The sequence below is a fragment of the Papaver somniferum genome, chromosome 2, assembly GCF_003573695.1.
Source record: "Papaver somniferum cultivar HN1 chromosome 2, ASM357369v1, whole genome shotgun sequence".
Lineage (NCBI taxonomy): Eukaryota > Viridiplantae > Streptophyta > Magnoliopsida > Ranunculales > Papaveraceae > Papaver > Papaver somniferum.
Window position 1 is genome coordinate 58,918,143 of NC_039359.1, and position 72,089 is coordinate 58,990,231.

The following is a 72,089-nucleotide window of genomic DNA, read 5'->3' on the forward strand; positions in this document are numbered from 1 at the left end:
TTTGCTGTGGATTTTGGCTACCACCACCAGAATTTAAGGGTAACAAATTAGGAACTCCATTTGTCTGAGATTTTGTCTCCAGTGTCAGCATCTTCAAAGATATTTTTCGTAGATAATCCACCTAAATTTTACAAAATTAATTTTGTTAGATTCTCCGAGTGCTGCATGTATAAAGAAAAGATTACTGAGCATTAATATATGATTTTGTTAGATTCTACAAGTGCTGCATGTATAAAGAAAATATAACTGAGCATTAATATATGATTTTGTTAGATTCTACGAGTGCTGCATGTATAAAGAAAAGATTACTGAGCATTAATATATGATGCATAGATGATAAACTGATTTCATTAACGATTATTTACACAAGATCCACCGAATCTTTACCTTTCAGAGAAATTTTTCTACATAGAGGCCAAGTAAAGGATTTTATTACATGATTCTGGCATTCACTGCTCTTTTAGTACATCATCTATTCCTTGAGAACAACTTATCAACCTGATACCGCTTTATATCTTTCAGAATGTAAAGTGACAGAATCAACAATATGTATGACCCAGAGGAGAATGGCACAAAAGGGGACAAAATTATTTATGTAAGCTAAAATAAGGTTGTGCAGGATCTAACATTATCGACAGAGTAACAGACCATGGAGCTTCCTAACAACATAGACATGATTTTTTTCTGAGCGGCAACTAAAGATTCTGGTTTGGAAAGAGAGAGAGAAGGATAAGATAAGGAGATCTCATCATAGCGAAAAGTCAGATCATATCTATAATGGAAAAATCAAATTACTGGTCAGAAGTCAGAATGGCAGTGAAGATGGCCTTAATTACACGGATAAGTGTGTGTGTTCTTTGAACTCATCGGAACCAATTAATACGGTAACATACCAAAACGGTAACAGTTCAGTTGATTGTAATATTTAGCTAAAAGCAATTAGATCGAGCATCTGAAGCCAGATCTTTCCAAGAAGTTAAACAAAAACAGGGAAAGGCGTACCCCGCAGAATGTATGCATAACATTGGCTTATCAGGCAAACTCTGGCAAGCAACCCCCTAGAATTTGGCAACTCCTACTCAGACCTTTAGGGTAATAAAGTATGTTTTAGAGTAAGGAACCAATGAAACTGAGAACCAGAGAAGCATTGATCTAAAAACAAGTGTTTCTAAGCAATTCAGGTTCTCGCACAAGTATCGCAAACAGAAGGAACACAGATAGCTTTCATTGCTTCAGTTCCTAAACACTCGATGAGTTCAGCAAGCATGTGCACTCCATAAGTCAGGATTGTTCTATGTAAAAGGTTACGATATCAAATTGGAAATGAAATGACACGTGTGCTTGACAATCACGTGAATGAAATTCGCTAATAACAAACTAAACACCTGATTATTAGTGCACCTCAAAAGAGCATCTGACAACAACGGCTTCAATCATTGAGCCGTTCTTCAAATCATCCTACAGTCCTTAACTCGATTATAGTTTATGTAACCCCAAATCATAGTCGTCAAATCTAAATAATCAAAACACCGAATAAGTGCAACAAATCGGACTTCTACGCAACGGAAAGTGTGCTTATTTTGACGAATCAGAGGTGAAAAATTGAGAAAACTAGTAAAGCAATACAATGACAAGGCTAATATACCTGACTTGTGGCAGCAGTGAACATATCTTCCTCAAATCTTACAGCAATTTTCTTAATCTCTACCCATCCCTCTGGCCCAGAAATTGAAAATTGTCTCTCCAGAGTTTCCAATCTACGAGAATGAAAACGCAAGAAGTTCAATCCAAGTAAGAGTGATCAATACCAAAATCGGATTACACACAAACAAAATAAAAGGTTTAGCGTGATCATTTTACCCTAATAATCATACTTCTCCTAGTTAAAACCAAACAACAGTAATTACTTACATCTTAGTGACAATTCTGTGTCGAGAATCAGGTTGAACTTGTGTTCTCCAATCGGTTGTAGCTCCCATGTTAGGTGATCTCAAAAAGAAGACGAGGATGGAAATTTTCCAAAATGGTTGAATAAAAACCCTAGAAATCACAGTCGATCAAAATCAATTTTGTTTTGGAGAGAGAGAAATTTATCACTCAAGGGGATTTCAACTTCTAAAAAACGCGCCTAGGAGTCTCGCTGAAACGACGAAATCGGAGATGAAAATGGCTAAAAATTTCAAATGAAAAAAATTGTTATAACAGGGACGCATGCCTTTTTTTTGTTATAAAAATTGTTAGATAGGAGGGAGGAGAATAGGGTGGTGGGGATTATGGAGCCGAATAGCAGGACCGTTTTTTTTTATATTTTTTTTATTTACTTTTTTCCCTTGTATGCTACCTTATTTTTAATTTTTCTTTTATTGTTCTGCAAAGATTCTAGTAGAGCTTTGCAGAACACCGTGGAAAATTATCCTTGTGGTGGGAGCTGTGGGACTTTTCTTTTTTGAGAATTTTGATAAAGTATCCGTTTTTCGGTACCCATACGAAAAATACCCCGAACGTTTTAAAATTTGTTAAAGTGCTCCCATAATAAGTTTTTCCATTAGTGTTAGTTAAGACTAGTTTACTTTACGTATTTATCATTTATTTATTGTCATATTGAGGTTCGTCCAGCCTAATTCAGGATTTTTAGAGAGCTTTCAGGTTCGTTACATCGTTTCCTAAAAAGGGTTCGTCATTTCAAGTGGTTCATGAAAATTCGATATTTTACCACATTTTTTAGGTTCATCGAGCCCGGTTCAGGATTGTGACAACGTTTTCAGGTTCGTCGAGCCCGGACCAGGATCGTTGCACCGTCTTCAGAATCATCGGATCATTTATCCTCCCCACCAAAAAGATACAATTTAGGGGTAAAAGGTATGCCTATTTTACCGTAAAACATGCATACCTTTTTCGTGGAATGTGAAAAGCTGGGGTACTTTATCAAAAGCCCCCCCTTTTTTTTCAATGTTCTGATTTTTAAGGACGGTCTAGACTCTTGAACACAGTGATAATAACTTATCACTGTGATAAATAAAATATCAAGTTATAAATATATGGGATACATCATAATAACTTATCACTTTATCAAAAGCCCCTCCTTTAAAGTTCGCCACCTTCTCTCCTTGACTTGGGCCGCCGAGTTTTGACCACAAGTTGAGTTTTTAAACAAATCCGCATATCACCTACATCATCTTGTTCTTACTCATATCAATACCCGAGAATCTTTCTTTACACTGAGTGTTAGAATCCTTCATGTCAAATTGCTATGTTCGTAAGGAGGAAATCTAGGCTAGATTTACGGGGATTTTGTTGGTCTTACTAAGAAATCGAAACTTCGTTGCTATCACCCACTTCTCCTACCAGTTTTTTAATCAATTCCTGCTCAACCAATGGAACTCTAGTCACCGTGTAAACCACCCAATAACTCCGCCCCAGCAAACCCATCTCAACCATTTTTCCCCATGACATCCAACTCCACCACGCCTGAAAAGCTTCACAACCCCCCACACCTTTCGACTATTCCAAGACCCTGCAATCATGATGTATCCGTAGCACCGCCCAACCTTTTTTTATCCCCCATCGGTACCATCAACAACATTACCTTCTCAGCTTCTTCATCGTCTACCTATACCTCCTTTCTCTCACCCACATCCTCTCTCCAAAAAGAACCAGACATCAACCACCCAACTCAAGAGAATCTTCAAAAAGAAAACCAGCAAACTTTACCAGATCAGACAAAAAACCCCTCATCACTCATACCTTTTAGCAAACCCTCATCATCCAAGAAAAAATACAAAGATACTCACCTTTTCCAACTCACTGAAAGGATGCAAAATCTAATGAAAGACCACCATCGTCATTGTTTAGCTGTAAAGGTCCTGTCAGGAAAGTTCTCGTATAAGATTGAACTGAAAAATCACTGGACCCCCATGCAAATTAAACACCTACAAACTATTACTCATACGGAGGCCTACAAACTGGTTATGCACCATGAAAACGATAAGAACAAGATTTTAGAACATAAACCCTGGATTATTTCTGAACAAGTGGTATTGTTTGAGGACCATGAAAAGTTCATCGCTAACCCTGATCAAAGTTTTCTAGTTGCTTTTTTTTGGCTGCAGATTCTCCATCTCCCAAGGTACTGGATCGACAAGCTCTCCATTGAACAACTACTACAGAACGTCGGAACAGTACTGGAAGTTGATCTTAGTTCTTCTCCACCAAGAGCTAAAATAGAAATGGACTTCCAAAAATCCTTTACCCCAGGTATTCTACTGAACTGTGAAAAAGCTACTTGGATCCAGCTGGCTTATGAATATCTACCCATGATTTGTTATCGATGTGGTTTTCTCGGCCACATAGCAAGAGAATGTACCAAATTCATTAGCACAGACCATGCTCTGATGGATACTCAGTTCCCCAAATTTCCATATCACCGCCTCAACAGCAGGATGAAAGCTCAAAACCCACAACCAAAAACCCAAAATCTGCTGCCATCCTCTTCATCCAATATCCCATCAAAAACATCAGCCTCTACCCACCAGTCATGAACACCTCCCCAATCTCTTACACATACCAACCCAGCTACCAGAACAATTTTCAACACCACAACCATCCTCCACCGTTTCGAGACCGATCCCAATAAGACTAGCCCCAACCATGACTCAGCAAGGACTCAACTGGAATCCGGTTCCCCAAAAACAAGGTGCTACTGCTGTTATCCCGGCGAAATCCAAGGAACTTCAACAGTCTGACACTGTCTCTGACGTAGAAGCTTCACCATCAACTATCCCTATCTCTGCACCAAGTACCAATGATTCTATTAGCCGAAAGAATGTTCCCTCTGCAATCTCAATGGCTAGGGCCCACGGAAACGGACCGTTTTACCCGAACCAGCAAACCCGAACTGTACCTACCAGTTCCGAACAACCGGTTGAGCCAGCACCACATACAACAACCCAGGCATATATGTCGGTCGCAGAGATGACCGAAGCTAGTACTGAGCTCAATCGAGAAACCAACAAGAGTGCTGAAAAAGGGAAAGGCCCAATGAGTTCTACAAGCACTACAACTTCACCATTTCATATCCGAGAACTGCAACAAGTGACTCCACAAGCACCAAGGCCTGCATCCATCCAATTATTCCCTCTCTCCACTTATTTTTCGCTCAGTTTCTCTCAATTATTGATGAACTTTTTGCAGAAGAAGGAGGCCACAGTGAACCTGCAAATCACAGCTGTGAATGGTAACCCTCATGTTAAAATGACCCATAGATACATGGAAGAGATATAAACCACAATTGCATCCCCAGCTGTGCAAGCTACTGTTCAAAATCCTGCACCAACAGTAGGTACACCTGTGAAGACATACACAAGCAAAGAAAGAAGGGTGAGGAAAAGTTTACCAAAACACCTACTCATTCCACCAACTCCTGCGTTTGGAGCTCCTGCACTTCCATCAAAACTACAAAAGTTCATATCCTTATCAGAACTGAGGACAAGATCGAGTAGAACATCACAACCAACTCATGAAGTACCAATGGTAAGGACAAGAAAACAAAGATCTTCCATCTATATTGGGCGCACCTCTCAACCTACTGAGGGGATACAACAACAACAACAAAATCCAAAAGATACAGAGCCTCATACAACCAGTACAACTACCAAGGGCACCTCAACCACATCGGCTTGGCATCTATCTCTTGAAGAGGAGACTGATGGCATTACCAGTGATACTCCTCAGCGAGCTGTTGGCCAAGGCCAACACTCGCCTTCATTATAAATTACTTGGCCTAGAATTGTCAAGGTTCCCGCAACACCCTGACAATACAGAAAATGCGTGAGTACACATGCAATTATAGACCTTCTATTATGTTTTTATCTGAAACGTTATCATCTACACATCATATTTCTTTTTTGAAAACTTCTCTAGGATATGATAACTGTTTTGATGTACCTTGTAATGGTCATAAAGGAGGGCTAGGGATTTTGTGGAACTCCACAGTTAACATTACAGTTTTACTTTCTAATCAAAGTTTTTTTCATGTCTATGTTGAACCTTTTTCAAACTCTCAACCATGGATATTCACTGGCATTTATGGACCTCCACAACCTCAAGCAAGATGGAACCTTTGGCAAGAATTCAACTCAATAATTCCTCAACATAACCTTCCATGGCTGTTGATGGGAGATTTCAATGAGGTTCTCAACCAATCTGAAAAAATGGGAGGACGTCCTGTCCACAGCAACCAAGCAAAAGATTTCAAAGAGATGATTGACACAAACGGGCTCATAGATTTAGTCTTTCAAGGAGACACATATACTTGTACGAACAAACAAATGGGGGAAAACATTATCATGGAAAGATTGGACCGTGGACTGAGCAACCAAGCTTGTAAATATTTACACCTCAACATGACGATCAAACATCTACCCAGAATAGCCTCTGATCATGCACCTCTTCTGCTCCAAGAAAATTTCATCAGACGAATGCCAACAACAAATTTCAAAATGGAACACCTATGGTTTATTCACCCCCAAATGAAAGAAGTGGTGCTGGAAGTTTGGAACCAATCTCTCTCACCTTCACCACCCATCGACCTGCTGGATAAAATGCGAAATACAACCAATGCCTTACAAAAATGGAGAAAGGCCACATTTGGATACCTTCCATCAATGATCACTACAATGGAACACATCATCAAACAGTCCCAACATATGTGTGCAACCTCAACAGGACCAACACTGCAAGATTGGCTACAAAAAGAAAAAGACTACAGGCATACACATTTGATGCTGGTAAACTGCAACGAACTATACTGGAAACAACGATCAAGAATACAATGGCTACAAGAAGAAACAAACTGGAGCATTGAAAGGTCTAAAAATTGCAAGGAATTCACCACCAATACTGCACCTGATGTACGCAGATGACTTATTAATCACATGTTCGGCTGATGTGAAGTCCTGTGAAACCTTACAACGACTCCTCCAACGGTACTCCACTCGGCTGGACAAGCAATTAGTAAGGAAAAATCTTCTATCATCCACCACCCTAAATTACATCCGGATTTGGTTCAACAACTCAAGCTCTGTTCCAACATCAACACAAAAAAAACCCCACCGATGTACCTAGGCATCCAGTTCAAGAATGGTAGGAACTACTCAAATCTATTTACTGAACTTCTAAACAGGTTGGAAAGAAAGGAAAAAGGATGGATAACCAAGTGTGTCAATCAAGCGGGAAGGCTAGTTCTGATAAAAACAGCGTTGAGCCCAACTGTGAACCATGTCATGCAAACTCAACAACTACCAACTACGGCGCACAATAAGATAGACAGAATCACCAGGAACTTTCTATGGGGCCACGATAGTCAAACAAGAAATATGCACCCAATTGGTTGGGAAACAGTGACAAAACCGTTATCACAGGGAGGCCTTGGTATCAGGAAAAACAAAGAACATAACCAAGCATTGCTCATGAAACGAGTCTGGCAGTTACAACAGTCAAAAGAATCAGTGTGGACCTCAATCTGCACTCCAAAATACTTCAAAACCAATTCTAAATCATTACCATTCCCAAAGCCTCAATCATCGGCCAGTCCCCTTTGGAAAAACTTAACTAACACTTCTATTTTTTTGATGGGTTTAGTTTTCTCACAGGTGGAAGATGGCAAAAACACAATGATAAGCCAAAACTGGATTCCAAATTCACAACCTTTATCACTTCAAAACCTACCCATCAACATCCCACTCAATACACCAGTTAGCTACTTCATTGAACCTTCATCAAATACATGGAACCACAACCTCCTTTTCTCAACCTTCTGATGAGTGCTGAAAAGTGCATATTTTTATATATTTTTCTTGGCATTTAACTCATCTTTTGTGCATTAATTCTACATTTTATCCCATATTCTGTATTTTCATTGTTTTCAAGAATAAATATTTTTATTAATTAATTTTGCACTTTTAGGTAATAAATAAAGTTTGGATGAATTGCGGAGCGAAAAGAGCAGAAAAGTGGTGGAAGCCGAGAGGAATCACGCAAGGAAGCCGCGAAGAATGTTGTGCGCAATACCAAAAGGCTAGCAATGGGCTTAACAAGGAAGAAATTGTTCTTAAAAAAGAAATGGGCTCAGAATTATCCCAAGCCCAACTTATCTCCCAAGCAAAATCTCAAACCCAAAGCCCATTCTCTTGTAGCCGTCAGATTGGATTCACAGATGCATCCAACGGTCGCTTCATCGATGTGCATCAGATTTCGATACGTCAGACTCACACTACATCACCTAACTCCATCTTGAGCCGACAGTTTCTTTGTATAAGGCATCCAACGGTCGCTCAAGACCTGCTTCCATCTTGTCGTTAGATCCATTTCAGAAGTGACAATCCAACGCTCATCTTCGCTGTTCATCAAAATTTTCTGCACCCGCTCAACACCACAATACCTAACCCTACCCAAAACAGAACCAAACGCACCCCAACCTAATTCCCATCGAGTTTCCTTCTTCTCCATCTCTTCTCCCTCACCCCCGATGCAGAACCCATTTCCACCACCTGCTCCGCCACCAACTCTCTGCCACTACCACAACCACCACTAACTCCACTTACCACCAACCCTAAGTCCATCATCACCTCTATGTCTCTCAACTAGCCTTTTCAATTTCACTCGCCCCAAACCCTAGCCGTTTGTGTGTGAAATTGGAGAGAATAGTTGGTAGGCATCAATGGACAAATTGAAGGCATGGGAAGACACAAAAGACGCAATAGAAGAATGGGTCGACGTTATTGAGTGTTTTCAGAAAGTAGGTATGAATTAATTTTGATTTCTTTGAAACCCTAATTCTGATATTTTGGGGATTCTAGGGTTAGACGTGTGCAACTATAAATTGAGACCTTGGGTTGTTGTAGAAGTCATGCCTGGACTAGCCAGTGCACCACCAAGAGGACTGGACTAGCCAGTTCCTCAATTGTTCATGTCCTGTTTTTAGTTCAACTGTTTTGTGTTATTTTCAATTGTTTTGCACTGTCAATTATGTTCTAACCTGTTCTGCTAGGGTTGAGATGAAGCCCTAGCTTATTGCTTGTTATTCATGCTCTTGTCAGTAGCCATGATGTGTGTAAATGCTCATAGTGAAACTCCATCTTAGGGCTTCAACACTAGTCTTTCACATTGGATGTCAGGCATCCACTGTAGTTAGAATCATCTAGTGTTGCTGAACTGCAACTCATGCTTAATTTTATATATTGTTCTTTTGATTAATTGTGCTTTAAACAGACAGTTAATACTTAGGGAAGATACCTTAGTTGTGATAGGAGATTTCATATCAAAATGACCCTTGCTATATAGAGGATTGACATCCCTCTTGCTGGTGGTTATAGAAAAACAATGTTACTGTCAGTGATGAATAATCAGTGTGAGTTAGAGGTGGATTCAAAAGCCCTAGCATGTTCCTGTTTACTTGCTTTACATTCTACTGTTTTTCAGTTCAGTCACTGCCATCATCTCAAGTGTGTTTTAACACAACCAAGACTCTTTGTTACAACTTAGTTTTAGTGAAATCTTAAGCTTCAACTACACACACCTTGTCCCTGTGGATCGACCCGCACTTGCACATTAGCTACATCGACGCCGTGCACTTGCGGTATTAGTTTGTAGGTCTTTTAGAAACCTACCAAGTTTTTGGCGCCGCTGCCGGGGACTTGGCATTGTGTGGTTGCTGTTTTTCCTTGCTTTCTTTTGCTGCTATTCACTTGCATATTGGTGGGCCCCGGCAGGGTGTATAAAATGAAGCGATGAAAACGGGGGCCTACAGTAATACCGCAAGTGCACGGTCGTCGGTTGTAGCTCGTGCAAGTACGGGTCGATCCACAGAGATCGGGTGTGTTTTGGAAATGTTTCTAGCTAATTGGGTTCCTAAATTTGCTTTGGGCTTAGAAGCCTTTTGGAAGTGTTGGGCTTAATGTACTATTGGGTTTGATAACAATAAAAGGAACTGAGCTTGGGCTCAGTTAGTCTTTGAAAGTGCAAATGGGCTTTGGCCTTAAACTTAGGCTTTTGATTAAGCCCACAGTTAAATTGGATTGGGCCTTAATGAGTTTGGGCTTTGGTCTTAAACAACTGGGCTTTGGTTAAGCCCACAGTTGACTGAATTGGGCTTGGCTATTGAACTAAGCCTTTGGGTTAAACAACTGGGCTTTGGTTCAGTTGGATGGGGTCTGAGCTTGGCCTTGGAAGGCAGCAGCAGCAAACAGCTTGGCAGAGGCAACACAGCAGCAGGAGCAAGAGAGTTGCAACAATGCAATAGAATGTACAAGATGAGCAGTGCAGCAGTGCAGTGGGAAATGCACAGCAGTGCAGCAGCAACAGAGTTGCAGCAGCAGCTGCAGCTGCTCAAGCAGTGGAAAAAGCAGCAGAAGTGGCAGAGAAGGCAATGTAGCAGCTGCACAAGCAGTGCACAACAGCACAAGGCCAAGAAGAAGGAAAAGCAGTGCAGCAGTGCAGGAGAAAGAGATGGCAGCAGCACAAGTGCAGTAACAAGAAAAGAAGTAACAGCAGCACAAGGCCAAGAGAAAAAAAGGAAGCAATTAACAGGAAAAGAAATAGCAGCAGGGGAAACAAACAATGCAAAACAAAGATGAACAACAGCAACAGAAAACAACACAAGATGAACCAAGGCCTAAGGCCAAGGGCAGAGTTGTGGAAAAACTAAAATGAAGCAATACTAAGGCAAGAATACAGGCATTCTAAAAGAATGGGAAGAAAATTAGCTTGCTCATTGTCACTAGTGAGCACTAATTTCCCCCAATGCACAATCAACACTACAACCTAAGCATACAACAAGAATGGCAAGAAAATCAGCTTGCTTTAAGCACTGATTTCTTCCATTACACAATCAGCACAAAGCTTCTAAGAAATCTAGCCTAGCATTCCTTCAAATGACAGTAAAACAAACATGACAGGAACATTGATACTAACAGTGAGCAACAACACAAGTTAACAGGACTAACTGACTAACAATGAACAAAACTGAAATACTAACAGGAATTAATTGAACCTAACATGATACTTAACACATTAACATTAACAGTGAATAACATAAGCACATTTAACAGTAACAAGAAAGTAACAAAGCAACATTAACAATGGCAAGAAATTAACAGTTGAAACTGAAAATTAACAGGACATGAAAGTCCTGGATGTTGGCTAACCCAAACATGCCTTACAAACATCCCACAACATCTATTTATACATATAAGAAATATCCCAAAAATCCCACAACATCTGTGAAATTAGGTTTTACCCAAAAATCCAAAATTCACTCACCTAACACACTGATAACACCCCTAATACGTGACCCATGCTTCTAATTAGAAGTACCATCAATTTCCCCCAAAAATCCCCAATTTATGGAATTAGGGTTCATATAAAAATTTCTATTAAAGTTTACCTAATCACTGATGACACTGGTAGATGTCGACCCATGCCTCCAATTCCTCTCCTGATGCTCTAGCTACGTCCAATTGTCCATCTAAATCAACCTAATTTACCAATTTTCACACGTTAGGGTTTTGGAAGAAAAACGTGTATCAAAATGGGAAATTAGGTGGCTAGATAGGTGGTAATGATGGTAGTGGAGATGGGTTATAGTGGTTGAGTGATTTGAGAGTTGGTAGAGGTGGTTGTGGTGGTGGTTGAGCGGGAACAGGGAGATGGTGGTGGTTCTGCACAGGGTGGGTGGTGATGGTGGAGATGGGTCGATAGAATGAGATTAGGTGATGTTTGGTTTGGGGTATAGTGTTCGGTCACTAAGGTGTGTAGTGGGATCATCGAGTTTGATGTTTGGCGAATCTCGACCGTGGGATGCGATGATGTGGTAGATCGGACGGTGATGCGGAGGCAAGCGATGAGCGACCGTTGGATTATATGATACAACAAAATGAACGGTACTTGATGGAGTTAGGTACTGTAGTGTTAGGCGGAGATATCAAACTTCGATGAACAGCAAGGGAGAGACCGTTGGATTCAACTACCATCTAATCTGAAGGCTTGGAATTTCAGCGCTGTGGTGCTCGGCAGAGACTTCAGATTTTGATGCTCTATGCAGGAGCGACCGTCGGATGCTTCTTAGAAATGATCGGATGGCTGAGAACGGAGGCGCTTTAGTGTGTAGAAAATGAGGTTGTGCGCACCATTCTTCGCGGCTTCCTTGCGTAATTTCTCCCGGCTTTTCACTACTTTCTGCTCTTTTCGCTCCGCGACTCATCCGAACTTTATTTATTACCTAAAAATGCAAAATTAATTAATAAAAATATTTATTCTTGAAAACAATGAAAATACAGAATATGGGATAAAATGTAGAATTAATGCATAAAAGATGAGTTAAAATGCCAACAAAAGGGATAAATATATAATATTTGGCACTCATCAAATACCCCCAAACCTGAATTTTACTTGTCCTCAAGTAAAACAAAACTAAGGAAATCCTAACTATACCACTGTCGCTGGTCTCTCGAATGCATTTAGCGTATGCACTAAGCCTTTTAAACCACTAAGTGTCCCTAGTGGACGAGTTGAAGTCTCGTGAAGGTTTACCAGAGGTGTGCCTACAAAACCTAAGGACAAAATATAAGCTCATATTCCATCAAATGTGACATGTGCAAAACAGTTAAGCTCACAGCAAAATGGAGATGTCAATCTAGCTATCGAAGGCACAATCCTAGCACTGATAACAAAAAAAGACATGTGATAAGAGTGTAAAGTGTATCTACACATGTGTAAAGAAAGATCTGAAGTTATGACTACTAATCACCAAGAGATAGTTTCTCAGGCTAAGAACTGAGGTCGAAATCTAGCTAGCTGTCCGGACTTTACGAGAATTGTGAATGAGTTGGAGGTATTTCACAATTACTCGCGTTGTACATCAATGGCATACACCCTCCTTGCTTATTACAAAAAACAAAAAGATGACTTTACATGACTTCTTATTTACATTGACTATTCTCTTTTTATTTTTGGAACAAGAGATGATGGAATTGATAATACTTGATTTTTTTGTATTTTTCTGATATTTTTTCTCTCTTTTTTTTTTTTTTTTTTTTTTTTTTTTGGACAAGGAAACACTTTTGATACATAACAAAAAGAAACAAAAGATTACATGATACTTTGCAAGAGGTAGCCCTTTTTGATGCACCCAGTTAAATTCGATGGTTGTTTTTCTTAATGTAACCTCCATCTTCTATCCCAACCAACCAAAGAACAAGCTAGTCCAGTTTCGTTCAGTATTCTAAAGTGATTGGCAATCGTAACTTCCTATCCAACACCTTGAAGATCGAGGCCATACATGTATTGGTAGATCGTGCGCGTGCAAATTTCTTATCACTATGTGAATTGTGCTAGAATCAGGGTGCCTAAATATCTAGACTAAGACTCCTAATAATAATACATATTTGCACAAGAGTCAACATTTCAAGGTAAATGAGCTCCATTTTTATGATTTTTTCATTTTTTAATTTTTTTGAATTTTGATTTTTGAATTTTTTTTTTTTTTGAATTTTTCAATTTTTTCAAAAAGAAGAAGGAGTTCGTTTTCAATTATAGCATATTATCGTGGTATCTACTCTATACCCCCAAACCTAAACTAAACATTGTCCTCAATGTTTCAAAATATGGAAAGGGTTAAAATGCAACATATGGAAAGGGACATGCTGAGTAGAGTAAAAGGAGAGAGAATACCCGATTTCGGCGAAAGCAGAATTAAAACTCCGTTATTCAAGGCAAAAATCCAACATATTTCAGCCGAGATCATATTGGATTAGCAAAATATATACAAAAGGAACAAAAGTGTTTTTAAACTTTATCTACTTGATTATAAAAATTCACCATACACCAAAAGTCTAAAGAGTTGAGGATCACCCAAAAGAAAAAGTGTAGAGACATAGAAAGTTTCAAAACACTAAAATTGGACTGAAATGAGAGAATTTTTTTTTTTTTTTTTTTTTTTTTTTTTTTTTTTTTAACAAAGAAAATAAAATTTGGTTTTTTGAATGGGAGCAAAAGAAATTTTGTTTTTGTTTTTTGTTTTGTTTTTTTTTTTTTTTTTTTTTTTAATAAAGAAAATAAATTTGGTTTTTAAAATTGGGAGCAAGCCCACTGTTGGTCCTCTAATGGAATGAAGGCTGCGGCCTACGAAAATCCAAGTTTTAATTTTGAAAGTTTAATTCGGCCAAGTTGGTTAAGGCCCGACGTTTGTTTTAAAACTTTGGTTTCGAGGTCCACTCTTGAGTGGAAGCAAGTCCACAATCAGTTATAAGCTTAGCTGGGTTTAAACCCATAGTCCAAAATACAAGTCCAATGGAAGAATTTAAACAAGCCCACACAAAATAAATACAAGCCCACAAATTAAACAAACAAGCCCACAAATAAATTATTACAAACCCAACAGAAAATAAGAGAAGCCCAAAAATTGGCTTTAATATTACATGCCCACAATTAAAAAATTGGAAGCCCACAGGTTGGGTTCTCTCAAATGGAATGGGTTTTAGGCTTACCTTTTTAGCACAGCCCAGCTGCTCTGATATTGTTGCAAAAACCCAGTTGGGTTTTGGTTCTTTTCCTTGGTGGCGTCCCAGCAGAGGAAAACAGGTTCAGAACAGCAGGTCCAACAGCAAATGAAGTGAAGCAGATGCAGATGCAAATGCTATGCAATGAAATACAAAATAGCTAAAAAACACAGATAAAACACAGCACCAATCCCCGGCAGCGGCGCCAAAAACTTGGTGGGCCCCGACAGGGTGTATAAAATGAAGCGATGAAAACGGGGGCCTACAGTAATACCGCAAGTGCACGGTCGTCGGTTGTAGCTCGTGCAAGTACGGGTCGATCCACAGAGATCGGGTGTGTTTTGGAAATGTTTCTAGCTAATTGGGTTCCTAAATTTGCTTTGGGCTTAGAAGCCTTTTGGAAGTGTTGGGCTTAATGTACTATTGGGTTTGATAACAATAAAAGGAACTGAGCTTGGGCTCAGTTAGTCTTTGAAAGTGCAAATGGGCTTTGGCCTTAAACTTAGGCTTTTGATTAAGCCCACAGTTAAATTGGATTGGGCCTTAATGAGTTTGGGCTTTGGTCTTAAACAACTGGGCTTTGGTTAAGCCCACAGTTGACTGAATTGGGCTTGGCTATTGAACTAAGCCTTTGGGTTAAACAACTGGGCTTTGGTTCAGTTGGATGGGGTCTGAGCTTGGCCTTGGAAGGCACAGCAGCAGCGCTTGGCAGAGGCAACACAGCAGCAGGAGCAAGAGAGTTGCAGCAATGCAATAGAATGTACAAGATGAGCAGTGCAGCAGTGCAGTGGGAAATGCACAGCAGTGCAGCAGCAACAGAGTTGCAGCAGCAGCTGCAGCTGCTCAAGCAGTGGAAAAAGCAGCAGAAGTGGCAGAGAAGGCAATGTAGCAGCTGCACAAGCAGTGCACAACAGCACAAGGCCAAGAAGAGGAAAAGCAGTGCAGCAGTGCAGGAGAAAGAGATGGCAGCAGCACAAGTGCAGTAACAAGAAAAGAAGTACAGCAGCACAAGGCCAAGAGAAAAAAAGGAAGCAATTAACAGGAAAAGAAATAGCAGCAGGGGAAACAAACAATGCAAAACAAAGATGAACAACAGCAACAGAAAACAACACAATGAACCAAGGCCTAAGGCCAAGGGCAGAGTTGTGGAAAAACTAAAATGAAGCAATACTAAGGCAAGAATACAGGCATTCTAAAAGAATGGGAAGAAAATTAGCTTGCTCATTGTCACTAGTGAGCACTAATTTCCCCCAATGCACAATCAACACTACAACCTAAGCATACAACAAGAATGGCAAGAAATCAGCTTGCTTTAAGCACTGATTTCTTCCATTACACAATCAGCACAAAGCTTCTAAGAAATCTAGCCTAGCATTCCTTCAAATGACAGTAAAACAAACATGACAGGAACATTGATACTAACAGTGAGCAACAACACAAGTTAACAGACTAACTGACTAACAATGAACAAAACTGAAATACTAACAGGAATTAATTGAACCTAACATGATACTTAACACATTAACATTAACAGTGAATAACATAAGCACATTTAACAGTAACAAGAAAGTAACAAGCAACATTAACAATGGCAAGAAATTAACAGTTGAAACTGAAAATTAACAGGACATGAAAGTCCTGGATGTTGGCTAACCCAAACATGCCTTACAAACATCCCACAACATCTATTTATACATATAAGAAATATCCCAAAAATCCCCCAAAATCAGTGAAATTAGGTTTTGCCCAGAAATCCAAAATTCACTCACCTAACACACTGATAACACCCCTAATACGTGACCCATGCTTCTAATTAGAAGTACCATCAATTTCCCCCAAAAATCCCCAATTTATGGAATTAGGGTTCATATAAAAATTTCTATTAAAGTTTACCTAATCACTGATGACACTGGTAGATGTCGACCCATGCCTCCAATTCCTCTCCTGATGCTCTAGCTACGTCCAATTGTCCATCTAAATCAACCTAATTTACCAATTTTCACACGTTAGGGTTTTGGAAGAAAAACGTGTATCAAAATGGGAAATTAGGTGGCTAGATAGGTGGTAATGATGGTAGTGGAGATGGGTTATAGTGGTTGAGTGATTTGAGAGTTGGTAGAGGTGGTTGTGGTGGTGGTTGAGCGGGAACAGGGAGATGGTGGTGGTTCTGCACAGGGTGGGTGGTGATGGTGGAGATGGGTCGATAGAATGAGATTAGGTGATGTTTGGTTTGGGGTATAGTGTTCGGTCACTAAGGTGTGTAGTGGGATCATCGAGTTTGATGTTTGGCGAATCTCGACCGTGGGATGCGATGATGATTGGTAGATCGGACGGTGATGCGGAGGCAAGCGATGAGCGACCGTTGGATTATATGATACAACAAAATGAACGGTACTTGATGGAGTTAGGTACTGTAGTGTTAGGCGGAGATATCAAACTTCGATGAACAGCAAGGGAGAGACCGTTGGATTCAACTACCATCTAATCTGAAGGCTTGGAATTTCAGCGCTGTGGTGCTCGGCAGAGACTTCAGATTTTGATGCTCTATGCAGGAGCGACCGTCGGATGCTTCTTAGAAATGATCGGATGGCTGAGAACGGAGGCGCTTTAGTGTGTAGAAAATGAGGTTGTGCGCACCATTCTTCGCGGCTTCCTTGCGTAATTTCTTCCGGCTTTTCACTACTTTTCTGCTCTTTTCGCTCCGCGACTCATCCGAACTTTATTTAAAAATGCAAAATTAATTAATAAAAATATTTATTCTTGAAAACAATGAAAATACAGAATATGGGATAAAATGTAGAATTAATGCATAAAAGATGAGTTAAAATGCCAACAAAAGGGATAAATATATACAATATTTGGCACTCATCACATATCTTGCATTTAGTATAATCATTTAGTGTAAGCATTTATCTCATCATAACTTGCATTTTCATCTTTGCATACTTTTTCATCTTTGCATCATTTTCCCTTGCTGTTCTTGCTGTTCTTGACAGCTTCTGTTGAGCTTTCCAGGTGCTCCTGTTGCTGTGCTGTTGTGACTCTGTTTTGCTTGGCTGAGCCCTTGTTGTTGCTGCTGATTGAGTTGCAGTTGGGCCTGCCACTTGCTGCTACTTTCTTCCTCTTCCCTGTGTTGCTGGCCTGTGCAGCTTGCTTCTGTGCTGAACCTGTAGAGCTGCTGCTGCCAAGCCTGCAACATTGCCCCTGTTCAGCTACTGCTTGTGGTGCTGCTGAACTTGTGGTGCTGCTGAGCTGCTTCTCCTGCTGCTACCTCCTGCTGGACCTGCTGTTGCTGTGAGCCAAAGCCCAACTGGGCCTCTCCAACAAAAGTTTAGGAAGATCCCAAGCCCAACTGGGCTTGTGCAGCTTAAGAAAAGGGATAAAAGCCCAACTGGGCTTCCCTCCAAAAAGGTAAGCCTAAACCCAAACCCAAATTTTTTGGGCTTGTAATTTTTTTGGTTTGTATTGTTATTCTCTTTTGGGCTTGTAATTGTAATTATCTTTTTGGGCATGTAATAATTATTTTAATTTTATTTCTTTTATTTATTTGGGATTGTAATAATTTTAGTTTTATTTTTATTTTCTTTTTTTTGTGGGTTTGTAATAATTAGTTTTATTTTTATTTCTTTCTTTATTTGGGCTTGTAATTTAGTTGTTTGTTAGGCTTGTAGTTTCTTTTAAACTAAAATTTGGGCTTCAAAACCCAACGCAAAAAAAAAAAAAAAAAAAAAATTTGCTCCTAATTTCGAAAACCAAATTTTTAATCCCATAAAAACCAAATGTTTCCCATCAAAAACCAAATGTTTTTCATTCCCATCAAAACCAAAATTTTCCCATAAAAAACCAAATTTTTGAAAACCCATTAAAACCAAATAGTGGGCTTTGTGCCTTTTCAATATGGGCCAACCTCGTGCTCTCCATGAATACATGTATCCCACAATAAAAATTCCATTATCATGTATTGTCTTACCTCAAACCAATAACCCTTTTAAAATAAATGCAAGCATGATACAAATACTTCCTATATTTCGAGGGTTCGATACTGAGAACCCCTATACTCATGTAAGAGAGTTTGAACAAATTTGTCGGACTATGCAACCTGAACATATGTCCGAAGACTCTCTGAAATTGCGTTTGTTTACATTTTCTCTAAAGGAAAGGGCCAAAACATGGTTTTACGGTTTGAGACCACAATCAATCAACACTTGAGACCAACTCACAGATCTATTTTTCAAAAAATTCTTTCCACATCATAGGACCATCGCTATTCGTCAAAGTATCAATTGTTTTGTCCAATTGGATGAGGAAACTGTTTTTGACTATTTTGAACGTTTTAATGATTTGTTGAGCGAATGTCCACACCATGGATTTGAGAAGTGGAGACTTGTCGCTATCCTCTATGAGGGACTAGACTTTAAATCTCGAGCCATGGTTGAGTGTATGTGTAATGGTGAATTTCTTGATAAAACTGTGGATGATGCATGGAAATTTTTAGCTGAGATTGCAGAGAAAACCCGTCAATGGGAATCCATTAGGGAAACTGAGACACTGTCACATGATATAGGTGGTAATGAATTGAACTTTGGAAATAGCATGTCTAGTCCTTCTCATGTGTATGATATTGAATATGAACCTAATCTAGAGGAACATGAGTTGACTAATAACACCACAACTGCTAATAGAGACAAGTATGCATATTACTATGATGATGATGATGATAATGTTATGTTAGAAGAACATGTCTATGCTGAAAATGTTGTGGAACCTTTGGTTTCAAATACATTAGGCTTTTCTGCCCCGACCTTCATGAATGATATTTCTTCTAGTATTTCATATGCATGTGATGTTGATACTGATTTAGATATTGTGCAATTATCCTGTGAAGAGCATGACTTAGGTAAATCTTCTGTTGACACTAATGATCCTATGCATGAAAACATAGTTGATGTGTCTGATTCCATACTTAAGCCACAATATATTGCTTCTGTTGATGATAATTTGAATATATCGGATAACCATGATTCTGAATTAGGACTTGTGCAAATTTTTTGTGATGATGAGCATGCTACACATCTTGAGTGTGACTTAGATAATGCTGATGTGACTGATAATATTGATAATGTTGATCTCATGCATGTGAGACACTTAGATGTCACTTTCTTGCCTAAGTCACAATTTGATAGCCTTGCATCCTACCTAGATTTGGTTTGTAACAATATTGTCAAACCAATTTTCATGAGAATACCTAATCTAGGCCTGGAACTGTGTGCCTCTCAAGTCCTTTGGACTATTTTGCATCTAAGTATAAATACTTTGAGGAACCACAGTTGGATTAGCATGTTACCCGTCCCTAGCAAAGTTCATTTCGAATTAGACCTTGTATGATGAACCCCAAAACTGCGAGATTTTGTATCCAAAATTTTATCTGTTGAAAAATCCAGGTTTGGGGGTAGCTCATTTTGTTTCACACTTCACTTGCATCCTATTATATTGTGTGAAGCTGTTGAAACCTCTACACTTTGTCTTTTGGGTTGATCCTCAACTCTTTAGATTGTTAGTGTATGGTGAATTTTTTGTATATAATCCAGTAGATAAAATTTTAAAACCTTTTGTTCCTTTTGTATATATTTTGCTAATCCAATATGATCTCGGCTGACATATGTTGGATTCTTGCCTTGAATAACGGAGTTCTAATCTTGCTTTCGCCGAAATCGGGTATTCTCTTTCCTTTTTCTCTACTCAACATGATCCTCTTCATATGTTGTATTATAATTTTGTTCATATTTTGAAACATTGAGGACAATGTTTAGTTTAGGTTTGGGGGTGAAAAGTAGATACTTTGATAATATGCCATAATTGAAAAAAAAGAAACTCCTTTTTGAAAAAAATTAAAAATTCCAAAAAAATAAAAAAAAACATAAAAATGGAGCTCATTTACCTTGAAATGTTGACTCTTGTGCAAATATGTAATTTTTAGGAGTCTTAGTCTAGATATTTAGGCACCCTGATTCTAGCACAATTCACATAGTGATAAGAAACTTGCACGCGCACGATCTACCAATACATGTATAGCCTCATCCTTGAGGTGTTCTATCGGAAGTTTTAGTTGCCAATCACTTTAGAATACTGAACGAAACTTGACTAGCTTGTTCTTTGGTTGGTTGGGATAGAAGGTGGAGGTTACATTAAGAAAACAACCATCGAATTTAACTGGGTGCATCAAAAAGGGCTACCTCTTGCAAAGTCATGTAATTTTTTGTTTCTTTTTCTTATGTATCAAAAGTGTTTCCTTAAAAAAAAAAAAAAAAAAAAAAAAAAAAAAAAAACGATGTATATATTCAGAAAAAAATCAAAAAAAAAAAATCAAGTATTTATCAATTCCATCCTCTCTTGTTCCAAAAATAAAAGAGAGTAGTCAATGTAAATAAGAGTCATGTAAAGAGTCATCTTTTGTTGTTTCATTGTAATAAGCAAGGAGGGTGTATGCCATTGATGTACAACGCGAGTAATTGTGAAACACCTCCAACTCATTCACAATTCTCGTAAAGTCCGGACAGCTAGCTAGATTTCGACCTTGGTTCTTAGCCTGAGAAACTATCTCTTGGTGATTAGTAGTCATAATATCCGATCTTTCTTTACACATGTGTAGATACACTTTACACTCTTATCACATGTCTTTATTTGTTATCAGTGCTAGGATTGTGCCTTTGATAGCTAGATTGACATCTCCATTTTGCTGTGAGCTTCTACTGTCTTGCACATGTCACATTTCATGGAATCTGAACTTATATTTTGTCCTAGAACTTTGTAGGTACGTTCTAAGCAAACCTTCACGAGACTCCAACTCGTCCACTAGGGACACTTAGTGGTTTAAAAGGCTTAGTGCATATGCTAAATGCATTCGAGAGACCAGCGACAGTGGTATAGGTAGGATTTCCTTAGTTTTGTTTTACTTGAGGACAAGTAAAATTCAGGTTTGGGGGTATTTGATGAGTGCTGAAAAGTGCATATTTTTATATATTTTTCTTGGCATTTAACTCATCTTTTGTGCATTAATTCTACATTTTATCCCATATTCTGTATTTTCATTGTTTTCAAGAATAAATATTTTTATTAATTAATTTTGCACTTTTAGGTAATAAATAAAGTTTGGATGAATTGCGGAGCGAAAAGAGCAGAAAAGTGGTGGAAGCCGAGAGGAATCACGCAAGGAAGCCGCGAAGAATGTTGTGCGCAATACCAAAAGGCTAGCAATGGGCTTAACAAGGAAGAAATTGTTCTTAAAGAAGAAATGGGCTCAGAATTATCCCAAGCCCAACTTATCTCCCAAGCAAAATCTCAAACCCAAAGCCCATTCTCTTGTAGCCGTCATATTGGATTCACAGATGCATCCAACGGTCGCTTCATCGATGTGCATCAGATTTCGATACGTCAGACTCACACTACATCACCTAACTCCATCTTGAGCCGACAGTTTCGTTGTATAAGGCATCCAACGGTCGCTCAAGACCTGCTTCCATCTTGTCGTTAGATCCATTTCAGAAGTGACAATCCAACGCTCATCTTCGCTGTTCATCAAAATTTTCTGCACCCGCTCAACACCACAATACCTAACCCTACCCAAAACAGAACCAAACGCACCCCAACCTAATTCCCATCGAGTTTCCTTCTTCTCCATCTCTTCTCCCTCACCCCCGATGCAGAACCCATTTCCACCACCTGCTCCGCCACCAACTCTCTGCCACTACCACAACCACCACTAACTCCACTTACCACCAACCCTAAGTCCATCATCACCTCTATGTCTCTCAACTAGCCTTTTCAATTTCACTCGCCCCAAACCCTAGCCGTTTGTGTGTGAAATTGGAGAGAATAGTTGGTAGGCATCAATGGACAAATTGAAGGCATGGGAAGACACAAAAGACGCAATAGAAGAATGGGTCGACGTTATCGAGTGTTTTCAGAAAGTAGGTATGACTTAATTTTGATTTCTTTGAAACCCTAATTCTGATATTTTGGGGATTCTAGGGTTAGACGTGTGCAACTATAAATTGAGACCTTGGGTTGTTGTAGAAGTCATGCCTGGACTAGCCAGTGCACCACCAAGAGGACTGGACTAGCCAGTTCCTCAATTGTTCATGTCCTGTTTTTAGTTCAACTGTTTTGTGTTATTTTCAATTGTTTTGCACTGTCAATTATGTTCTAACCTGTTCTGCTAGGGTTGAGATGAAGCCCTAGCTTATTGCTTGTTATTCATGCTCTTGTCAGTAGCCATGATGTGTGTAAATGCTCATAGTGAAACTCCATCTTAGGGCTTCAACACTAGTCTTTCACATTGGATGTCAGGCATCCACTGTAGTTAGAATCATCTAGTGTTGCTGAACTGCAACTCATGCTTAATTTTATATATTGTTCTTTTGATTAATTGTGCTTTAAACAGACAGTTAATACTTAGGGAAGATACCTTAGTTGTGATAGGAGATTTCATATCAAAATGACCCTTGCTATATAGAGGATTGACATCCCTCTTGCTGGTGGTTATAGAAAAACAATGTTACTGTCAGTGATGAATAATCAGTGTGAGTTAGAGGTGGATTCAAAAGCCCTAGCATGTTCCTGTTTACTTGCTTTACATTCTACTGTTTTTCAGTTCAGTCACTGCCATCATCTCAAGTGTGTTTTAACACAACCAAGACTCTTTGTTACAACTTAGTTTTAGTGAAATCTTAAGCTTCAACTACACACACCTTGTCCCTGTGGATCGACCCGCACTTTCACATTAGCTACATCGACGCCGTGCACTTGCGGTATTAGTTTGTAGGTCTTTTAGAAACCTACCACCTTCCCTCCACCCATAGCACAAAATATCATCAGTATTCACCTCCCCAAAAAAACAAAAGCCGACCACCGAGTATGGCCACACTCAAAAACAGGAAATTACACATCCAAAACTGGTTATAGCAAACTCACCTACCAAACAACCAATCCCCCCAACAAACCAAGCATCAACCCAGCACCCTGTGGACTCCAACTCAATTTGGAAACTAAAATGTCCACCAAAAATAAGACTTTTCTTGTGGAAGGTCACATACCATGGATTACCAACATTCCAACGGCTTCACCGACTCAACATCACAACATCAAATACATGTCCAAACTGCAACAATGAGGAAGAATCAACACATCTACTGTTCGAATGTAATAACTCAAAAGAAGTTTGGCAACTAATAATAAATCATCTAGCAGGTATTCCGGAGACAAACAATACTCATCAACGACAACACCAACAAGCAGGATCACAACATCAACATCAACAAAGGCCATCAAGCTCCAACAACCACAAATGTCCAACCAACATTCATGACGTACTCCACAGAGCATACTCAGAACAAAAACAATAAGTGTTACTCAGTTTCACGGTATGGCACATATGGCTGGCCAGGAATGAATTAGTATACAAAAGGAAACGACAACATCCAAGGCAAACATTCAATATCATAACGGTAATGTATGAAGAGTATCAACAAGCACAGGAATATATGGCTCCAATCATGGCTAATGGACCAACAATTGCAAGAATACAAAGGAAGAGAACGACTACTTCAACAATATACATAGGATGGACTCCACCGGAAATAAATTGGATCAAGGTAAATACAGATGGCGCATCCAAAGGAAACCCGGGACCGGCAGGAGCAGGGATCATATGCAGAGATAGTGAAGGGAATATACTGAAGGCAATGGCAGCACCACTGGGGATAACCACTTCAATTCAGGCGGAAACATGGGGATTACTACTTGCGACAAGAATAGCTACTCAACACCAATGGCAGAAAATCTGGTTCGAAATTGATTCGCAAGCACTTCTCAGTCTAATCCAAAAAAAGGAACCAATACCATGGTACCTAAACAACATGCTGGCAGAAATCAACTCGCTCCTAAGTGATATACCAAGCTACAAAATCATACACACCTGGAGAGAGGCGAACCAAGCAGCCGATGGATTAGCAAATAAGGCGGTCACAAACAAACCAACAACACAACTACGACAACAACTAATAGCTAGGAATTCACATGCCCATCCTTCATCCAAGAAATTGTATTTAAAAACAGGATTGGAACAAAATATCCTAGAAATGTAACCTCAAGTTTCTTATCTTAATGAAGTGGTGAACTTTTTCAAAGAAACCCCCCCTTTTTTTTTTCAATGTTCTGATTTTTAAGGACGGTCTTGACTCCTGAACACAGTGATAGTAACTTATCACTGTTCTGATTTTTACTAGAAAGACATCCTTAATTATAAATATATGGGATACATCATACAAGTCATTTTATATGTACCTTTTTCATATGTACAAAGAGTTCACTTTCACAACTAACCCAGACATTGACAACGTAATAAGATATAATCAGTATTCTAACAAAAATTATGGATAATTACTCTATTAAATCATAATGCAACATCCTCTGTACAATCAATTTTTCATTTTACTTTAAAATAGCCAATCTTCTTTGTGATGATGCCGTCAAGGGTAAAATGGATTTACACTGTACAGTCAATTCCTTCATATTAATGCTGCAAAGGGGACTGTAAATGATATAAATGAGTATTCTCTGAAGAAGAGATTCTGAATCAGGGTCAGTTAGCTGATCAAGTCAATGGCACTTGGGCAATTCTCCCAAGCACCACACCTTGAGCTGAAGCTCCCTCCTCTTGGGCAAGCATAATCAGATATCACTGCTCGAACACATACATCCCAGGTCTTCACCATATCGTGAAGAGACATCGGCTGTGAAAGACTGCGAAGAGATCTGCCGAACCTCGACTTTACCTTGGTTGATAAGTCTTCGTGCTCCTTACTGTCATAACAAAATACTTAAATTGATTATTGGTGAACAAATTACCAACTAACTGTTTAAAGATGCAGTTATGTCAAGAATACACAACCCATTATCAAACACCCATGGAAGTATTAGGAAATGTAAGATCAACCACATAGTACAAACTGTGGCACAGTTTTTTGCAGGGCACTCCTTCTGGAGAGTGCTTAATATCTTTTAACTGTGACTGAGAAGTCGCATATACCGTATATACTGAACGGAATTGCAAAGTTAAGGTTGCTCTAGCATCCACCTTTCGGTAAAGAGATTAGCACTAAAGCAACTTGTGGCTTTTCATCGAGGATAAGTTTTCACTATCATGATCTCCGCATCCACCACAAAAGATCATCCTCTCAAATGATTTATTCCTTTGGTTCATCACCATAAGATTTATACCACTTAATTATCAGGTGGTTTTGTGAAAGTTCCAGTTAGCCAGAGCAGGAAGGCTATTCAACTGGTGTTTAATGATATAAATATGAAGTGACATATTTCACGCAATCTACAAATAATAGTATGATTGAAACCGTTATCCACCAAAATTTTACCTCGGTTCAACGGGAAACCTGTCCAAGAGTATCGGAGAACAATTCGGATAATTTGTGGGAACGAGCAACCTTAAGGGCTGAATTGGAGTCTGCAGAATCATAAACAAGTAACAAATAAGTAACAAATAAATAGATAAGTAAAGACAAATCAAAATATGAATAGCCCAAACAATAAGTTTTTAGATTCAGAAATCACACCATTTGTGCTGAAGCATACAGCGCCTTCAAGTTCCGACTGACAGCAACAGCGTTATAGGAGCACTTGACAATGGTTCCTTCAGCAGCACCTGTAGCTGCAATTGAACGAACATCTTCGTCACTGATATCCACTACAGTGTCGATTAGACGTTGATTAATCTTCCCAATTTCCTCCAGCAACACATGGATGGCCTGCAAAATATGACATCAAACAAAACTAGAAGTGAAGAGGATCATTCAACTAAAGGAACAAAAAATGGAACTGCAGAAGTACCTTAATCTTTCATATAAAGAAGATAAAAACAGTATCATATTTTTTCTCTTACATAAATCTAAAGGCTCTAATATTTAGATGAACATTATGTCAACGCCATACCTCATCTCGAGATCTCTTCATCCTAGTGGTCGCAGTGGACTCAATATCAGATAATTCCATACTAACCAACTGCTTGAAATTATCGTTCATACTGCCAGCTGATGACATGGCATTTAAGGGAACTGCAACTGTGTGACGCCTCATTTTCTTCCTTGCTGAGCTTCCATCTTGTTGAATAAGATTCTTTGCTTGTATACGACATCTTGCCATAGCCACCAAATCTTCACCCACAGCAGATTTGGATCCATTACCTGGTGCAGATCCAGCTATCCAGTCGATCATACTAATGACTGACCCAATGTCACTGACAGAAGCACTAAATGCTTTAGGAGATATGGAGTTTACCTGAGCAAAGATGAAGATGCACAATGATGTTAAACAATAGCAACAACTACGTCTATTTCTAAGTGGATGGCATCTGACATTACTAATGTAATGTCTATTCCCTTGCAATCAGCCTTTATTTTCAAGCTGTGGTATACTTTCAAATGTATTCTTCAAGGATTGTGCCGTTCTCGAGTCAAGGATTACGGTGTAAGAGTGCGTAAGTATTCCAACTGGTTGTAGCATTATGAGATTTTGATGTGTGTTTAACTGCTAACCTAAAATGAATTGGATAATCAAACCACACAATAACTAATAATAAGGAGAAAAAACAGCATACCGCTTTCATCAGGCGTTCTATGGGCTGCTCTGTAACACTTGGCTTAGTGATTGTGGAGGATGTGACCTGATTGCCATTTGGACCAGTGAACTCTTCGATCAAAGGGGATGCTGATATCCCAGGAGTGCCAATAGCAGGAGATTGCACTTCACCAAGATAAGCAGTATTATGTACATGCCCAATGTTTCCTGTATTTGACTGAGAGGAAACTCCAGAAGTCTGTTTCTCGGGATCCCCGGGAATTGGAGAACGAGCCAGGAGTGGAGAAGGAGAAGGGACAATAAAGGGTGAGTTTGTAGATTGCAGCAGCTGCTGGTGGTGGTGCTGCAACAACTGTTGCTGCTTCTGATTATCCAAATGCATCTGGTGCTGCTGTTGCTGAAGTTGTGGCTGGGGTAGGCCAGGTTTTCTTGAATGCTTCCAGTTCAGAATACACAGGATCTGTTTCTCATACGAAGCCACCTTATCCTTCAAACTAGGTATCATCATACTTTTGGGAAGATTCAAGAACCCCATTATTTTTTCCAACGAATTCTTGAAAGCTTTGAGCCTCTCAAGTTGTTCAGACTTCGGTGGTTGTGGAAGAGAATCATGCTACCACACGACAAAAGGAGAACAAACGTTTATCAAGCGCAATTACCCAACGAAAAAATGAGCCATGTTGTAAGTTAAACAGAAAGAAAAACCAAATACTGACCTGTTGGCATTTTTGAGAGATCTTCTGGTGCATGTGACTAAGATCTGGTAAGTATTTTTCTCTCATGAACTTAATCTACAATTATAACCAAATAGATTGGTAAACAGGTAAAGAACACAAGATGGTATGTTTTTAGCAACTCGGCTAATCTTGTCAACTGACAAAAGCTTTGATTGCTAAGGTTTGAGACGGCTAAGATGCAAATTACATTAGAAAAAAAATAAAACATACGAAAGCTAAAAGAGGTGATTAGAACCATACTTTCTGATAAACTTCCTCCTGCACATCGACAACATTTCCAGTTGTGGTTGCATTTCCTGTTATTGCTGCATCTATTGCTGCTAAATGAAAAATAGCAGATGATAACCATTAGACAACAAGTCCTCCATTCCTCTACAGTAAAAAAAAAAAAAAAGAGAAAAGGACAGAACTGAAAAAGAGGAAAAGAAGGCAACAGAAAATAATTGTGTCGAAAACCATTAAAGAAGAAAAGTTCTACAAAACACACAACCCATACCAAAGCAATGTAAAGTGGATTTTCGACCAAAATGACATACCTGATGAGTCCTCTGGAGGTGGTCTTTGTGAATGGAACACTGGCTTCTGATCCAATAAACTTTGATGGTTGAGCATCGAGCCAGTAGATGTCTGAATCTTTGGTTGCATGTCCGTTTGTAATGAATTTGGTTGTTGTTGCAATCCCAATTTCTGATGCATTTGCGTTGTTTGAGATGGATGCTGTAACATAAGTTGTTGTAGTGCTGGTTGGGATTGTGCATGTTGCTCTTGGATTTGTAACAAATTTGTTGATACCTGTGCATTTTGTTGTTTCTGCATGTTTTCCCTTTGCTGATGCACGGTATGCATTGGCTGCTGATGCTGCTTCTGTGACCCTGACGTGTTACTTTGTTGACTTAGCTGCTGCTGAAGGGGGATATTATTTCCAAGTAAATGTTGCTGCATATTTGCGATGTTATTCTGATGTTCTAGCAACCCCTGTTTGTGCTGCTGTTGTTGCTGCTGCATATTGGATACATTGTTTTGTTGCCGTGAAGGCAAATTTGGGACATTTATTTGCTGCTGTAAAGGCAACACCAGATGCTGTTGCTGATGCAGAACAGGAGCTTGTTGGTGCCTAGACCGTTGAGCCTGTTGCTGTGGTTTCCTAAGGACACTCTGTGGATATTGTTGACGAACATTAGGTGTGGTCTGTGCAACAGAAGACTGCGGGTTCTGGTGAAGACCTGAAGAAGATTGCATCATTGAGGGCTGAGTCTGTTGAAGTGCCGACTGGCTTGGCTGAAGACCAATTTGCATATGAGGCTGTTGAGTAGATTGCAATTTAGTTGACTGCATTGGGTTTTGCTGTTGTTGCTGTGGTTGTTGTTGCTGCATGCGTGACTGCATAATGGAGGATGGTACGTTTCCCGGTAGGTGTTGCAGCTGCTGCTTCTGCTTCAATAGGTGTTGTTGCTGATGCAAAATCTTCTGCGAACTTTGAGACTGCTGTTGTTGAGAACCGGTCTGTTGTGGAAGCTGATATCCTTGCATCTTCCTTGTTGAGTTAGCCAACATATTCGATGCTAAACCTCCCTGACCAACTAGATTCCCAGAAGAATTCTGTGCCATTCTGGAATGCATGTTGGATCCCTGATTAATGGCATTAGGCATCGAGGATTGAGTGAGATTGGCCCCAGAAGGCAATGCAGATGACAATGCTACAGGTCCTTGGATTCCAGAATTTCCGATATTATTCAGAATATTCTGGGATAACAGCTGCTGCCGTGCTTGAGACTCGCTCGCTAAAGGAATTTGTAACTGCCCTGGGTTGCGCAATTGGGACTGCATACTATGAGACACTATTTTCGTACAATGACAGAAAAAAACAAACAATAAGGTGACTTATAATTCACAAAGAATAAGTAAAGCATGTGCCACATTGCAAATCAAACAACACTGTACCAGCAATCTCTCCTGCATAGAAACTCTTACCTGGATCTTGAGGATTTTGGCTACCACCACCACTATTTAAGGGTAAAGAATTAGCAACTCCATTTGTCTGAGATTTTGTCTCCATTGCCAGCATCTTCAAAGATATTTTTCCTAGATAATCCAACTGTATTTACAAAATTAATTTACTTAGATTCCATAAATGCTGCATGGATGCAAAAAAGATTACTTAGGCAAGATACAAAAAATTATATATGATGCAAAGATGATAAACAAATGCACCTAATTTTTACCCAGTTCTCTACAAAATACCATTTGTCCATGTAGAGGCCAACTGAAGGATGTATATTACATGATTCTGCTCTTTTAGGACATCATTCATCTGAAAACAACCTACATATTAACCAGAAACTGCTTGGAACTTGCACCTTTCAGGATGTAAAGGGACAAAATCAACCATTTATGACCAAAAGAGTAGAGTAGCACAAAAGGGGTCAAAACTTATGTAAACTAAAACAAGGTTGTGCAGGATCCAACACTACCAACAGAGTGACTGACATGATTTTGTTATAATTCACAGCTAAAGATTTTTCCATAGCGAAAATTCAGATCAAATCTATAATGGAAAACCGAATTACTAGTCAGAAGTCAGAGCGGCAGTGAAGAGGGTGCTGAATTATAGAGCTAAGTGTGATTCCTTTGAACGGAACCGGTTAATACGAGGACATAGCAAAACGGTAACAATGATCATGTTTAGCTAAAGCTTTTAGATCGACCATCTGAAGTCAGATCTTTCCAACAAGTTTAACAAAAAGAGGAAAGACATACTACACAGAATGGATATTTAACATTGGCTTATCGGGAAAACTCTCGCAAGGAATCCCCTAGAATTTAGCTACTGCCACTCAGTTCGTTCGCATAAAAGAGTACATGCCGGAGTGAGAACTCAATCAAATTGAAAACCATAAAAGCACTGAGCGGTTCTAAGCAATTGAGGTTCTAAGATAAGTTTCGTAACAGAAGAACACAGATAAATTTCATTACTTCAGTTCGAAATAACTCGATGAGTTCAGCAAGCTATGTACATGAAATGTCATGTGCACTCCATAAATCAGGATTGTTCTATGTAAAAGGTTAAGATATCAAATTCGGCACGAAATGACAAGTGTACTTGACAATCACGAATTACACCAGAAGATTCGCTAATAACAATTTTTCAATCCAATTATTAGTGCACCACGAAAGAGCACATGACAACAATAGAGCACTTCTACCAAATGATCCTACAGTCCTATGTAACCCCCAAAACTCAGTTGTCAGTAATTAAAACACCAAATGAGAAAACTGTGCTTATTCTGACGATTCAATGGTGAAAAAATGGGAAAATCATGCTCACTCATCAGTAGACAAAACTAACAAAGAAATACAATTACTACAATAACAACACCAAATTGATTAATATACCTGACTTGTAGCAGCATTGAATATTTCTTGCTCAAATCTTACAGCAAATTTATTAAGCTCAACCAATCCTTCTGGTCCAGCATTTGGAATTTGTGTCTTCAGAGTCTCCATTCTACACAATAAGTTTATAGACAATTAAAACTACGTCTAGTTGAATCAATTGCAAGTTACTAACAGGTAAAAAACATCATATCAAGCGTCACCTTACAAAATACATCCCTCAATTTGCAAACAAAAAAAAAAAGACATTTGGTACAGAATTTCTCTTTGATATAGAATTCAAAATGTTGAATCCATGTTTGAAATGATCAATACACACACAATAATAATAATAATAATAATAATAATAAAAATAGTAATAATAATAAAAAGGGTTTCGCGTGATCATATTTTGCCCTAATCTGGTTAACCCAAATTTCCTAAGTTAAGACCAAACAAGAACTGGCTTACTTACATCTTAGTGACAACTGTGTGGCGAGAACCAGGTGGAATTTGTGTTCTCCAATTAGGAGCGTCCGCCATGTTAGGTGGTTCAACTTTGGCAGGTGAGGTCTCACTCACAAAGAAGAAAATGAAATCCTAAAATCAAATTCCAGTGAAAAATTGGATTATCCAACAAAGTATGGATAAACTTTGTTTAGGAGAGAGAATTAGAGAGAGAGGGAAATTTGTTTATCTGTATCGGAGAAGAAGATGACTTTTAAACTAAAGTCTTGTAGAAACGACAAAAATAGGAATTGAAAATGAACTTTCCTGTTTTACGGTGACACCTGCCGATTATTAAACACAAAAAAAGAGACTTGTTGCCAATAAGGGTACTATTTTCATCTGGGGGTGTACCAAATTACCAATTCAAAGGTAACGAATTTGTTCTTAGAGAAAGTCTAATGGGACTCGATGAGTAACAGATTTTCCAATTAAACAGCCACTGTCGGACTGACAAACACTCAAAATGGATGGACAAAGGGTTTGTCGATCGAGTCTCAAGTTGAGACGGTCGGCTCAACTTGAGACAGGCACATCAACATAAGCTAGTCGGCTTATATTGAGTCGAGTCTCGTCTCACAATGAGATATCCTTCCTTGAGTGAGCTAGTAACGGCTCTAATTCCACTTCTTATAAATACAATCATTGTTAGCTCCAAAACTACATCTTCTCTTCTTATAATTTCACTTCAATTTTCATCTTTCATTCTCAAAATCCTATTCTCAAAATCTTTCGAAAAAAATCCAAAAAATGTGGCCATCAATTTTCATCTTTCATTCTCAAAATCTTTCAGAAAAAATCCAAAAAAATGTGGCCATCAGAGTTCATGTTCCTAAGTTTACTCAGAAAGAATATTCAGCAATTTGCACAGCTTATATTTTTCAAACAAGAGAAAATATCGACGCTATTACAAATTATTAGCATACGACTTTTTGGCATCAAGTTTTGTAATGCTCGCTACAAAAAGAGGAAGTCTGAGAAACCGTAATACTAATGGATTTTATGCTCGTTGTCGATCAATTTGTTGTGTTGTCAACTAATTTCTTGGTATGCTAATGCAGATTAATCGAAATAGGCTTAACAATGAAACTGAAGCTGAATTGATCCAAAGAACTGCAGCTATATGGCAGCAAACTAATGAAAGACTTTTTCAGTTTTTAACTTGTTTCAACATCCTTAAATAGCTTCATAGGTTCCACGCCTTTTGCCTTCTAGATGCTCCACCAGTAGCTCTACAACCTACTCCATGAATGATGATGTTGATTATCTCGCTTTTATGATTTAGTTGCAATTGAGTCTAATATGATTTTACTAATCTAATGTACTTTGATTCAAAAAAAAAGGTTCAAATTGGTTATGCTAGTGCACGGATGAATATAAGACATTTCAATCAAATAAGCACATGACAACATAATGATGGTGGAATCAATTTATACACTTAACTAGTCTACTCCAACTTAAAACATGATGGACATTTCCAGAAGTGTATTCTTCTGCTGAAGTGTGAAACTACATAATGTATTTGCAACCAGGGCTTGAGCATCCTCTAATTACCAACTACGTTGTAAACTCTACTTCATGGCCGTGCTGTGACTTCTTCAACATTGCTTTAAGTTACAAGTTTTTGCATGATGCGTCCACCTTTTCATCTTCTTGCTCCTTCACAACATCAACTAGCATGTGCGGTTTTCACGACTGTTACTTAGGATCTTGACCTTGCAAATACCTTAAGCTTTTCTGGTTGTGATTCAATAACCATTCTGTTAGCTGAACAACCTACTTAGAATACATCCAAGGGCATTGTATCAGACTATATATAGTCATCCATGATATTAACATAATGGACAAACCTCTTTTGCTTCCCGCATAATATTTGTTTTCCTTTACTTTTAGAAAACATGGTGTTGATTGAGAATGTTTTTGATTGTGTTTGGAAAATATTGGTTGCAGTGTATGATTTATATAAGGAAAAATATGACCATTAATAATAAAGTCGTTATCTTGTCTCACATTAATACGATGGGCCTTGGCTGAGCCGCAACAGCTAGTCTCATCTAACGACTCTTATTCCATTCCTTATAAAATTCAGACGATTTCAGCTCCAAAACCACACCTTCTCTATCTTAACCTTTCATTCTCAGACTTCTGTAAGAAAAATACCAAAAAAATGTCCGTTAGAATCCCTGGTCCTAAATTTTCTCAAGAAGCGGATTTAGCTATCTGTAAAACATACGTTTTTTATATTATATAAAATGTCATGCATGATTAATCCATGTCGCAAACGTCTACTTGGCAAAACATTTTCACATTGTTCGTTCCAGAAACGGGGAAATCCGGAAACCAAGATGCTCGTTCTTAATCAAGATAAAAAACTCACAGGAAACTCACGGGAAACCGTTTCTTTATAAGGGAGCTTGTTTCAACATCCTTACAGATGGTCAATCTCAATCACATTTGTACTGCATCGGAAGGGCTCTCCATTTCTTTACCATGGAAGAAGATGTTACTCTTATTCGATGTTGGCTACATATTGTAATGAGAAACATGACCAGTGACTATTTCTGGGAAAGGGTGTGTCAAAGTTTTGTAGCGTTGCGAAATGAACATTTAAGAAACAACAAGAGCTTAAACTAAGATTTTCATTCATCAATAATGATATCAGACGTTATACTGAATTTTTGTGGATAATTCACTATAATAATTCTGGATTGCCTGACGAATAACTGGTGAATATCTTAGTACCATTGTCCTCATTGAGTAACTGCATCATAGTTTAATCAAAATCATATTAACTATTGTTTATTTGTTTTTCAGAAAACCATGATTCAAGTCCAGTTTATTGAAGAAAACAGAAGAGAGCTTAAGCATTTTGAATGCTATGAACTATATAAGGTTTATGTCCCTAGATTTAATATAGTTTGATGTTATTGTTGTCGTTATGAAATCAAGTTACTTTATATGCAAGTCTAAATGTAATACGTATCACTTAAAACATGAGTCTAAATATTTTCATTACTTAATATTACTGCCACTTCTTTTACAAGATATAAACTTAGAAAATAATAAAAACTTAAATATTGACGTTAATAAAAATTTAGTATAATCTTTGGCCTCCTGGTTTTCTTCATTTGACGTATCTTCCATTCAACACGCTTGTGAACTATTTCGCGTTTGTTTTTGAAACTTTGGTTGTTAACTTTCCAAACTGGAGCTTTTCTTTGCTTTTTAATTAGCAGAACATTTTCCAGGATTAACTTCTAAAACTTGTATAACTCTTTTTTTTTTTACCATTTTCAATTATTTTTTTAAGTTACCACATATCTTATTTATAGTAGCCTCAAGTTTGGCTTCACAAAAAATAAAAATAACCTTATGAGACATTTCAAGAGAAAAATTTATAGTAGAAATAATTCAAGAGAAAATTAAATATTAAATAAATAATTATTTATTGGAGGAAGAAACTAGCTGCTATAAACCCGACCATTGTCGGATTAATGTGGGACGGTCGTCCCACTTTGAGACGAGCCTCAGTCTCAGCTTCAGCCGAAAATCGTTTTAGTATGGGACGACCGTCCCACGTTGACGTGCTCGGCTTAACCTGTCTCGGGGGAAGTTATCCCTACTGCACAAAACTTAGTTGATGCTATTCGCCTGGACAAGTAACCTAAAAAGATTTAGTGGTGAGTTGCTCTTATATGGATTTTATAATACACCCCAAATAAATTGGTACACCTCGGACCGTTACCTTAGTAGCATCCATACTAGAAAAAGGTGTGAATGAAATTTGTACCAGGGTTAAAGTAGCACCGATTTTTGCGTTAAGTCTTGGACACATCCCGAAGAGAAAGGACCAGTCATCGGGTAAATCAATCTTCCTGTTGAACTCATAAAGTTTTCATTTGATTTTTGGGTGCTCCTTTATATATCCCTAAAAACACTAGCGGTACCCCTACAATTAGTTATGGCAGTTATAAGTTGGTTAACATAAAGATTTTCTAATTCTTTCAAATTTTGTTTAACCATACCCCTCTTTACATAACCATATACAGCAGAATATATAGTATCCAGATCTGTACATACCAATAATTGGTGGACTGATAGAATACAACAGTATACTCCGCTCTCTCCAGTATAAACAATTCATTGCAACCCGTAGGTACTGGATGGTTTTGCCCGGAATGGGATCTATATTTTCCTCTGCATTTAAATTTATCTTTTCATCGTATTCGAATATGGGATGCACAACATGGTTTCCGTTGAGAACTCCACCTCCAGAAGATTTCAAGGTTGTGACGATTTTTAATCTCGACAATGAACACTTTGTTAAGGCAATACTGAAACCTGGTGCTCCTTTTCCACCTGTTCTTAATGGATGGAATTCTATATGCACCGAGGAGGCGCTATTGTGGACTCCACACATGGAAAAGATGCATCGAGGATGGGAAAATATCGAACAAAAACAATTCGGGCAAGGTTTGCAGGTTACAGAGGACATAGACGTCGATGAGGACATAGACCTCGATGAGCCGTGAATACCGTAAGTTCAATCGGTCATCTCATGATAAATTTGTTATGTATATAGCTAGATAACTCCATAGTCTGTAAGGTCTCCAAGTAGTCTGCGGAACATAAATTAGTTATTTTGGGGGAATATTTTAACAGTGAATTTGTTTAATGTTTATTCTTGTACATGCACATTAACGAATGAAAGAAGCATCATATGTTGGTGGAGCTCGGGTAGGAATTGTAGCTAACCAAGAGCTGTACCGTTGCTGGGTTGCTTGCGACTTGGATACTGGCAGAGATGCAGTTTCACTTGTGCTTAGCTTTTCTGAATATCTCTGTTCTTTCATGTTTTGAGTGATGCACTTTGTTGCAGCTCTTCTTTTTCTTTTTGCTAGCGCTATTTAGAGATTGTCTGGTTTTTTTTTTTTTTCTGAATAAAGTTTTTTCTTTTGATACTAATGCTCTATTATTAATTTTGACTTAAAAGAAGTTAAACACATCGGTTTGATTACTCTTGGCTGATTTGTAGTTTTTAAGACTGCGACAGTCGAGACTTATCATCTTCTTAAGCCGTTATTTATCTTTCTTAACTAAGTTCACCTGCAATTTCGAATTCCAACAAAAACCCATTACTGATTCAATTTATACGCTAATTCGATTCGTAATCCCTCGCCATTCGCAAAAAAACCCATCTTCTTTACTAAAACTGCAAGAATCAAACTTTCTCAGCATCAAATCTCAGTGTTTCTCTTAATGTCAACTTGAACACAGCAAGAACCCAACTGATGATCGTAAAAGAGATTTTGTTTCGAAGAAAGAATATGTCGTTGACCGGTGAGAAGAAAGTTTAATGTATTTTCCAGAAAAAATATATCGGTGATATGTATTCGGGGGTACACAAAAGCTAATGTTTTTGATGGGGCAGGAAGATTGGCTTAGAGGATATGTAGATAATGGGGTATCGTTAGTAGTTGTAGAGGTATATAAAGGAACACCCTTAATTTTTACTAGATTGTGATCCGTAAAAGATTTCCAATTCAGGTAACTGTTACCATTTCCAAAGTTTTTATGAGCACCACGAAATTCGCATTACTATTTATCGTCCGGGTAGAAAAAGTCTCAGCAGCATTACGACAAACATCCATGTACAATCATCTAATCCCTGGTATTTAAAGCCAACAAATTCATGGTATGATTTGACATTCGCTGCCGTATCCAAATACCCCTCTGTCCCAATTTAGTTGAGTTATTTGTAGTTTGCACAATTATTAAGGTAAGGAGGAAATGAAAGTACGTTTAAATATTTTTTACAATCATACCCTTATGGGTAATAACTAGTAAATTTAGAACGAAAAATGAGTCATTTGTCCAAATATTTTTAAAACATGGTTCAAATGGACGAGTAAAAATTATTATGGGTGAAATGGACACCAAAAAATTAGCAAGGATGAAACTGGATTCATCCTGATTTAAACTTAAAAAATAGCAAGGATGAAACTGGATGCATCCTGATGTAAATTAAAAATAAGAAAAAAGTATTTAAAAATGGGTATGATGAAACTGTTTACATCCTGGCTATTTTTACATTTTTGTCCATTTAAACAGTATCAAAATCTAAATGTACTTTTCACCCAGACATTGTTGATTTTGGTCTTTTTAACCAATTTTGTGTATTTTCTTATAGTAACAATAATCAATTAAAAGGATAATTTTAGAAATATCCTTTTGATTAGTGAGATAGCTCAATTATTTATGGGACAAAATTTAAAACCAATTATCTCAATTAATTTGGAACGAAGAGAGTATTAGTCGCGAAAGGATAAAGCCGGAACCTCACAAAAATGAAACTACAAGAAATCAAAAGTCGGAACTATATTAGTTACGGGTTGGAAAACTGAATTATCTTTTTTTCTTATGGGCTTGCGTTCATTCTCTCTAATACATTGAGATAATGAAATTCAGGTTTAATATTTTAGCAACTCATAGCAGTATCGAGCTATAAATTGCAGTTTAAGTCTAAATCAAAATTGAATTGTGAAACCTTATTGAAGAGCTTAAAATTAAGTTCATTGGTTAAAAATGAAATCAAATTACAGAAAAATCGCATAATTTGAAAGGTGTACTCTCAAGTAGATCTATTTACATCACTAAAACATAAACACTACCTGGTAGAATTATTACCAGGTCACTAATGAATTGACACTAGCTCTGACACTCACTTTCCAGGGGCAAAATTTGTGGCAAAAGCCCAGGCATTGTTGCTAACAGGATCAGCAAGATGATCTGCCAAGTTCTCTAAAGGTCCTTTACCGGTCACAATTGCTTGAACGAAGTACCCGAACATGGAAAACATAGCCAATCTTCCATTCTTTATCTCCTTCACCTTCAACTCAGCAAAAGCCTCTGGGTCGTCAGCAAGTCCAAGAGGGTCGAAGCTGCCACCGGGGTAAAGTGGGTCGACAATCTCACCAAGAGGTCCACCGGCAACACGGTAACCCTCAACTGCGCCCATCAAGATTACTTGTGTAGCCCAAATAGCTAAAATGCTTTGAGCATGTACTAAGCTTGAGTTACCCAAGTAGTCCAATCCTCCCTCACTGAAAATTTGTGCTCCAGCTTTGAACCAAACCGCTTCACCGAATTTAACACCATTGCGTGAGAGCAATTCGGGGAAGATGCATCCTAGAGCTCCGAGCATAGCCCATCTACAGTGAATCACCTCAAGCTCACGGTTCTTGGCGAAAGTTTCAGGATCAGCAGATAGCCCAGCGGTATCCCAACCATAATCACCAGGGAATTCACCATTGAGATATGATGGAGCCTCACCGGAAAAAGGTCCCAAGTATTTAACTCGGTCAGGACCATACCATGGGCTGTTAGATGAAACGGCAGGTTTAGATGATTTAGCTGCCATTGCCGCCGTCTTTTTCTGGAAGAGCATGGTAATTCTTCCTTCAGCTTCTGGAATGGATGGAGTTAGCTTCACTGCCTTTCCAGCAAGAGAAGGAGAAGAGAGAGCCATCGTTGAAGCAGCCATTAAATGATATTATGGAAAGAAGATTGAAAAAGAAGTGAAATGAGATGAAAGTTTGATGAGTTTGTGTATTGAAGCTGTTGATGTTGGGTTGTATTAATAGGAGTTAACATTAAACGGTAACTTATCTTGGGATATCTGTATCCATACTGTGATTGGCTATGATAGTTCCATGGCTCTGCTCAACAGTTGAATAGTACATACCCTTCCATCCGCAAGTTTATGAAAATCAAAAGAATTTAACACCAGCCAGGGAAAATCAAACGGTAACTTATCCATCCACAAGTTTATAAAAATCAAAAGAATTTAACACCAGCCCAGGGAAAATCGAACGGTAACTTATCTTGGGATACTGTAACAGGCTAACAAAGTCATGGCTCTCTTTCATCCACCAGCTAGTAAAAATCTAAGAGTTTCAACACCAACCAGGGAATACCCCACTTGTTGTTTTTTTAGATTTTTCCTGGATCATGTGAAAAGATAAGGTTAAACCATACTCAACCAAACAGCTGGCCTTTGTGTTCATTTGTAACAGTCCAGTGTGAGTGTACCTGGTTCACTTTATTGGCAACTTCAGAATTCATCCAGTAAAACAGAAGAATATGGTAACTATATATAGTCACAGGAGGGTCGAAAAAACATGCCTTCATTTGAAATCCAACTCATTTCCTTCCCAATTTGTCTCTATCTTTAAACATGCCTTCCTTGTGTGGAAATTTGAAGCAACGTTCTTAGGCCATACTCATCCAAACAGCCTTGTGCTACAAGCTCAACTCCACAGTACAGCAATGCTGAACTTAAGAATGAACTAATAATAATAGTTCAACACATAACATAAATATTGCGAGGATTTTTGGTTTTAATGCATGCAAGATGCAAGCCTTAGTCAATCAATTCATAATTGGAAGCCTCCTATAATCTACATGTCTTGGATAAGGCGCGTGACAAATGCCATATGTTAGTGTTCTTTCCTTTCGTATCAAGTTACACTTGTAAGAATGTTAAATTTCCAAAGCAAAATTGTCCCATTCATTCTTTTGGGTTGATCATAAAATATTGAAGAGTGTATATCTAAATATGCACCATTCTTTTCTACGGATAACTTCATTTTATATAAAAAGCAAACAACTTTATTCTTATTGTTTTTGGCTTTTTTTTTTCCCCAGTATATACTTGTATCTATAAGAAGAGTTTAGGTATAGTTTGAGCATGATATCAAAATAGCTGTCCGTTGATGCATATATTTTACGTAAACTGTACGACAATGTTAGACAACCTATTTAAGACCCTTTGCCTCTCAATGTGAACATTGCTCTTAATATCAGTACTAGTTCAGATTAATTTTAGGATTGTACAATTAGTTTGATAGTTAAAAGAGAATAGAAATGACAATTTCATCGGATTCTCGACTAGTCGTGTCATTCGGGGAAATGCTTATAGATTTTGTTCCGGAAATTGCCGGTGTTTCTCTAGCAGATACAAGGACTTTCGTCAAGGCTGCTGGTGGTGCTCCTGCTAATGTTGCTTGTGCCATTGCTAGACTTGATGGTACCTCCGCTTTCGTGGGCAAGGTTAATTTCATTTTTTACTCTCACTTTTCTTTATCCTCCTTAGCTTTAGCTTGTAAATGATTTTAGTTTACTTATTATGTATACATGAACAGGTAGGAAACGATGAGTTCGGTAAGATGCTTGTCGATATATTGAAAAAGAATGGCGTAAATAGTGACGGAGTGTGTTTTGACGATGACGCCAGAACGGGTTTGGCGTTTGTAACATTAACAAAGGGTGGTGAAAGGGAGTTCATGTTTTACAGAAACCCAAGTGCAGATATGATGTTTAGAGAATCTGAACTAAACATCAGACTGATAAAGCAAGCCAAGATCTTTCATTATGGTTCCATAAGTTTGATATCAGAGCCATGTCGTTCCACTCATTTGGCTGCCATGAAAATAGCTAAACAAGCCGGTGCACTACTCTCATACGATCCAAATCTTCGGTTGCCACTATGGCCGTCAGCCGAGAATGCTAAAGAAGCCATTATGAGCATTTGGAAAGAAGCTGATATTATCAAGGTTTATGAATTGATCACTATATTAATTACTTATTATCATATCATAAATGGACTCGTTAAGCTAGCTTAACATATATGGACTTATGCATGAATGGTTCACCTGTAGGTTAGCGACAACGAAGTCGAGTTTCTTATGGAAAACGGAGATCCATTAAACGAAGATGATATTCTTAAAACATTCTGGTTTGATGGCTTGAAATTGCTGGTTGTCACCTACGGAAAGGACGGTGTTACATACTACACCAAGGTTTTACATTTCAATATCTCATTTACCCTATTATCCTGAACTGTATGGATGTCGGACCTCCGGCCTCCCTTGCTTGACGCGTTTCTAATCTTTCAATTTTTGGAAGTTGTAGCTAATAAGTTTGTGTTGATCGATTGGCATTTTATGTGTAGAAATTCAAAGGAGGCAAAGTGAAAGGCTATTCACTTAAGAAAGTTGATACAACAGGCGCTGGTGATGCATTCATGGGGGCACTTCTTCACTCAATCGCCCAAGACCCTTCTCTCATTGAGGCAATCCTTTGTTCATACATTTCCATTTTAACGAAAAAACTAGCTCGAATAATTTCCCAAACAATTCTTTTAATATGGGTTACTTGCGTATTTTGATCAGGACGAAGAAAAACTAAGGAAAATGCTTACGTTAGCTAGTGCATGCGGAGCATTGTCAACAACACAGAAAGGAGCAATTCCTTCTCTTCCGAAGATGTCGACGGCTCTTGAATTCATTGCAAACGATGGCATTATGAAGGAGCCATTGTTAACTCGTTTATTTAATTACTGTCGAATGCTTTTGGATGGCTCAAGGCTTGCAAAGAAATATAGCTAGTAATCTCGCTAGTATCATACTAGCTATCATTCGCTGTATTTCAAGTATTGAACTAAATAAATATTTTCTTATTTTATTTAAGTTACCAACCAAATTCTTAGCAGGGTGCAACAATTATTACATTGCAGTAGCTTGTAATGAACTCATCACAGGGTCAATTATGAATGTGCAATGCGGATCAGTTTGTGAAACCCAGATGAAGAGATTTATTATGATAAAAAAATGAACTCAAATTACAAAAAAAATGGCATAAAATTTAGAGGTGTCAGAAGTTATCTCAATTACATCACTAACGTAACAATAGTGTATTTGAATAACCAGGTAATTAATGAATCAACATTTTTCATAGCATGTACACTTAGTTTCCGGGGGCAAAATTTGTGGCGAAAGCCCAAGCGTTGTTGCTAACAGGATCAGCAAGATGGTCAGCCAAGTTTTCTAGAGGTCCTTTACCAGTAACAATCGCTTGAACAAAGTAACCAAACATGGAAAACATTGCCAATCTTCCGTTCTTGATCTCTTTCACTTTCAACTCAGCAAAAGCCTCTGGGTCATCAGCAAGTCCAAGGGGGTCGAAACTTCCACCAGGGTAAAGTGGGTCGACAATCTCGCCAAGAGGTCCACCGGCAACACGGTAACCTTCAACTGCACCCATCAAGATAACTTGTGTAGCCCAAATAGCCAAAATGCTTTGAGCATGTACTAAGCTTGAGTTACCCAAGTAGTCCAATCCTCCCTCACTGAAGATTTGAGCTCCGGCTTTGAACCAAACGGCTTCACCGAATTTAACGCCATTACGTGAGAGCAATTCAGGGAAGATGCATCCTAGAGCTCCAAGCATAGCCCATCTGCAATGAATCACCTCAAGTTCACGGTTTTTGGCGAAAGTTTCTGGATCTGCAGAAAGTCCGGCAGTGTCCCAACCATAATCACCAGGGAATTCACCATTGAGATACGATGGAGCCTCGCCTGAGAAGGGACCCAAGTACTTAACCCTGTCGGGACCGTACCATGGGCTGTTAGATGAAACTGCGGGCTGAGAAGATTTAGCAGGCTTTGCCACTGTCTTTTTCTGGAAGAGCATGGTGATTCTTCCTTCACCCTCTGGGACGGATGGTGTAACTTTCACTGCCTTTCCAGCAAGAGAAGGAGATGAGAGAGCCATTGTTGAAGCAGCCATTGAAGGATGTGATAGAAATAAGATTAGAAAGAAGCAGTCTAAGGAAAGGAAGGATGAGTTTGTGTTTTGAGACTGTTGATGCTTATTGTATTAATAGGGAGCATGCATCAAACGGTAACTTTATCTTGGGATATCTGTATCCACTTTGTAATTGGATAATGAACTTCCATGGCTCTGCTCAACGGTTGAACGCAGGAAGCCTTCCATCCACAAGCTTGTGAAAATCAAATAAATTTAACACCAGCCAGGGAAAATCAAATGGTAACTTATCTTGGGATATCTGTATCCATATTGTGATTGGCTGATAAAAGTTCCATGGATCTACTCAATTGCTGAAGAGTTGGCATTATCTCATCCACCAGCTATAAGTTTTAACACCAGCCAGAGAATACCCCACTTGTTGGTTGTCTAAGATTTTCTTTAGATAAATCTTTCAAATGCTTTTGAGTTTGTCGTAGATTCCGGGTCTCGAACCTACAACCGTAGGTCAAATAGTGTGTTCATTAGGGATTATATGACCGGAATTGACAGTCAAAGATATTCAGGATGGATCGGCCGATCCGGTCAACCATGACTATGGTGAAAGATGCACCAGACGGATAAAAAAAAGTCAATATTTAGGGTTTTTCACTGGAAAAGAGTTTACAGAATTTTATAGTAGGTTAACGAACAGCAGCATGGAGAATCTTCCCACAGATATCTTAGAAAACATACTTCTCGATTATATATGTTACAGGCCAAACGTGTATGCACAACTTGGGAAGCTATCTTCAAAATTCTCTCGATTACATGATGGCAGGAATTAAAGAACTTATATAAAAATGATGTTTGCATTGGAAGAGAAAACACTAAACGAAATTCAGTAAATGTAAAAGTTTGTTGACTGACCACATTGAAGTTGCATTTACCAGATATTAACTTGATTTCGTGAAGAGTAACAAAAAAAAGAAAAGAAAGAAATACCTTGATTTCGTGATAACCGTGGTGTACTTGCTTTAGGCATCTATAGAAACGCAAAAGCTCTTTATTTTATTGTACCTTAATGTTGCTTTTTCTTTTTCTAAAGCCTCTTTGGAAGGAATACTATTGCTTCATAGTTCCGTTTTCATGTTTTAAAAAAGAAAGAACCAAGGAAGAAAAAGCACTTGGAATGATTTCAAGAATTAAGACTCCCTCAGTTGGCATTTGAACATGTTAAAGAAGCTCGTCTACGAGCAAGATGGAATCCGGTTCGACATATATAGTACCCAGTCTTTTGTCTCCTTTTCCTCACTCATTGTTAGATTATTGAATTACTGTCCGGTCTTTATCGTCAACCTCGATATCACTATTCTCATCATTGGAACATGTCTTCCACAGTATCACTGTATGGGAAAATTAATAGCCACGCAGCTCATGAGCATCATCATGAAAGCAGTAGCCGCAATAGTAAATGGATAATTGACGTGAAAGAAAACCTAGATAAGATGGAAGAATGGACGAAACCAGATCACTGGATGAAAAAATGCATTTACGAAATACCGGCATGCGTCAAAGATCTTAACAAGAAAGCTTTTAAGGCTCAAGCTGTGTCTTTTGGTCCTTTCCACCATGGAGAGGATCACTTGATTCCAATGGAGGAACACAAGCACAGAGCACTACTCCGTTTTGTCAAGAGATCTAACAAACCTGTTGAGTCTTACATGGACGCCCTTCATCGAGTTGGTAAGCACCTCATTGAATCTTATGATTGGCTTGATGAAGCAACAAATAATGATTATCGAGATCAACATGGCAACTACACTGACAAATTCTTGGACCTCATGATGCTGGATGGCTGCTTCATGCTCGAAATTTTACGAACTTCCACGAGAATTATTGATGATTATGCTTCTAATGACCCAATCTTTAGTTACCATTGTAAACTAAACTTAATGCCTTACATAAGGAGAGATATGCTTCTCCTCCAGAACCAACTCCCAATGCTTCTTCTAGACACTTTACTCGATGTTGAAACTAGCGGAGCCGGAAATAATACTAATGGTGACAAACCGAAGGTATGTAGTAGCATCATTACAATATATCACTTCTATTTTCATTCGTAACTTCTATTTATTTTAATTACTCGTTGATAACAGGACGAGGAGTACCTAAACGATATCATAATTAGGTTCTTTACCCCAAACAGACCTACCCATATCGTTGGCAGATGTCGACATGCACTAGACGTATACAGGAAGAACCTTCTTCAAGAGCCACACAATAAACCTCATAAACTACATGGTCACGGACCTCACGGTAAAAATGGTCACAGTGAATATAGTTTTGATATCATCCGTTCAGCAAGGGAGCTTTACGAGGCTGGCATACATCTCAAGACTAGTAAGACCTTGAGTCTCAAAGACATCTCCTTTTCTGGTGGAGTTCTCCGACTACCGATGATTGTGGTGGATGACACAACTGAATCCACTTTTTTGAACCTAATGGCCTACGAAAGGTTCCATGATGGAGAAGGAAATGATGTTACTGCTTGCATCTTTTTCATGGCCAACATCATCGATTCGGCCAAAGATGTTACTCTCCTGCACTCTAAAGGGATAATACAGAATGCGCTTGGGAGTGACAAGGCAGCTGCAAAGCTGTTTGACGAGCTGTCCATGTATGTGGCACCTGATCCTGATAGTACGCTAGGAAAGCTGCACCAGGAGGTAAATGACTATTGTGAGAGGAGGCGGAATAAATGGCGTGCTAACCTCATCCAAACCTACTTTAGGAGCCCATGGACCATTATTTCTCTTGTCGCGGCTATTGTCCTAATGGCACTCACCTTTGGTCAGACGATATACACCATATATCCTTATTATCACCCTCGTGATCCTACAAAAGCACCACCTCCTCCTCCATCCAGACTTGGTTAGTGACCATATTCTTTTTTAATTTCTTAAACCATACTTTTGTGTGTGATTTACCCAGTTATGGTGAGTTTCTTGATGGATGTGACATTTAGAGTTACCAGTTTTAATTGGTGATTTGTGATTTCCTAGAGATGTATTGAATGATTTGAATTGAATTCTTGTTTTTTAAAATTCCGATGAAAGAAGATACTTGGTCCGGAGAACTTACATCAACTTGTGAATTTCATGCCTAAGCATAACTACACATATGTGCTTTCTTTCTTTCCAGTCTATAGTTATATAGTGGCATCTACATGGGGTTGCCAAGATTTAGTAAGTTTATGTACGTAAGTAATGGCGTAGCCCTGGTTAATATGTACGTACAGTCGTCTGATTCACGATTCAGATGAGGAAAAAAAAATGCTACGAGGTGTATCTCTGAACAACACAAGTCATGAGTTTACTCTCGGGCGACCGGGCGTGCCTCTACTTTGACCAATTTTTTTGATTCATTCATACACTATATATACACGTCGCTCTAATCACGATTTTACACTTCGACTCAGATTCACAAAAATTGAAAGTGATATCAAACTGAGATATGGTAAGATTAAGTTGAAAGAAGGGTTTTCTATTATTGAAAGATAATTAAAAGCAATTACAATTACAGAATTCATATTAAGCTATAACTGTAACCAACTGATCACAAAGCCATTATTAGAATGCTTTCGACTACAACTAGATAAAAACGAAATCATATCCTCTGATAAAAAACTGAGCAGTGATATGATCTCATCAACTCCTTGCTTTATTTTGAAATTATAGATAATAAGTAACTCGCAGTTACCTCCAAGTATTATTCATACCTTCTTTTTATATTTCATGCCATCTTTTTATTCATACCTTCTTGTATATATATAGGAGCAGCAGTAGAAGTTGCTGCTGTAGCAGTAGTAGTATACGTGCTTAACGTGTTGGCATATTATTTGGTGAACAGACGTTTGGGACATTCATAAGTGATATACAAGACCCGCTTGATGAATCTTGAGGTGGCATACAAGGAAGTTTCCTAATGTCTGAAAGTGAAAGACAAGGCATTGCAGGTAGGCTACATGAAACGGAATCAACATTTGGGAGCGCTACACAGTCGGTAGAATATCCTTGTGCCATTGTTAAGCAATTAATGGAAGAAATCTTTTTCTTCGACAGACATGGGAAAGTTTCGGTAGGAGTTGGAATAGTAGTGGTACTGTTTGTATCGGTAGGTGGAATTGTTTCAGGAGTAGTAGTACTCGTAGTGGTACTGTTGGTATCGGAAGTTGGAGTTGTATTAGGAGTAGTAGTAGTACTGTTGGTATCGGAAGTTGGAGTTGTATTAGGAGCACTAGTACTGTTTGTATCGGTTGTGGGAATTATAGGACAGTTTGCACCTGTAGTAGTACTGTTTGTATCGGTGATAGGACAGCTTGTACCTGTAGTAGGAATAGTATCAGTAGTACTGTTTGTTTCAGTAGTAGGGCAACTTGTATCGATAGTAGTAGTTGCAGTATTGTTTGAATCTTGAACTGCTTTCCCAAAATGAGAACGCGCTACCGCAATGTTGGTCGAGGAAAATGTTATGATGATCATACACAAGACAGATGGAAATAGTTGCGGAGAACCCATGGTTATTTCGTTTAGGTTAGATAGAAAAAAGTGTGGGATGATGTGTTTTGGCTTGTTTAACACTTATTTATATAGGCAATTGCATTAATTATTACTGGTTTAGGATTTAATTATTGGACCTACTAGCTGTTGACATGTACATAAATGTTAAGGGATCATCTCTAACTACTGATTGATGTGCTAGCAATTTAATAAATACGCACAAAAATGTAATAGGGATTGTTACTGGTGTACTTAACTAATATTCATATCTATGCAATCTGTCAGTTCTATTTCTCATTCCTACAATACATCCAAGAACTATAAAGATACTTAATGCCAATAATATTCAAGGTAAATTGACTAGCTATCTATGCAGATAAATGCTTAAGCTGCTGTTAGATTTTTCGCAAATCATCAAACTGATTGGTTAAATAGTATATCTAGGTTGTCTATGAATAGACAGGTAGTGAGTAGTAATACTATTAGGTGCCGGGAAAAACCACCTCTAATCAGTTTATGAAAATCAATTTCGATGCCTCATTTCATGAAATTACTAATCATGCAGTAGTGGGACTAATTTTGAGAATGGAGATATTCTGCAGGTATAGGTAATGGAGCTAGATGAAAGTGAATAAAGGATGTGGATGCTGAACAAGACACTAGCTTTTCTGGAAGCTGTGCACTAGCTCTTCTTGAAGCTGTGCGTTGGGCGACCAATAAAGGGATTAAGACAACCAAAAGTACGAAGATGGTCATATGTTGGTTGGCATTGATAGAGAATAGACACAGGAGAAGAAAAATTTAGGATTTTTGTGGGAAGAATATTATGAAGATAAACAGCCATAAGTAGAGAATAAACCCAAAATTTGGTGGAATCGAAGCGTGAGACATAAGGGTGCGGGAGATATCATTGACACGACATATCATACGTTCGGCCTTTCCATTTTGAGAGGAAGTTTGGGGGCAAGAGAAGCGAAAAACTAGACCATTAGTACGAGCAAAATTGTGAAAAGAAGAGTTGTCAAATTCACGTCCCATGTCGCGTTGAAAACTTTTAATTTTACGCTCAAATTGTGTTTGAACAAGAGATCGAAATTCCAAAAATTTGTCATAGACTTGGGATTTAAATTTTACAGGATAAACCCAAAGATAAATAGTGAAATCATCCAGCAAGATAAGATAATAACGAAAACCGGTATCAACATGTAGTGGAGAGGTCCATAAATCACTGCGAATGATATCAAATGGAGCAAAAGTATTGGAATTTGATTCATAAAAAGGTAATCGAACATGTTTACTAACTTGACATGAATGACAAAGTTTAGAATGTTGATTCTTATTATAATGGATAGAATTATTGGTATGAAGAACATTTAAAACAACCTTGCCGGGGTGACCAAGGCGGCTATGCCAAATATCTGGCGAACAGACAACAAGAGAGATGTGGGAAGGCTGAGACGATATTTGTGGTGGCATGGAAGAGTTGGTCATAGGGTAGAGCTCCCCGAAACTATTGCACCGAATGATAATCCTCCTCGAACTCGGATCTTTCACAGAAGAACCAGACGGATCAAACTCAACGGACACACGATTATCGGTGGTGAACTTACGAACGGAAACTAAGTTTTTGATAATATCGGGAACAACAAGAGTATTTTTTAGTTCAAGGGTGCAAGAAGGGAGATTTATGAGCTTGGTACCACTAGCAGTATCTGGAATGCTATTGCCGTTGCCAACTAAGATAGACCGTACAATACTAGAATTGGAAACGTTATGTAAAGTACCTGAATCAGCAGTGAGATGCGAGGTATCACCAATATCCATGTAGAAAACATCATCGGGTTGCTGTAGATGCGTAGAACTATATGCCTCAGCAATGTCTGTGAGCTGCAGTAGTTCCGTTGCCATTGATTATAATGGTCAGTGGCGGATCCATGTAGTGACTTAAGCCAGCCCAAAGTCCAAAAATTGGTTAAATTTTTATAATATAATTGTGTTTGGTTACGAAAAATCAAGCCTAAATAATAGGCTTAAGCCAGCCCAAGTCAAGCCACTTTGTTTTCAAGCCACCCCAACATTCATTTTTTGGTTCCGCCACTGATAATGGTTTAGAGAAAATAGGATCGTAGGGGACTGATACCATCTTGGATTGATGATAACTTTTTTGAGGAGAAGTGTTCTCCCAAGATACAATATATATTAAAATCATAATAATATCTCTTGTGTTTACAACCAAAATAAATCGAGATAATCTCCCAAAAGTAAGTAAGGTAAGAGGATAATATTAAGTCTATTGAAAACCATTATTAGAACGCTTCGATCATAACAAGATAAAACGAAATCATATCCTCTGATACAAACTTAGCAGTGATATCATCTCATCAACTCCTGCTTTATTTTGAAATTATAGATAATAAGTAACTCGCAGTGATTGTACTATATATATATATAAGAGCAGTAGTGGTGGTATACGTGCTTAACGAGTTGGCATATTATTTGGTGAGCAAACGTTTGGGACATTTGTAAGTGATATACAAGAACCGCTTGATGAATCTTGAGGTGGCATACAAGGAAGCTTCCTAATATATGAAAGTGAAAGACAAGGCATTGCAGGTAGGCTACATGAAATGGAATCAACATTTGGGAGCGCTACACAATCGGTAGAATATTCTTGTGCCAGTGTTAAGCAATTGATGGATGAAGTCTTTTTCTTCGAAAGACATGGAAAAGTATTAAAATGTGTGGGCTTCCAACTCAAAATCAAATGGCAATGAGTGGAGTGGCTCCACAACTTATATATTAAGATCTAGGTTAGGAAATTAGCTATGTGGGACTATTTTAGCTCCTCCAACAATTTCGTTAGGAGTTGGAATAGTAGTGGTACTGTTTGTATCAGTAGGTGGAATAATAGTGGTACTGTTTGTATTGGTAGTTGGAGTTGTTTCAGGAGTAGTAGTAGTACTGTTGGTATCGGAAGTTGGAGTTGTGTTAGGATTACTAGTACCGTTTGTATCGGTTGTGGGAATTATAGGACAGTTTGTACCTGTAGTGGTAGTGTGGTACTACTGTTTGTATCGATGATAGGAATTGTAGGACAGCTTGTACCTGTTGTAGGAATAGTATCAGTAGTACTGTTTGTATCAGCAGTAGGGCAACTTATTGTATCGATAGTAGTAGTGGTAGTAATGTTTGAATCTTGAACTGCTTGCCCAAAATGAGAACGCCCTACCGCAATGTTGGTCGAGGAAAATGTTACGATGATCAGACACAAAACAGACCGAAATAGTTGCGACTTGCGAAGAACCCATTGTTATTTCGTTTAGGTTAGATAAAAAAAGAACTCTATTGTTAGGGCTTAGAAAGTCAAGTTTTTTTGAGGGCTTTTTAGGGTCACCACATATCAATTGGGACATCTCTCATCATATATTTATATAAAGACTAATATGATCCCATATGATTTTAGATAATAAACTTGATTAACATTATTAATCATGATTATCAAATTAAGACTAATTCATCTCTTTAAGTTAGATGAAATCAAAACAAACAAAAATCAGAGAGAAGAGAAGAAGAGGAAAAACAATTTGGGGATTTTTTTTAGAAATGAGTGATTTAAGCAAGACTTTTGATGAAGACGATGAGCATAATTTCATCATGATGAGGATGATGATCATAAAGAAAACCCAAAACTATTTTCATCTCCTACTCTTTCTCATTCAAATATCATGATCAAAATTATGATCATCATAAGAAAACCCACCATTTATTTTTGTTTTAAATGGCTAAAAAAATCTAATTCAATGAATTTTGGGTAAAAAGAAAATAGTTTCTGAAGATGTTTACGGCTGGGAGTTTTTAGATTCCCAACCGTGAATCAAGATTACAGTTGGGATTGTTTGTCGACCCAACCGAAAGTCCATATTTCGGCTTGATTTTCCTAACCGAAAGATTTTTCGATATTTTTTTTGTTTTCATAACCTAGCCGAAAGTGCGGTTACGACTAGGATAATTTGTCGACCCAACCGTAGAAACGGAAAACGGTTGGGAAATGATGGTGTTCCAAGCCGTATTCTTTATTTATGGCGGGGAAATAAAGAATTCCTAGCCGAAATCATTTTTATGATTTTTTTGTTTTTAGAACCAGTTAAGGCTGGGTTTTCCCAGCTGTAATTGATTCTGGAAACCCCAAAAAATCAGAAAACTAATTTCGGTTGGGATAACCAAGCCGTAAAATGTATTTTCGGCTGGGAGTTCTTAGATTCTCAGCCGATAACACCTTCAGAAATTATTTTTTTTACCCGAAATTCAGGGAATCATATTTTTTAACCATTTAAAAGCAAAAAAAAATTGTGGGTTTTCTTATTTTGTTCTTTTTATGATGATCACCATCTTTATATCTATGAATTTATGATAATAGTTTTGGGTTTTCTTTATGATCATCGTTCTCATCGTGATGAAACTATGATCATCATCTTTTATCACAATTTATGAATGAGAAGAGAAGGATGGGAAGAAAATATTAGATTTAGTTTGTTTTTTAATGATCATCATGATTTGTAAATGAGAGGAGAAGGAGAAGAAGAGGATTATAGATTTAGGATTTTTATTTTCTTTGATGAACAATGAAATTTAGGTAAGGGTGTCTTTGACTTTTGATATATCCTGAGTCCTTCTAACCATTTTTTACCTCCCCAAAACATTTAAGCCCCAAAATGGTCAAAAGATCAAGACTTTCTAAGTCCCAATAATAGGATTCTAAAAAAAAAAGTGTAGGATGATGAGTTTTGGCTTGTTTAACACTTATTTATATAGACAAATTGCATTGGTTTGGACCTACTAACTGTTGACATGTAAATGTTAAGGGATCATCTCTAACTACTGATTGATGTGCTAGCAATTTAATAAATATGCACAAAAATGTAATAGGGATTGTTACTGGTGTACTTAACTAATATTCCTATCTATGCAATCTGTCAGTTCTCTTTCTCACTTCTACAATACATCCAAGAACTACAAAGATACTTAATGCCAATAACATTCTAGGTAAATTGACTAGATGCTATCTAGCTAATTAATCTCACATTTATGATACAGTTGTTTCTTTTTTTTTCTTCTTTTTTGTTACTGTGCAGATAATGCTCAAACCGCTGTTACATTTTTCACAAATCATCCAACTGATTGGTTAAATATTGTATCTAGACTGTCTATGAATAGACGGGTATTGAGTAGTAATACTATTAGGTGCCGGGAAAAACCGCCTAATCAGTTTATGAAAATCAATTTCGATGCCTCATTTCATGAAATTACTAAACATGCAGTAGTCCGACTAATTTTGAGAATTGAGATATTCAGCAAGTATAGGTAATGGAGCTAGATCAAAGCCAATAAAGGATGTGGATGATGAACAAGCGGAGGCACTAGCTCTTCTGGAAGCTATGCATTGGGCGACCAATAAAGGGATTAAGATATTTCAGTTGGAAGGTGGCTGCCAGAATGTGATTGAAGCAGTAAATGGATGTGTAACTGCTGTTAAATGGACTACTTCTAATATGATAGAAGATATTTCAAGACTTGTAATTGATTTTGATAGTTGGTCTTGTAATGAGGTACATATAGATGCGAATCATGATGCGGATATGCCATTGTTAAATATGACATCAATATAACTAGTGTGGGAAAATGGGGTTAGAATAAAACATTGTTTAAGCAGATATATCTGCTCATATGATTTAATCCTCAATGATTTTATTCCTTTCTTATTAAAAAAATGAAAAAGAAAAAATTATCCCGTGTTAAGGTATTAGCATCCGGAATCGTAGTGCAAGTTTTGAGAACGCCTCGCTCATGATAGGAACAAAACTTACCCATCAGTCTAACTAATTCCAGACCCTTTTAAGACATTTTTAGTTACACTTGGCAGGACAAAAAGTCTTTCATTAACAATGAATACAAAACTTAGACAGAATAACAATATTGGCTATTTGATACACTAAGACAGATTCAGTGATTTATAGAGAGTGCTTGGATGACGAGCACGTGCATTAATCCTAGACAAGGGGAATAGAAAATACAATTGTGTATAGCTGTAACTGACAAGGACAGTTAGAGTGTATACAGAGTGTTAATGAGAAGCAGAAAGAATATTACACTCTATGTGCTATTATCCTCCATCAAACAAAAGAGGTTTTAAAATTTTCAGTTTGCCCTTGAGAAACTCAAATCTAGGAGCAAAGAGATCCTTGGTAAAAGTATCAGTTGCCTAATCTAGAGCAACTGATACTGGACCAGTTCTCTTACAAAATAGAAATCCAGAGCTAAGTGTTTCATTCTGCTGCGAAACACTAGATTAGAAGCTAGAGCAATGGATCTTTTATCATCACAAGCAATAGTAGGAGATGTGGGGATAAAGACATGAAGATCTTTGAGAAGTTGGCAGATCCACACTACTTCAGCAGTTGTGGAAGCTAATGCCCTATTTTGCCTCAGTGCTAGATCTTGCAACTGTAGCTTGTTTCTTGGCACATTTGACAGGATTTGAACCAAAGAAAACACAATACCCACTAGTTGATCTTTTATCATCTGGATTTCCTGCCCAATTTGCATCAGAACATCCTTTTATTGCAGTTAACCCCTTAGTGAAAACAAGACTATGGTACAGAGTAACCCTTGATATATGTGAGAATTCTTTTAGATGCAACTAAATGAGATGTGGTAGGAGAATGCATAAACTGACACACTTGGTTAACTGCAAAGCATATCACAGGCCTTCTCAAAGTAAGATATATTAATGCAATGATCCAACAATGGATATATATTATGTAGGATTAGATAGAAGTTCACCATCATTTGCACTTAGTTTGAAGGATACATGACATCGAGTGGAGCAAGGCTTGATCCCAGTTAAGTTTGTCTTACTGAGTAAATCTAGAGCATACTAAGTCTGATAAAGAAAGGGTCCATCTTTGTTTATCTTAACTTCTAATCCCAAGAAGTAATGGAGACTTCCTATGTCTTTAACAGGAAATTGAGTACACTAGTGACTAATAACAGATGCACAATGAGAAGAATTGTTCCCAGTGATGATGATATCATCCACATCTACTAAAATTATTGTTAACTGAGAAACAAATTTCTGAATAAAGAGAGAAGAATCTACAAGTGAAGGAACAAAATCCATAGCAATAAGAGCATTTGATAATTTCTCATACCAAGTTCTAGGAGCTTGTTTCAGGCCATATAAGGATTAGTTGAGCTTGCAGACATAATATGGATGGTCCTTGTCTATAAATCCAAGAGGTTGAGTCATGTAAACATCCTCGTTTAAATCACCATGAAGAAAGGCATTCCTAATATCAAGTTTTTTAATTTTCCATTCAAAATTCACTACAAGAGAAAGAACTAACTTTATTGTTGCAGGTTTAACCACAGGACTGAAGGAGTCAGTATAATCTAAGCCTTCTAATTGATGAAAGCTTTTTGTAAACAATATGCCTTTATCTCTTTCTATGGTTCCGTCAGAATTATATTTAATTTTGAATCCCAAGAAGTAATGTGAAAATGAGTGGTTATAACAATCACACCCAACAATTCGTTTGGCAATCTGAGAGGACTTACTCCAAAATACTTTCTAGAGAATCAACTAGACAGTCAGACTCAATCTAGAGAAAAGTATATACATGAGTTTATATCTCTAACTCTTAATTCAATCTGCAATCAGCAAATAGAAATTTGTGAGACCGATTGAATATAAGAGAAGTAACTTGAACGGTACCAAAAACCAATGTTCAAGGATCAATTAATTTTAATCAACAACCAAAGGTTGGATTTTCTAATTGATCCATACGATATTTCAATTATAAAATAAAATATAACGCGGAAAAGAAATAACACAGACACTACAATTTTGTTAACGAGGAAAACCGCAAATGCTGAAAAACCCCGGGACCTAGTCCAGTTTTGAACACCACACTGTATTAACCCACTACAGACACTAGCCTACTACCAATGAACTTCAGACTGGACTGTAGTTGAACCCTGATCAATCTCACACTGATTCAAGGTACAGTTGCATTCCTTACGTCTCTGATCCCAGCAAGAGACCACACACTTGATTCCCTCAGCTGATCTTACCCACAACCAAGAGTTGCTACGACCCAAATTCGAAGACTTGATAAACAAATATGTCTCACACAGAAAAGTCTATAGATTGAATAAATCTGTCTCCCACAGAAATACCCAAGAGTTTTTGTTCCGTCTTTTGATAAATCAAGGTGAACATGAACCAATTAATAAATCGGTCTTTATTCTCGAAGAACAACCTAGTATTATCAATGACCTAATCGATTAACGAAACAAGATATTATGCAATCACAAACGATGAGACGACGGTGTTTGTGATTACTTTTCTATCTTGCCCATCAGAGATATAAATCTCAAGATAATCTTACGATTTCACTCAGTTACGATAGAAACATCAAGATCAGATCACGCGACTATAAAGAAAATAGTTGGGTCTTGCTTCACAATCCCAATGAAGTCTTCAAGTCGTTAACCTACGGGGTATCGAAAGAAACCTAAGGTTAAAGGAGAATCGACTCTAGCTATGCAACTAGTAACACACAGAAGTGTGGGGATTAGGTTTTCCAGTTGTTAGAGTTCTCATTTATATAGTTTTTAAATCAGGGTTTGCAATCTAAGTTACCTTGGTAACAAAGCATTCAATATTCACCGTTAGATGAAAAACCTGATTCAACCAAGCTATTATCTTTCAACCGTTAGATTGAACTTAGCTTGTTACACACAAATGAAATGTACCCTCATTTAGATTTACGTACTCGTACATAAACGTGTACACCATGTTGGCTCAATAAAAGTTAACCGAAGTTAGCCATATGATCACTCTCATATCAACCTTGTTCATCTTAACCATAACTAGTTCAAATGACTCAAATGAAACTAGTTAAAGAGTTGTTCAATTGCTATATTCTCATAGACGTATACAAGAACACAATTGAAGAAAAATCGGTTTGATTCACTTGAACCAATTCATGAACATTTTAGCCACGGTTTGCAAAGATTGCATTCTTTATTATATAAATGTTTAAGTTCATGTACACAACCGATTTTAGAACATTAACCTTCAACTATGCAAACTGGTACACATACTTAAAATACCCTGACCAAGATTGGGTTTCGCCAGTACGCAAATGGATACGCGTACTTCTAATCCCAGCAGATATATTCGGACATGAACCTTACGTCGGTAAGCGAACGGGTACGCATACTTAGGTTCCCGGATTTCTCCAGCCAACAAGTACGCGTACGGGTATGCATACTATGGTTCCCGGACATGAATTACATATGTACAAGAGTACACAACATGTCATATCCAATAATGGTTAAGTGTTCTAAACTCTTATTTCAATTATTGAAACATTCTTAGAGGATAACAATAGTCGTTTTCACACATTATTAGCATCAAAGCAATTTTCAAGTTATTGAAATAATCATAACGAAACATTCCAAGTTTACATCAAATGATTTTATCACACAAACCATGTTACTCGGCAATTTTCACATGATCATCTTTTGGCTTGCGTCAAGAATATAATATGAACTTGGTCGAAGCGAAAGCTTGCCAACACATATTCCGAAAAATATGTAAGCGAGTTAAACTCAGCTCGAAATCTCAAATGTGCATAATAGGAAACTATATTGTAACACGACTTATGTCTCAATGTAGGATATAGAGTAGAAATAGTCTTTCCAAGTGATAGATGAGTTTCAGTCTCCACATACCTTTTGTTGATGAAGTTCCACAAGCTCTCCTTAGTAGTTCTTCGTCTTCAAATAATGAACGCTGTGAAGTCTAAGGCTCAACTACACAATCTATGTCCTAGTCCAAGACATCTATAAGTATACTAGAAATCAAGACTTATAGTTTTGATCACTAACATTGACAAACATGCTTGAGATAGCAACGCATGCGATTTCAACCGAGCAGTGCTCTAACAATCTCCCCATTTGTCAATTTTAGTGACAAAACTATCAATACATATGAATTACAAAATAAATAAAACTTTGTAGCTTCTCGTCCAAATGCTTGATCTCCTTGGCATCTTCAACTCGACTCGAAATCTTCGTCACTTCCAAGTACTCCATGATTCTAAACGTGTTCAACTCAGCATCATAGTTGTTGAAGATCCGTAGCGATAACAATGAGAAAACAAATTCTTTCAATCATTGTTATGCAGTGTCATAATATCATTACACGGCATCAAAGTTCAATTGTACAATAATAATATGGTGATATGTATCACTCCCCCTTAGTCAATACTTCATATCCACATGAAAACCACTCCCCCTTACATAATGATCTGTAAGCCATATGTATTTGTAGTATGAAACTACAGATTAATTCTCCCCTTTTTTGTAAATATAAATTGGCAAAGGTACGAAAACTACTAGAATCCTCATGAAGTTTTCATAGAGATATACTTCATGACCAAAAGAGAATAACATACCAACTTATTCAGATGCAATCATATAGCCGAAGCTAAATGCATTCATCAAGGAGTTTATAAAGATACAAGATAACCCCTATAATATTCCACAGCCACACTGCCCCACAAAGATTTGGCAATTAAGCACAAGTTCAAAAAGAACTCTCCCCCATAAAATGTCATTCCCGAAATAACAACAAGAGCGACCTTACTTTTACGACAAAAGAAGGATTTCTTTGGACATAATCAAATCACATGAGAACATGAATTTGTATCCAAAATTCACAATTGAATTAGCTACAAAAATGATCAATTCAATTGGCCATGATCAACATACGAGAACCTACGGAGCAAAATAGTATATGCAAAAAGATGTGGATCAGGGAAGGACCAATACTAATAAATAAACAAAGATTCATTCTATTTTTCATCAATATTTGCACAATGACATATAATAGACTTAATCTTTGTAAACAAAAGTTCATCCTTTCTTCCATCAATATTTGCATAATGACATAAAAGGATTAACTTTTGTATTCAAAGGTTCATTCTATATTTTATCAATACTTTCATACCGACATATAATAGAGATAACTTTTGAACAAGTATTGGACAGCCAAGGTTCACGGACGTAACCAACATATCCCATAACAAATTGCAATATATGAAACCATAAAGATTAATACTGCAAAAATCATCTTCCAAAAAAAAACTTAAAATTTAAATAAATAAATCTAAAAACATTGAAGATGAAAAAGCTGGTGTTGATGGTGGTTTTTAGATTAGGGTCAAAATCGTAAGACTGTACATCTGACATGACGTCACTATGACCATTAGCACATTTATTGAATCAATCAGCATGCCTACGTATGAATTAATGGGGTACCCTTTTTTTTTTCTTTTTACATGGGTCATGTTCCATGGCAGAACCCTTAACACTGACTGACATCATCTATGCCAAACCCTAATTCTCATGCTACCGTGCCAAGGCATGCCAACCATGCCAGCCGCACCACTGTGCCAATGGCAGACCATGCCAGCCACGTCACCGCGCCAATGCATGCCAACCATGCCATCCACACCACTGTGCCAATGGCATACCATGCCAGCAAAATCTCCGCGCCAAGGCATGCCAACCATGCCATCCGCACCACTGCGTCAATGGCATGCCATGCCAGCCGCACCTCCGCGCCAAGGCATGCCAACCATGCCAGCCGCACCACCGTGCCAATGGCATGCCATGCCAACCATGCCAGCCGCACCACTGCGCCAATGTCATGCCATGCCAGCCGCACCTCCGCGCCAAGGCATGCCAACCATGCCAGCCACACCACATGTGCCAATGGCATGCCAACCACCTTTCTGCGCCATACCATGCCGGCCTTCCCTATGCGGCTACCAAAACGAAGGCGTGCGATCAACGACCACCCTTCCATCTTAGATGCAAATCTTAGCCATCCAAGGTCGCCAAACAATGCATGGTAACCTTTGGCTGGTAACCCTAGTTTTGGCCAAGCCAAACCGCGCCAAGGCATGCCATGCCACATGTGCCAATGGAATACCAACCACCTTGTCGCGCTATACCATGCCGGCCTTCCCTATGCGGATACCAAAACGAATGCGTGCGATGATCAACGACCACCCTTCCATCTTAGATGCAAATCTTAGCCATCCAAGGTCGCCAAACAACGCATGGTAACCTTTGTCCCAACGGCAAAAACCTAGTTTGGCCGCGCCTAAACCACACCAAGGCATGGCGACCATGCCACATGTGCCAATGGCATGCAAACCACCTTGCCGCGCCATACCATGACGGCCTTCCCTATGCGGCTACCAAAAAGAAGGAGTGCGATGACCAACAACCACCGTTCCATCTTAGATGCAAATCTTAGCCGTCCAAGGTCGCCAAACAACGCATGGTAACATTTGGACCAACGCCAAAACCCTAGTTTGGCCGCGCCTAAACAACGCCAAAGCATGCCGACCATGCCACATGTGCCAATGGCATGCCGCGCCATCCACCTTGACACGCCTAAGCCATGCCATGCCGTCCTTCCCTTCACGACTGCAAAAACGAAGGCGTGCGACAATCAACGGCCACCCTTCCATCTTAGATGCAAATCTCAGCCGTCCAAGGTCACCAATCAACTTATGGTAACCTTTGGCCCAACGCCAAAACCCTAGTTTGGTCGCGCCTAAACCATGCCAAGGGATGCCGACCATTCCACATGTGCCCATGGCATGCTACGCCATCCACCTTGCCGCGCCTAAGCCATGCCATGCAGGCATTCCCTTCACGTCTTCCAAACGAAGGCGTGCGACAATCAACGGCCATCCTTCTATCTTAGATGTAAATCTCAGCCGTCCAAGGTCACCAACCAACGCACGTTAACCTTTGTCCCAACGCCAAAACCCTAGTTTGGCCGCTCCTATACCACGCCAAGGCATGCCGACCATGACACATGTGCCAATGGCATGTCGCGCCATCCACCTTGTCGCGCCTACGCCATGCCATGCCGACCTTCCTTTCGTGGCTACCAAAACGAAGGCCTGCGATGATCAACATCCACCCTTCCATCTTTGATGCAAATCTTAGCCGTCCAAGGTCGCCAAACAACGCATGGTAACCTTTGGCCCAACGCCAAAAACCTAGTTTAGCAGCGCCCAAACCACGCCAAGGCATGCCGACCATGCCACATGTGCCAATGGCATGCCGCGCCATCCACCTTGCCGCTCCTAAGCCATGCCATGCCGTACTTCCCTTCACGACTTTCCACAGTCACGACGATGTTTCCCACAAAACTCGATCTTACATCCGGGAGATTCCTTTTTCACCAGAAGATCCAAAAACTGAGTAAGTCTTTCCTAGACAAAATACGTGGTTTACTACTTCAGGTTTTCACAGGAATGATGAAACCAATAGCCATGTTATGTTTCATCTCATGCTCTCTGTCGACAAGCAATGCTCATGATTCAATGGCTTTCCTGGGATGTTTGCACCATTCGCAATCGTAACCAAAAAGCATCGTTATTCTAAAAACAGTTTGTTCCAAATAATAATTCAAAACCCTCAAGGTAACATTTGTCTGTCAACCAAAAATCCAGGAAATCAAACCGTAAACTAGGCGTTTCATTTTCCTTTCAAAAAAAAAAAACCTAAAATAAGAAGTTCAGAAGACAGAAATGCGTTCAAGGAAAGTTTTTCAACAATGGCTTGCTCTTCTTGTCAAAAGCCTCTTTCTTGCTTTGGAGAGCCGCACTCTTCAACTTCAGCTTCATGGACATATTTTCGACTTCAGCTTCCTTCTTCTTCACCATATCATGATAGACGCGTTTATGTGTCTATTTTGTTCTCAATTATTTATATTGTTAGTGCTCGATTTTGTGCTTATTTTGCTATTTTATGTATTTGTAGGTGTTTTTGGAGAAATGGACTTTTGCGGCGAAATCAGCTCGAAAAGTTAATAAAGGCATCTAGAGGATACTTACTATTCAGACTCTCAGTTTGGATAAGGGGCATCTCAATTATTAAGGGGTACCTCACTTTGGATAAGGGGTAACCTAATTACTAAGGGGCATCCCATTTCCAGGCAGCCTCTAATCGCATCCCTACTCTGGTTAAGGAGTAACCATTCTTCAACATTTTAAATGATTGATTTTGGCGGGAAATTTGTCTTCTCGTCTGCGGAGCTCTCTGCTCGAATTTCGGAAGAGTTTCACGAGGATTCATTTGCGGATGTTTTTTGGGATGGTCCTGTTAGGACTAACCAGATTTAGTAGGTCCACCATATTCAATTAAATAGGGCCATATCTTCGGTTATAAGGAAACAGGGGAGAAGAAATATTATCGGGATTTTTGAGAATCCATGAAGGATTAGGAAATTATTTTATGCGAGATTTGAATGTATTTGGTCTGGATTTAGTCTCAAGCGAGTGTAAGAGAGTTAGCATAACTCGGAAGACGCGTACATAGAAAGTCAGAGAGAATTATTCTTGAAATTTGGCAACAAATAAATAAACTATTCTTGGGAAGATTTAATCGATTTTTAATCTGCTTGTGGTGTATAAATAAGAGGATAGCGTCACAGAGGAGGATTGTCGAGAGTTTGGGTACCGAGCAGTGGTGTTAGGGTAGCTGCAGGTGGAGTTGGGGAGCCAACAAGAGGCTCGGGAACGAAGAAAAATAATTGCAGAGAAGTTCTCTGCTGCTGCCAAAGTAGAAGGGCACGAAGAACATTGAACCAGCGAAGACGGTCGCGAAAACTATGACTGAGAAGACAAACTTATTTACCGCAGTCTTATTATTGTTGTTCCCCTTGTAACAGTCGTTCTGCAACGCATATAGACGTTGTTATTGAACTGTTTTATTCCTTTTGAGTCTCTTCACCTTTGTAAACACCTTATGAGCAATGGAAAAATATTTTGAACGTGTTTTCGATATGAGGAGCTAAACCCCAACACTGGGATGACGGAGAAAGCCATATTTCATGTGTGTGGTAATTATATTTAATTCTTTTTATGACTTTTTGCATTAATTTAATCGTTTAATGATTTTTTCTTAATTAGTTGTGAAGTCATATGATGATGTATGTTTGGTCTAAGTGCTTTTGATGCATCATGCTAGTGATTTACAGTTAATCTTTTTAAAATCTACCCTGCAAAAGAATTAGAGTCAATAAACTAGAGCTATAATTGTCTAAGAATTGATTGTTGAACCACATGATATGAGGTTTGGTGGAATCCTGAATCTCAGTAATCTCTCGACAGTGTGACAAACGTTGTGTATATATTTTCTTTATTTTTATTTTTTTCTATTTTTAAATCTGAAATCAGTCTCAACAAGTCCGAGAAACGAACACTTTACTTACCACTACAAAATTACATCATATCCGCAGAAGGACCTTCGACTGTTTCGGCCAGCAACTTTTCAACCTCAGAGAAACCTTCAATGAACCAAGGAACATTGAACTCGAAGTTTACACACGTGTCACGATGGAACCTCCATCTCGATACTACATCCTCAGAAACAGTATTACCAGTCACATTGCACATGTCGTCAATCGAAGACAAAGCTTCCTCCACACGCTTAACCAACGCAAATCGACTAGTAATTTTCTTGGTCGTGGCAATATGTCCGTAGCTTTCCATATCCTGGTGTATAGCGCCACATGTTTGGCTGGCACGCTAAATCCCCCGATCAACACATGATTGGATGAGGAACCAGATATGGAGGGATGAAAGTGGCGCCCGCGACTGCATCAGCAACCGACAAGGGATTCCTAATGACAATTGCACCTGCGTCCACTGGAGTACTCTCCATTGTCTGAGTCACAACGACGTTTTCATCTCGATCAACATCCATTTCAAGGTCGCTCGGTGCGGCTGTCACAGTTGGAGACAAAGTTGTACCTCCACCAGTTTCCATCTCAGGGCCATCTTCAGAAACGGCTTCCCCCTATGATATCACGGATTAAATATTTTCCAAAGAGAAAGGAAGAGAGGAAAGAAGAAAAAACATGCGGGAGACTAACTGATTCGCTTTCAGACCGAGTAGAGAAGATTCATCACTACTGTCGGAAGAACTACTCTCTCCATCACTGGACTCTGAACTTTCATCCTTCTCGGTTTCCCCATCACCATGGATAGGCTCAGCACCGCCACCCTCTGTCTCGAGAACGATGTTTTCTGACTACTTGCAAGTTTGGTAAAGGTGGTCACGCTGCTGAGACACTGGGCAAGATACAAAGACGGATACTCAGAAAAGGAACAAGGATATATGCGATCCAAATAAAATCAAGAGGAAAAGAATACGTATCCACATATTAGACGAACTGAAAGTCGGTAGGGCTGTCGAATATGACTGGGAACCGTCTGCACGGCTTTTAGACCTTCGCTTCTTCACTTGGGGACAACCTGCATTCGGGCTAACGGATTTTCACTTGGTCGAAGAAGGATATCTCAGCAGTGGGTGCTCCGCTAGAAGGCTTACCTCAACGGTTTTCTACCACATCATTCACGAATCCATGGATAGCGAGAAACTCATCCTGCCAAAATATGTTATATTTGGAGGTTGTTGATGGATTTCGTTCCGCAAGCGGAAAAGGGAGACTTTTACCCGAAACAAGAACACTAGCATCGAGAACAGTTGGCAACGAGTCTTTTGGAACAAGCGGCGGACGAAAGGGTGGGACCCCTTGGTCAAAAACCATATGCCGAGCCGCTCTATCGATATTGTAAGAAACCTCTTTGCAAGATCCTCGAAAGAAAGACAGCACATGACCAGGCGTGCAGCTTCGCATGAACACCATCTCTCCAACACTCATATCCTCTTTATCAGAAGACAAAGACATGCTCGGAGCAGGAGCAAAGGTATTGATCTGAGTTATGGACGCATGCACTGGATCCCATGGACGAAAATTGACTGTGTGCGAGTTGTCAAGGAATCCAACCAGGTTCGAACCAATCTTTGGGCGCCTATTCGACCAGCGCAGTATCCTAGAACCACCCCAAGACTCGGGAAGTACGGCCAACGGTTTTGGAGCATACCTTTCGAAGTGCTCCCACAACCACGCTTGGAGAAATGCGGCATGAATATACGAATCCACTTTCATGTAGCCATTTGAAGCACACATGTCCGCGACCAGATGATCCAAGTGTGTGTACATAGAACCAAGAAACAAGCAGCCAATAGGTAGAACGACAACTTTTGCAAATTTTATGGCAAACTTGATAAGTTCTTGTCTTATCTCCTTCTTACCAGAGCCGTCATCGAAAATATCTCTGGATAACCAAAGAGCCAAGAACGCTGCAACATGAAGTGTACCATTTTTCTGATTTGGCTCCAACTCATCAGGAAACCATTGAGACACCCACCAGCCATAGAAGTACCTCGTCTCGTTTTCTTTCCGAACGAATCCTTTTGATTTCGAAACCAGAGCGGCGCGCATTTCTTTTTCATCTGCAGACAACTTGACATCGAGGTTTCCTATTACGGGAAGGTTCAGCAACAGGACCACGCTCTCTAAAGAGATAGTAATTTCACCCCACCTGCATATGGCCGTGTGAGTGTCCGGACACCATCTGGAAATAAAAGCAACCAAGCTTGGAATATCTTTCCTAATTTGAAGCACTGCGGAAGCCGCGACAGCATCAATAATATGCACCTTGGTCAAACTGGCTTTTACACATTCCTGGCTCATGAATCACTACCATTAATCAAAGGGACGCAACGGACTCACACAGATTTTAAAGTCAATGGGAGAAGCAGAATACTCTTTTCTCTGAAGACAAAACCTTATTACACCTCTTGGCAGAACTGACCGGGCCTCTCCTTCACTTTCCGGACCAGTCAGAAGAATCGACACATACTTGGGATGATATTTCCTAATTGTGGCGGATGTTGTGAAGAACTCATCGTCTATGTTTGGCTTGGAATTTCCAACATCTTTCGGTACGGCAGAACTTTTCTCAAATGACATCCTAACGAAATTCTCTCACGCTACTTTCACCTTCGAAATAACTACAATGGAACAATACGAAGAGAAATTATTATGGAAAGTTCATGGAAATTATTTTATCAGACACAGGATATCCATCTGGACGCAAACCAATTTGTTGCAAAGTCATAATGCGCATGAGCAAAGAAATGGGGACTGACAGACCCTTCATCACCACCTCATGCCAAGGCCGTACCCTGCAGCAGGAAATTTGCGCCCGGACGAGGAGGCGTGCCCCACCATGGGAACAATACACACGACCACACCAGGAAAAGGGAGGAAACCCTAGGATCTAGGTTTTCACCGGAAGGGAATGACAGTTACTAGCTCATGCATGCCTACTTTGCATAGTAATTGAGGCGGCCAACATTACTACGGTATTCACGCCTAAATGTTACTACAAGTTCACGCAAAGCATATTTACGGCTAGGATTCATACCAACACAAAAGAACAATATTTTTACAATTTCATGAAAAGGTACGCCTACAGCTAAGGTTTGCACTAACACAAGAAAAACAAGTTAAAGAGGAAGTGATGGAAGAATACCTGGGATTCGCTCGTCCGCTTTACTGTTACCACATGGCCAGAATAAAAAAAAATATAAAGGTGTGAAATAAAAGGAGAGGACGGCCCCCTTTTACAGGCGTGGTACTTGGGAGTTTGAATAAGGAAAGGACTTCCTATTTGAGTCAAGTAAGGAAAAGAGGCAATCGGGCCCCGCGAAGACAAATCACCATGCCGAGCCATCCGCGCATGCTTTGCCTCACCAAATCGCTCCATTGCCTTGGCCCCACCATGCCAAGTCGTCCGCACCATGCCTTGGCCCCACCACGCCAAGCCGTCTACATGCTTTGCCTCACGAAACTGCGCCTTGCCTTGGCCCAACCATGCCAAGCCGTCTGCGCTATTGCCTTCGCCCCCACCACGCCAAGACGTCCGCGCCATTACCTTGGGCCCACCATGCCAAGCCGTCCGTGCCATGACTTGCCGCGCAAACACCAACAACTCTCCAAGCCAGCGTCGTGATGTTCCCTAACCTAGCCAAGGTGATACATGGCCAGACTAAGCCGACGATATTCATCTCACCACTTCACGGTCTACACCACAAATAGAATCTATGCAAGTCCGCCAAACATGAGGATCATGAACTCTCCTTACCTCTCGAAAAAGGTTAGTCGGACTTTCCTGACCATCTTTTCACGACCTGTCATTTCGATTTTTTTCCTCGCCTGTCACCATCTTATGCTTACCTCGCAACAATGCTCTTGTTCCGAGCTAAGCAGGGGACTTAATGTTGATGGTGGTTTTTAGCTTAGGGTAAAAATCGTAAACTATACATCTGACATGACGTCAGTATGACCATTAGCACATTTATTGAATCAATCATCATGCCTACGTAAAAATTACCGGGGTACCCTTTTTTTTACATAGGTCATGTTCCACGGTATAACCCTTAACACTGACTGACATCATCTATGCCAAACCCTAATTCTCATGCCACCGCGCCAAGGCATGCCAACCATGCCAGCCGCACCACTGTGCCAATGGAAGACCATGCCAGCCACATCTCCGCGCCAAGGCATGCCAACCATGCCAGCCACACCACTGCGCCAATGGCATGCCATGCCATCTGCATCTCCGCGCCAAGGCATGCCAACCATGCCAGCCGCACCACTGTGTCAATGGCATGCCATGCCAGCCGCACCTCCGCGCCAAGGCATGCCAACCATGCAAGCTGCAACCCTGCGCCAATGGCATTCCATGCCAGCCACACCTCCGCGCCAAGGCATGCCAACCATTCCAGCCGCACCACATGTGCCCATGGCATGCCAACCACCTTGCTGCACCATACCATGCCGGCCTTCCCTATGCGGCTACCAAAATGAATGCGTGCGATGATGAACGGCCACCCTTCCATCTTAGATGAAAATCTTAGCCGTCCAAGGTCGCCAAACAATGCATGGTAACCTTTGGACCAAACCCTAGTTTTGGCCTCGCCAAACCGCGCCAAGGCATGCCATGCCACATGTGCCAATGTCATGCCAACCACCTTGTCGCGCCATACCATGCCGACCTTCCCTATGCGGCTACCAAAACGAAGGCGTTCGATGATCAACGGCCACCCTTCCATCTTAGATGCAAATCTTAGCCGTCCAAGGTCGCCAAACAACGCATGGTAACCTTTGGCCCAACGCCAAAACCCTAGTTTGGACGCGCCTAAACCACTCCAAGGCATGCCTACCATGCCACATATGCCAATGGCATGCCAACCACCTTGCCCCGCCATACCATGCTGGCCTTCCCTATGCGGCTCCCAAAACGAAGGCGTGCAATGATCAACTGCCACCCTTCCATCTTAGATGCAAATCTTAGCCGTCTAAGGTCGCCAACCAACGCATGGTAACCTTTTGCCCAACGCCAAAACCCTAGTTTGGACTCGCCTAAACCACACAAGGAATGCCAACGATTCCACATCTTCCAATGGCATGCCTCGCCATTCACCTTGACGCGCCTAATCCATGCCATGTCGGCCTTCCCTTCACGGCTGCCAATACGAAGGCCTGCGGCAATCAATGGCCACCCTTCCATCTTAGATGCAAATCTCATCCATCCAAGGTCACCAACCAACGCATGGTAACCTTTGGCCCAATACCAAAACCCTAGTTTGGCCGCGCCTAAACCACGCCAAGGAATGATGACCATGCCACATGTGCCAATGGCATGCCACGCCATCCACCTTGCCGCGCCTAAGCCATGCCATGCCGGCCTTCCCTTCGCGGCTACCAAAATGAAGGCGTGGGATGATCAACGACCACCCTTCCATCTTAGATACAAATATTAGCCGTCCAAGGTCGCCAAACAACGCATGGTAACATTTGGCCCAACGGCAAAACCCTAATTTGGTCGCGCCTAAACCACGCCAAGGCATGCCGACCATGCCACATGTTCCAATAGCATGCCGCGCCATCCACCTTGCGGCGCATAAGCCACGCCATGCCGGCCTACCCTTCACGGCTTCCAAAACGAAGGCATGCGACAATCAACGACCACCCTTCCATCTTAGATGCAAATCTCAGCCGTCCAAGGTCACCAACCAACGCATGGTAACCTTTGGCCCAACGCCAAAACCCTAGTTTGGTCGCTCCTAAACCACGCCAAGGAATGCCGACCATGCCACATGTGCCAATGGCATGTCGCGCCATCCACCTTGTCGCGCCCAAGCCATGCCATTCCGGCCTTCCCTTCACGGCTGCCAAAACGAAGGCGTGCGACAATCAACGACCACCCTTCAATATTAGATGCAAATCTCATCCGTCCAAGGTCACCAACCAACACATGGTAACCTTTGGCCCAACGCCAACACCCTATTTTTGGTCACGCCCAAACCGCGCCAAGGCATGCCGTCCATTCCACATATGCCAATGGCATGCCAGCCACCTTGTCGCGCCATACCATGCTGGCCTTCCCTATGCGGTTACCAAAACAAAGGCTTGCGACGATCAACGACCATCCTTCCATCTAAGATGTAAATCTTAGCCGTCCAAGGTCGCCAACCAACGCATGGTAACCTTTGGCCCAAAACCCTAGTTTTGGTCACGCCCAAACCGCGCCAAGGCATGCCGGCCATGCCACATGTGCCAATGGCATGTCATCCACCTTGCCGCACCATACCATGATGACCTTCCCAATGCGGTTACCAAAACGAAGGATGGCGATGATCAATAACCATCCTTCCATCTAATATGCAAATCTTATCCGTCCAAGGTCGCCAACCAACGCATGGTAAATTTTGGCCCAAAACCCTAGTTTTGGTCACGCCCAAACCGCGCCAAGGCATGCCGGACATGCCACATGTGCCAATGGCATGCCAGCCACCTTGCCGCGCCATACCATTCCGGCCTTCCCTATGCGGTTACCAAAACAAAGGCTGGCGACGATCAACGGCCATCCTTCCATCTAAGATACAAATCTTAGCTGTCCAAGGTCGCCAACCAACGCATGGTAACCTTTGGACCAACGCCAAAACCTTTGTTTTGGCCATGCCCAAATCGCGCCAAGGCATGCCAACCATGCCACATGTGTCAATGGCATGCCAACCACCTTGCCGCGCCATACCATGCCGGCCTTACCTATGCGGCTACCAAAACAAAGGCTTGCGAATATCAACGGCCACTTTTCCATCTATGATGAAGATCTTAGCCGTCCAAGGTTACCAGCTAACGCATGGCAACTTGCCGTCGAAGGTCACCACCGAGCCGGCAAATCTCCCAAGCTCAACTTGCCGAACAACAACATGCTACATGTTTTCCACGAAAACACTCGAGACATCAACACATTTCACAAACTGGGGGATGCTCATTGAGTATTGGTTTGGCGGTTTACAGCGTACGGCGTACACTACGCCCGTTATAAGACAGTGTCATAAGAATGAGGCGGTTAGTAAATATAGGGAGTAATGGTGAAACACTTTCTTTTATGGAACATCAATTCCAGGAGTTACCGGTTACCACCTCCTCCCATTTACTCATCTGTTTTCCATTTCTTACGAGACCAGAGTACATTTCACTTCGACTTGTATAAATAGGTCTTACCTATTTCCACTGAACAACAAGTTCAGGTCAGGAGGATACAACACTCAAAAAATATTTGCTAGATTTCCATATGTTAGCTTCCCACTTTATGATACAAGTCGTGAAACAACTACTCTTCGAGTATCAACTATTCTGGTCTCAATACTCTCTTCGCTTCCCTCCACAAAACCAACCCTTCTCCTTCACTTTGTGACCGAAGCAAGTCTGGAACGTCCATTTCTTAGTTTAGGCCGGATTTGTACAGATTTATCTCTCGAATCTAAAGTACTCCCTTGCAGTACATTGTTCATGGTTTAAACTCGTTTCTCACCCACACACCCGAAATTACCAAAATCAACAGAAATCGTTTTCACCCTCAAACAGCTGGACATAGCTATGTGTACTCACAATAATGGCTATTGTTAGAGCACTGCTCGGTTGAACCCACCAAGCACTGGTATGTCAAGATTGGTTGTCATATTTAGTTCCAAAACTCGAGTCGCTAATATGTAAACTACAGTCAACTTCAATAGGTTAGACTAAAAATGATATAAGTATTGTGCTCTAGTTACTCAAAAAGATCTGAAGATGGATTGAAAACAAAAAAATATATCTTTCCTCAGCTTGAGGTTAGTAACTATGACTTGACTTGTTCCTTATCTATCTTGTGTCTCTCAAATATTTTAGATTGAAAACATAACATGCAAAGTTATATTGTTATGATCGAAGTTCTAAGGAATTTAATGAATTACGAAGTATAATGTTTATCTTTTGAACTTCGTAAATACGACATTGACGTAATATATTGGATGCTATTATGACTATATATATATTCAACACCAAGCCACTCCTTCTCCTTCAGTCGATTCTTCAGTTCCAAAATCTCCTTGTACTTAGCAGTGATGAGCGCTTCAGCAGCGGTAAACTCACCTTCCCTATGACGAAGCTTTGCCTCCAACTTAAGGGCCTTCGCCTTGAAGAACTGGTACAAGGTATGATTACAATGTTCGCTTCTCATCATCTGCATTAATAATAGACAAGCCATAACTGTAAAAAATCCACAACATTAGATGATCTGGCTGATAGGGAATTTACGACGCCTTACCTTAAGAATCCGCTGCTGAGGGAAACCGTATTGGTGCCCATCAGAAATTGCCATCATGTCAGCAATAGAAGACGAAGGATCGACTAAAATACTAGTGGAGGTAGCTCCAAAATCCTTCTCCCAGATCTCCGCAACCTCATCATGGGACGTTAGCTGCATCTTCTGACTGGTGAATGCATCAAAACTCTTCTCACTGGGGATCACTTGAGCAGGGTTTGGCACGAACATCAAATTCTTCCTCATCATCCAGTCAAGTGTATCATCATCACCATCGTGCATCATGGCCCTCTCAAAACCCTCCGAAGATGCCTCAGCGGAAGCCTCATCAACAATAGCGTTCTTTCTAGCATCAGAACTTCTCTTAGCCTGGGCATCGGCGTCTTCACCAGCAGAACTCTCTTCCATCTCAATTACTTTTTCTCCATCAATATCACCAAGAACATCCCACTC

General features: G+C 39.5%; 6 protein-coding genes across 10 annotated transcripts in view; 2 read left to right on the forward strand and 4 right to left on the reverse strand.

The window, feature by feature from the left end:
• LOC113347761 (mediator of RNA polymerase II transcription subunit 15a-like) overlaps positions 1–2,268 on the reverse strand; it is a 5,067-nt gene extending 2,799 nt beyond the window's left edge. For all 3 annotated transcript variants that reach the window (XM_026591431.1, XM_026591430.1, XM_026591432.1), the window contains exons 1-3: positions 1,912–2,268; positions 1,646–1,757; positions 1–121 (exon numbers count right to left, since the gene is read on the reverse strand). The exon at positions 1–121 is cut by the window's left edge. In XM_026591431.1, coding sequence (XP_026447216.1) covers positions 1–121; positions 1,646–1,757; positions 1,912–1,979 — 301 coding nt within the window. In that variant the 5' untranslated portion in view covers positions 1,980–2,268. The remainder of the gene's footprint in view (positions 122–1,645; positions 1,758–1,911) is intronic.
• A 22,590-nt stretch (positions 2,269–24,858) lies between these two features.
• On the reverse strand, positions 24,859–32,058 carry LOC113347763 (mediator of RNA polymerase II transcription subunit 15a-like). 3 transcript variants are annotated; one of them, XM_026591436.1, is made up of 11 exons: positions 31,785–32,058; positions 31,331–31,442; positions 29,909–30,032; positions 28,474–29,739; positions 28,178–28,257; positions 27,917–27,991; positions 27,220–27,813; positions 26,556–26,900; positions 26,180–26,371; positions 25,982–26,070; positions 24,859–25,412 (listed from the first exon to the last, which is right to left on the reverse strand). In XM_026591436.1, the coding sequence occupies exons 1-11, from the start codon at positions 31,850–31,852 to the stop codon at positions 25,196–25,198; spliced, it is 3,162 nt and encodes a 1,053-aa protein (XP_026447221.1). In that variant the 5' UTR covers positions 31,853–32,058; the 3' UTR covers positions 24,859–25,195. The 3 variants fall into 3 exon arrangements, with proteins under 3 accessions (XP_026447221.1, XP_026447219.1, XP_026447220.1); XM_026591434.1 differs by having other exon boundaries at positions 28,474–29,775; positions 31,785–32,057; XM_026591435.1 differs by having other exon boundaries at positions 28,178–28,254; positions 28,474–29,775; positions 31,785–32,055.
• A 6,295-nt stretch (positions 32,059–38,353) lies between these two features.
• Positions 38,354–39,442, reverse strand: LOC113347765 (chlorophyll a-b binding protein of LHCII type 1-like). Its single transcript, XM_026591438.1, has one exon. It carries the CDS (start codon positions 39,357–39,359, stop codon positions 38,538–38,540), a length of 822 nt encoding a protein of 273 aa, XP_026447223.1. The 5' UTR covers positions 39,360–39,442; the 3' UTR covers positions 38,354–38,537.
• Positions 39,443–40,676: 1,234 nt separating this feature from the next.
• Positions 40,677–42,345, forward strand: LOC113347764 (probable fructokinase-5). Its single transcript, XM_026591437.1, has 5 exons — positions 40,677–40,927; positions 41,020–41,430; positions 41,536–41,676; positions 41,829–41,948; positions 42,049–42,345. Exons 1-5 carry the CDS (start codon positions 40,742–40,744, stop codon positions 42,262–42,264), a joined length of 1,074 nt encoding a protein of 357 aa, XP_026447222.1. The 5' UTR covers positions 40,677–40,741; the 3' UTR covers positions 42,265–42,345.
• A 142-nt stretch (positions 42,346–42,487) lies between these two features.
• Positions 42,488–43,646, reverse strand: LOC113347766 (chlorophyll a-b binding protein of LHCII type 1-like). The gene has a single exon (XM_026591439.1). The coding sequence runs from the start codon at positions 43,442–43,444 to the stop codon at positions 42,623–42,625; it is 822 nt and encodes a 273-aa protein (XP_026447224.1). The 5' UTR covers positions 43,445–43,646; the 3' UTR covers positions 42,488–42,622.
• A 1,009-nt stretch (positions 43,647–44,655) lies between these two features.
• Positions 44,656–46,520, forward strand: LOC113347767 (UPF0481 protein At3g47200-like). The gene is made up of 2 exons (XM_026591440.1): positions 44,656–45,480; positions 45,562–46,520. Exons 1-2 carry the CDS (start codon positions 44,791–44,793, stop codon positions 46,339–46,341), a joined length of 1,470 nt encoding a protein of 489 aa, XP_026447225.1. The 5' UTR covers positions 44,656–44,790; the 3' UTR covers positions 46,342–46,520.
• Positions 46,521–72,089: the final 25,569 nt, after the last annotated feature.

Excerpts from the sequence above, each read along its gene's own strand:
- LOC113347763 (XM_026591434.1), bottom strand. The coding sequence starts at position 31,852 with ATGGCGGACGCTCCTAATTGGAGAACACAAATTCCACCTGGTTCTCGC. Across the intron at positions 29,776-29,908 it reads CCAAAATCCTCAAGATCCAG|TGTCTCATAGTATGCAGTCC; the intron begins GTAAGAGTTTCT and ends GTACGAAAATAG. Across the intron at positions 25,413-25,981 it reads AGGTTTCCCGTTGAACCGAG|TAAGGAGCACGAAGACTTAT; the intron begins GTAAAATTTTGG and ends TTGTTATGACAG.
- LOC113347765 (XM_026591438.1), bottom strand. The coding sequence starts at position 39,359 with ATGGCTGCTTCAACGATGGCTCTCTCTTCTCCTTCTCTTGCTGGAAAG.
- LOC113347764 (XM_026591437.1), top strand. The coding sequence starts at position 40,742 with ATGACAATTTCATCGGATTCTCGACTAGTCGTGTCATTCGGGGAAATG. Across the intron at positions 40,928-41,019 it reads CCTCCGCTTTCGTGGGCAAG|GTAGGAAACGATGAGTTCGG; the intron begins GTTAATTTCATT and ends ATACATGAACAG. Across the intron at positions 41,677-41,828 it reads GTGTTACATACTACACCAAG|AAATTCAAAGGAGGCAAAGT; the intron begins GTTTTACATTTC and ends TTTTATGTGTAG.
- LOC113347766 (XM_026591439.1), bottom strand. The coding sequence starts at position 43,444 with ATGGCTGCTTCAACAATGGCTCTCTCATCTCCTTCTCTTGCTGGAAAG.
- LOC113347767 (XM_026591440.1), top strand. The coding sequence starts at position 44,791 with ATGTCTTCCACAGTATCACTGTATGGGAAAATTAATAGCCACGCAGCT. Across the intron at positions 45,481-45,561 it reads CTAATGGTGACAAACCGAAG|GACGAGGAGTACCTAAACGA; the intron begins GTATGTAGTAGC and ends CGTTGATAACAG.